Genomic DNA, 63,406 nt, shown 5'->3' with positions numbered 1-63,406 from the left:
CTCACTTCAAAACAAAAAGACAAAAAACACGCCAGGAGTGGGGGCCACACTTGTTATCCCAGCAAAGAGGAAGCAGAGACTGCAAGTCAGCCAGCATAGCACGAACCACAGTGGAACGTGTCTCCTGGCTCCACATGGATGTAAACACACATGTGGACACATATACTTAAAAAAAAAAAATTGGTACACAGTTGGGAATAGCAAGGCAGCTCAGACATTAGCCAGCAGGGAGACTCAGCACAGTTGTCCCCTGTAGTAAGACTGCCTGTGAGGACAGTGCTATGACCCTGTCACTCGCAGGGTAGGGCTAGTGAGCGTAAGGCGATAGTGGCCTGGACTGGTGAGCCATGGAACCAGCCCACCGTGTCAGAAATGACGGACGCGGACCATCTGGCCTTTGGTCTGCCCCTTTCACAAGGACCAGCATGAGAACACAGGCCCACTTGGGCTAGCCACCAGGGAGGACTTGGCCGCTGCCTGCAGCAGTCAGCTCGGCTCTGCTCTGTAAACAGAGGCCTGACCTATTTAATCCTTCCCAGGGGTTGGGTAAGATCTTGACTCATGCAGACATGAAGCTGTGGCCTAATTGGATCCTAATTACTCAGAAGAGGGCTGTTTACCTAAACTTCCAGTAAACCGGGCTCCTCACGACATGAGAGCAAGCAGCAAGGGCAGGAGAGGCAGCGAGGACATGACATAGGCAGAGAGTTATCATCCCTGGAAGTCCTTTTTTTTTTTTTTTTTTTTTTTTAAAGCTATGATGTCACTGATTGCAGAAGAATAAACAAAGGCGAGGCTGGGGAAGCTGCCTTTCTGGGCTAAGAATGGCTTCTTCACGTTTGTAAGGGCTGTCCACTTGGAAATATTTCCAAATATGTAAGGCTGACGGGAGCCCTAGAGGGAAGCTGGAGGAAACCATAGGCTCTCCCACGCTGTGGGGGTGAGCTGTAACGCAAACAGACCTCTGCATAGTCACCACTCTAGCCAAGTGGAGGAGCCAGGGAGCAGCCATCTTGGGGCTGTGGGCTCAGCTGGTGTCTGGGTAGGTTTGAGTGGGAGGGACTGTGGGGAGCTCACCTCTGCACACATATAATCCTTCCCACGGAGGAGAATGTTAAGTAAACTGAACCCAACACAGGAAGACAAGTGTTACGTTCTTGCTTAGGTATGGAAGCCGGAAGAGGTGATGTCACAGACGCTGAGAGCAGAGCAGAGGTCACTAGAGTCATCGACAAGGGGAGGGGGGGGAGAGTGCCAGCATAACAGTGACACAGGATGACGATAAAGTACTATTTACAATTTATTGTATATTTTATGAAGAACTAGATAAGGCACTCTCCTAACACTAAACAGTAAACGCTGAGGGGGATGGAAGTGTGCATTACCCAGATTTTGTCATTATGCTAAATTTCCCTACTGGGCCCATAAATATGTATAATTACACTAGCACAAAACATTTCTCTGGAAAACCTGGATATATGGAAGATACATCACTTTTTTTTTTTTTTCAAATGACAGCCATCATGGGTGATTTGTTTTAATTTAAGCTTTTTGGACTTCGTAAGAAATGAACTTTAGGAAAACAACAGTCTTTTTCAGGACACCCGTTTCTTATCACCCATCTGTGAGCAGCAAGTGCTCTTTGTGACTCTAGACACTGGGGTGTTAAGGCAGCTTTCAAAAGATGCGATGGACTGCTGGCTGCCTTCCGTGAGCAATCTGGCTGGCAGGGCACACATTAAATAGAGCCACCCCGCTGGTACCATATGAGTCTCCTGTGGCTGCTGTGACAAAGTACTTCCAATTGGTCCTTAGAACTAGTTACCACACGTGGCTCCGCCTCCCAGAGGTGTGAAAGCCAGCTCAGGTCCAGTGGGGAGCCAGCTCTGCCTTAACTGTCTCTCGCTGGCACTCTGTGGCTGTGGCTGCCCTGCTCCAGGCTCTGCCTGCCCTGCTCATACACCACCCCTGTGAATCTTCCTGACTTCGCTTTCTCACTTTTAAGAATGGCAGCCACTGCCTGGGGTGCCCACCCTTATCCATTACGACTTTATCCTCATTACTTCTGAAAATAAAGTGGTGTTGGACCCAAGATTCTGGAAAAGTGGGTTTGGGTTTCTCCTGTAGCCTGGGGACTGAGCACTGGACACACTTTTGTCCAATTCCGCGGGCAGGGGGCGGGAGGGGGGGCATAGAGACCTGCTAGGACCTACCGCCTATGTGGAAGAGGCTCAGGTCTCATGTTCTGCAGAGAGGAAGTCTGGACCAGGCAGCAAAGAAGAGAGGGACAGAGAGCTGGTTGCCATGGTGATTCCCTCTCCAGCTTCCACACTACCTCGGCTGCCTCCCACATGGCCCTATCCATCCTACACGGCTCTAGGTTATTTTAGAGTCAATCCATCCCACACAGAGAGGCCACAGGTGACTGGACGACCTGTTCTCCTTCCCGGTGGTTTGGGACCCAGTGGGGTGTTAGGGAAGGGATAAGCTGAGTCCCCAAGAGGGAGACCTACATGAACGGCCACTAGGAGACTCAACTGCAGTGGCATCGGCCTTCAAGGGTGGTCTCTACGCAGAGCAAGCGTTACAGCTGGGTGGTTTTGGCAACCACAGCTGAGCCTTTGAGATTTTGTGTTACAGACTGTGCATCTGGGTAGTCAAGAAAACGGTGAGAGTCTTGCTTAGAAAGCCACACCAGGCCTCTACAGGAAACGGTTTCCATCAGGGTGCTCAAGGGACAGTCTACCATGCGTCTGGAAAGTCGGGGATCCTCTGAGATTCTCACATCCCACACATCTTCTTTCTCACCCCCTTCTCCCCCCCCCCCCGCCCCGTTACCTGACATGTGGGCAGGAGCACCTTTGCTTCCATGAAGACTGCCTTCTGTGGACCCTGATGGGTGGAGTGAGCTGACTCGGGCCCTTACCCCGTTCACAGACTCCGATGGTGCCGAAGCAGGTGACAAAGGTCTGATTTCCTTGGAAGGACTACATCTGGTGCCTGATGTAGATATGTTGTGGCACAGGGGAAAGTGTTTGTCGACGCACGTCGTTTACCATTTAGTCTAATCTGGCAGGTTTTGTTCAGTCTAACCTTATGATTCAGACTTGAAGTTTCGTCAGCGGAGGGAACAGAAAAGAATATTCGAATATGAAGCCAGCTCCCGGTTGGCCATTCTTTGAGTTGATAGGATTTCAGCAGGGTTTGCGGAGTTCAGACATCCGGTGGGAGGGAGGGAGGGGGAAGCAGGCTCAGCTCACATGAGCACAGGAGAGGCTTTCCTTCCTCTGACCTCACCAGTAGTTTGTACTGTGTCTGAGGATGGGTCTTCATCTGGACCACAGCTCTCCCTGTGTCTTGGTGTTGAGGATGCCAAGGAGCCATGAGGATGCCCGGATGGTGGTTTTGAATGAAATGTCCCTATAGTCTCTGGCATCTGAATTGCTCCCTAGCTGGTAGCACTGTTCAGAAAAGCCTCGCGGAGGTGTGGCCTTGTTGAAGGAAGTATGTCATCCAGGGGTATGAGGGGCCCCAGGGGTCAGGGTGGAAGTTGAGAGTTTTTAAAAGCTTGTGCCATTTTGAGTTCACACTCTCTCTCTGCTTCCTGACTGTGGTTCAGGGTGTAGGCTCGGAGGCTATGCTCCTGCCCCAGCGCCTGCTGCTTGTTGCCACCATGGACACTGGGGCTGTAAGCCCAAACAAGCGCCCTTTACGTTGCTGTGGTGGTGGTGTTTTATTACGGCAGTAGGAGGCAGTTAATGCACCTGTCGACCAGCCGTGTGTCTCATTCCTTATAGTCTCAGTCTTCAGGAGCTGGGGCAAAGCCATCTGCTCGGCACAGAGGGAAGATCAGAGGTCAGCGCCAAGACTTCAACGTACCAGTTCTATTCTCTGCAAAGGGCCTTGGAACCAAACAAAAACACCCCCAATCCAGAGTGGCCCCAAGGAGCAAATGCCAGGGTAGGCAGTGAGCAGTGGACGACCCCAGGGTGGGGAGAGGCCTGGGCCAGCTGAGGCCCACAAGGAGGAGGCTGCCACTTCATTGTATTTGCTCTGAAGGAGTCTATAACTCCAAAGACTTCTACTAAGATGGACCTTTCTTTCTCACTGTTGAATTGGTACAGCCGATGTTCATATGATTCATAATTAAAGCCAATAATGCAGAGAAAACTGCCTTAAGCCCCCCAGGAAGTCTTTGGCTTGGATAGACCATAAAACTAGAACATGGGGCCTTCTGGAACAGCAGGGTCCTCCGTTCTGGGTGCCACTGGGACTCCGGCCTTCTGTCTTTGGGCTGGTAACAGCTCAGTTCTCAATCAAGATAGTCAAAGGGGATGGAGCGGTCTGGGTGCTGACCTCCGTGCTCTTGTTAGCCATTTCTGAGGCAGAATCTGTACTGGCTGGGGTGTCATGCTCACTGGGGGACAGAGATCATTGGCAGATCCCGGAAGACAGGAACAAGGGAGAGAGATGGAGATGATGGGCAAAGTCAGGCCAGGGGCTGGGAAAGCAAGCTCCCACCGGGAGTGTGTTAAAAGGGCGGCTGGGTGAGCCTGGGCCTGGTGATCAGTGGAAACCGGAGGAAAAAGACATTTGATAGCAGACATATCCATAAACACCTCTCCACACAGAATGCTGAAAGCTGAAAATAGCCCGAACAAAGGGCAGGCAAGCCTGTTTCACCAGCTGCCCCGCCAGGCTGCGCAGGACACGGGAGCTCTTGAGGCTTCACCTTCAGATCCATTCTGGTCTCCCCATTTTGAGAGACGTTCCGCCCACCAGATGCCTCTGAATTTAATACGCAGGTAAATAAAGTTGCCTGCTCTAGGAAGCTCGCCACAGAGCTCCTGTGTCTTGGGAGAGCTGCAGAAAGGAAGCAAAGCGGAATTCTTCTGAGACCTCTGGATCTTTCCATCCGGCTCATGCCAGGACAAGATGTCTGTGTTCCTCCAGTCCCCTGCCCCTGCTGCCCCAGGACAGGTGTTCACCTAGGGAAATCCAAGGCCCAAGAGGAAACTTGGGCAGAGGGAAAGAGGATGTTTTTATTTTTTAATCTGACTTCCAGTTGGTAGCAACAATTTTTCCCTCATGTATTGAATGCAGGCGACTCAAGTGGGGTTGGTGGGTTGTCTACACGGCAGCTATCTCTGTGATGTTTGCAGGGAGCCCCATGCCGTTCCCACAGTAGCTGCTTTGCCCGCAATCCCCCACCAGCACTGTGAAGGCCCAGCTTTTCCCATGTGCTCACTCATGTTTGCCATCTTTGGTCCTTTGGGTAATTGCTGTCCTAACTGGTGGGCTTGGATTTGCGTTTCTCTGATGGTTCCCGACTCTGGAACCTTGTTCGTACACCTCTTAAGTAGGCACGTGTCTTCTTTTGAGACACTCATTTGGATCATTTGGAGTAAAAAACCCTTGAAGTAAAGGAACATCAGAAAGAAAAGGCTTTATGAGCCTTTGCTGATGCCGTAAGATGCCGGGACTGAGACATGCTCCTGCAACCAGCAGCTACAGGGTTACAAAGCAGTTAGAAAAATTCCACTGGGCCCCTGAGCCAAGAGCATATTACGGTGAGCAACAGTATATATAAATGTATGTGCGCGCACATGTGTGTATGTGTGTGTGCGCGCATGCACGTTTATTACCCGATATGTGTGTGTGTATGTATGTACACATATGTATATATTCCAACACTTTAGGAATACACATGTCTAACCCATGGGGCCCAGTCACTGAGGAAGGAGAGGGTCGCAGGAGAGCCACTCCTGCTCCCTGTCCTGTCTGTGGCATCAGTAGCACTGCATGGGCCAGGCTGGGCGTCCTGTTACAGATAGCAGAATTGGTCACTGAGCCCCAGCCCCAGGAAGAAACTTCTATTCAGACTGTGTTTCCTTTAAGTTCCTCTTAGTGAGACTGTAAAGAACTCGTGTCACCTGACTTCCCACCACAGGAACGGAGTCCCCAACTGTGAGGGTTTGGCAGGGTTAGAGTCACCGAGTGTGCCTATGAAGGGACACTCTAGATTGGCCTCAGGGGAGGAGAGCCACCCTAGGTGTGGCAGCACTTTTCCTAGGGTGGGCTCCCTGGGGTGGGTTCCAGGGCTGGATCTCAAGGAAAAGGAACTGAACCGCAAGGCCATGCCATTCTGCTCCCTGACAGGGGCGCAGCATGACCAGCCACCCGTAGTCAGCCACCCATTGCTGCAGCGGACTGTCCTCACACCGTGAGCCCAAATCAATCCTTAAGTTACTCCTGTCAGGGTTTTGGTCCCAGCAAGGAAAATGGTGACTAATACACTAAGGCAATTAACTTAGAAGAAAAAGATTTCTCGGGAGCCTTCTGCTCACTGTCTAGCCGTGTTGCTGTGGTCCCGAAGGGAGAGTGTATGACAGAGTCGAATCATTCACTTCATCAGCAGCAGAAATGGCAGGTCTCCAGCGACGTCAATGCCTGCCTGGCACGAGGCCTCACCTTTGGCTTTGAAGTCCTGGGGTAGAATGCAGGGCCTTGTACAGGCCAGGTCAGCTCCCTAACCCCAGCCCCGAGGTCTGTGATTCTCCTACATTTGTAATCTCTTCTAATCACAGCTGTAATTAGAGAGCCCTAACCACACTGCTTAAAGTCACCCTCCCCCCACCCCTCCCCCACCTTACCCCCCACCCTCCTCCCTCCCTGCACCCCTCCCCATCCCTTCCCCCATCCCACTCCCTATCCCCCCCACTGACCCCCCACTCTAGCCCCCTCCCCCACCCCACCTCTGGTCCGCAGGGAACACTCACAGTCCCCAGCCTTGGTTCCTACTTGCTTCTGAGGTTCTTACAAGCTGGGACTTTGTCTGTTCGTGGCAGTATCTCAAGATCCTGGTTCTTTGATGAATGGGTGAATCAAAATTAAAAAGCCTGTGGGCATACAACACTTAAAAGATTACATGCGGTGTGCTTGGATTTGTCTCCTGGCTAGTAATAGAGTTCATTGAGAAATTTTGTAGATTGATCTGCGCCTCCCCCCTGGAGAAACTGTTTCAACTAGGAAGAAACTGCCATATGAAAGCCCCCCTCCCCCACCCCCAGCTCCTCGGGCTGCATGAGTCTGACTTTTAGATCTTAGGTGGCTTGCCACTGCCTGGGTGTTCTCCAGTTGCCGCCTGCTCTCCATTTTCTGTCTCTAGAACATTGTGGCTACTGTGGTTTTTGTTGCTGTTTGTTTATTTGTTTGTTTGAGACTGAGTTTCTCTGTGTTAGCCTTGGCTGTCCTGGACTTGCTGTGTAGACCAGGCTGGCCTCGAACTCACAGTGATCCGTCTGCCTCTGCCTCCCCACTCCCAATGGACACTGTGACACTTAGTGCTATAATTGTCCTTTTGCTGGAATCTGAGAGCAGCTGGGAGATGAGCCTCTGCATATTCCTGTAGGAATAATCTTGATTGTGTCCCCTGACTTGGGAAGACCCATCTTAATTGTGAGTGAGGCTGTTTCCTGAGGGGGGTATCCTGGGCTGTGTAAACGGGGCAGGGAGCCAAGTAACAACAGCTCTCTTGCAGGGATCTGTTTCTTAACTGTGGGTACGGTGTGGCCAGCTCGTTCTGGCTCCTCCTACCTTGACTTCTGCTCTGATCGCACCCTTGAACCACAGCCAGAATAAAACCTCCCTCCCTCAAGGTGCTTTTGTCAGGACATTTTTATCACAGCAACGGGAAAGTAAAACAGACAAAGAAGGTACCAGTTCTCCTGAGCTTTCCCTCACGGCAGAGATGCTGCGCCCCCACCCCCATGGCCTCCGCCCCCACCCCCACAGCCCCCCGCCCCCGGCCCCGGCCCCCATGGCCTCCGCCCCTGCCCCCACCCTGTGCCTCATCCCTGCACATGTGGGGAGTCTGGTATGTGCAGTTCCCTTCAAGTCCCCTCTGATCTTTTACTTGTGAACTCTTTGTTCTTGTGAACTCTCTGTTGAGCAGCACATCCAGGCTTTCTGTCAACATGCTATTTTTACCCAAACCGCCCATTATTTTTCCCCTGGCTCTTTGATGCTTTTAAGATGTATTTTGCAACGTCAGTTGGGAAAATTGAGGAGGCTGGAGTGCTTTTCTGTTGCTTTCCCAGAATGCTTGCACGATCCTGCAGGGAAGATTTTGAGATGTCTGCTAAGGGGCAGCAGATGCCCACTGCTAGCTGCTGCGGTGACTTGCAGCTTGTCTGGCTCTGGCCCTTCCTCCTGTGTTCCCCTGGTCCTTCCTGTGGGCACTCCAGAGAAAAGAGCAGTCTGTGCTCAGCTCTCTCCTCCTGAGGTGTGTGGGCTCTTTATTGACAAGGCTGCCACAGCTGTACAACCTCTGGGGCTCCCTGCCTCCCCCTGGCCCCATGATCATCAGTAGGGTCACCTACAGATGTTATAGGAGCACAGAAGACACAGTTGCTATGGCAACAGACCTCCCAAGTCAGAGGTCCCCATACCTCTGCTTCTTTCCCCTGTGTCCTCCAGGCCAACTACCTGCTCAGAACCTTCCATCTCTAAGACAAATAGGTACCTAGCCACTGGGGCCGGGCTGGCGGACAGGAGGCCAGCCAGATACTAAAAGCAGTGTCCCTAGCTGTGCTCTTTTCAGTACACAACAAAAAGCAGCCAGGTCCACAGAGTGTCCCGGGAATGTGGAATCAGCTCACTGCGGTCGGAAGCTCTCCCCTGCCTTCCCACACCCCCTCCCAGGCACTGTCCACCCAAAGCCTAGCAGGTCATAGCTAGGCTACTCTGTCTGTTTCTGATCACCTAAGGCTGATGAGACAGAGCAAGGTGCATTCTTAGCGAAGCCCCTTCTGCTACGGAGGTCACAGTGATGGTATCTTTAGAGGGTGCCCTCTGTTACACGCCCAGGTGCCAGCACCCACAGCGTGCCTCACAGTCACCTGCAGCTCCAGCTGCAGGGTGTCCTGTTCCCTCTTCTTGGCACTAGGCACACACATGGTGCACACACATGGTGCACACATTGGTGTGCACACATGCATGCAGGTAAAACAAAATACAAATTCATCTTAAAATAAAAACTTTTTATTCAGCCCTTCCCTCCTCTCCCCTCTCTTTCCCCTGCCCCACCTCCCTCCCCTCACTTCCCATCCACTCTATCTCCTCCTTCCCCCCCATCTCTCTTGTTTCAGTCCTGTTCTCTGTCCACCCTTCCCCTCCCCCTCTTCTCTTCCTCTTTCTTTCCTTTTTCTCTCCTACTCCTCCCTCCTCACCCCTGCCTCTCCTCTCCTCTCCCTTCTTCTTTTCCCTCCTTTCCTCCCTTCCCCTCTGTTCTCTGCCCTTCCTCTCCCTTGCTCTCACCTCCTCAGGCCTCCCTGCCCCCTTCTTTTCATCTCCTCTCCTCCCCTCTCCTCCTCTCTCCTCCCCTCTCCTCCCCTCTCCTCTTGTCCTTCCCCTCTTCCTTTCATGTGCTAGTTTGGGGCCCAGAGGCTGGCCCAAGCTTAGGCCCAAGCTTAGGCAAGTGCTCTACCAGTAGGCTGCATTTCCAATCCTCTTTTCTCCTCCGTTTCATTCGAGCATTTGATCTGATTTTTGTTTGCTTGTTTCTGCACTTTGAAACATAAATTATACTTCTTGTTATTTTTTTACATATAATAAGAGCCTGTGAGTCTATAATACATGTTTAAGATATGTTCAAGAGCACAGACAGCAGCAGGAGAGCTGAAATTAACGTGCTTAGTGTTGGGGACAGGAGGTGGACCAAGACCTCTCAGAGCCAGGCACTAACTCTCAGCTCTAGAACCTCAAGGCGGGATTAGAGTTGGAGACTGGGTCTTCACTGGGGCATCTGGATTAGGATTAGGTCTCTGTGGTGGCGCCAATACATGAATGGGAGAATATGGACACAGGGACACCAATAAATGTAGGCTGAAGCGAAGAGCCAGACAGAACAGATGGCCGCCTACACACCAGGGAGAGAGCTGGGGACTGATGACCCTGACCTCCTCAAAGGAGCCAAATTGTTGACATAGTTGTATCACACTATGGCTTGCAGAGCTATGATAGAAATAAATGCTGCCCACGTCTCACCCTAGCGCTAGCCCTGGGGAAAGAACTAGTGCTCACAAGACATGGGAGGTTGGACTGAAAGGAGCAGAAGCAGCGAATGTAAAACCAGCAGAGCATGTTAGCATGTGAGTGTGCATGTGTGGATGCATTTGGTGTTCAGCACAACCACAGATGCCCAACACCTGTCAGCTTTTGGCAAGGCTGATCCCAAAGCTGTCCTTAAAACGCACTGGCCAGGTGAAATGAGTTATCTGGACAGCGACCGTAGACCCAGCGGGAAGGCTGAGCTCTGAGCCTCCCAGTCCAGCCCCCAGCTGCCTCTTTTCCTCCTGTGTTTCTTCACTGCAGAGGGAAGGAGGGCCTGGCTTTGGTCACCTTCAGAATCTCATATTGCTGATAGATAAATGCACCTGTGGCTGAATGAACACAGAAAAGTGAATGGAAGTTCATCAGACTGCTAAGCAAACCTTGGGTGGCTTAGGAAGCTGGGACCCAGCATCCTACAGGCTGTCCTGGGACCCTCGGGTGGCTTAGGAAGCTGGGACCCAGCATCCTACAATCTAGTCCACAATACAAATGTGCTGCCTCAGGAGCTGAGCTCTCTGGGTAAGAGGATGATGTGCAGGTGTAAGTGTGCTGTAGAGTGGTGTTGCAGAGCACGCCAATCGTGGACAGGAAAGACAGGCTGCTGCTGCTCAGACACCCAGAGAAGGAGGTTTCTCTGGGCATCAGGCCACCTAGATCCCTCTGCAGCTCCCAGCCATAATCTGCATGCCAGGCATGACAAGTCAGGGGCTCCTGGTGGGCTAGGATGTTTATCTCTCTAGGCCTCAATTCCCACATCTGCAAAATGGGCATGGTAAAACCTCCCTCTCGGGTGACTGAGGTATATATAATGGGATGGCAGATGAAAGTGAACTTTGAAAATGGCATGGTCACTAATTATGCACTTACTTTATGATGGAGATATGTCTTCCAGCCCCAAAGGGGATGGAGTTTCTGGGCGAACTGGATAGTGTTTCTCAGAGCCAGGTTAATGTGGAGGTGACTGCAGCTGACACACAATCCTTTCTCCTCCAGAGCTTATGTCTCAGGCTTAGGTTTGTCTAGCGTGCGACCTTGTCGCTCCATCTTCCACCCAGCCCACGTCTCCCTGGTCCACTGGACTGCACGAATTCACGCCTCTGATCTGCTGTGTCATGTGATCACACACTGAGCCCTGGTTCTACATCTGAAGAGATCAGAGCTGGACACGTGGAAACTGCTTGTGGGAACTGTCTTTGGCAATCCTAAGCCACCGTGCCAACTGAACACGGCTTTGGGAGGCAGGGAGGGAACAGTTACTCACGGCGCCTGGAACAAAAGCCATGTCAGTTCCAGCTTCAAAGATGTGGTCATACCAGCTATGCCCAAAAATGGTCTTTCCCCAGTGTCAGATTTCAAGCAGGACTCACATGGTTGAGCTCCACCCACGAGTTACAAAATGCTTTCACAACCAGGGGTTTCCCCTGCCAGGCTTTGGGGCTCACCCTTCTGTTCTGCTCTGAAGGAGCTGACAGATCAGCATCTGGCACAGATGAAGAGAACCAGTGGTCATGGGTAATTTAAAATGCAAACCAAGGGCGGAGGAGAGAGGAGCAGGGAGGCTGAAGGAGGCCCTGTGTGACATCTGGGCTAGTAGTGTTGGTGAGCCCTTTTTAAAGTTACAATAACTAATATTTTTATTTAAACAAAAAAATTTATACAGTATATTTTGATCATATTCCTCCCCTTTGCCTAAACTCTTCCCAGGTCCTCTCTACCTCCCTATCTATCCAACTTCCTATTCTTTTTCTCTCTCAAAGCAAAAACTAAAAATCAAAAGACAAACTGGGGGGGAAAAAAGCCACCAGGACCAAAAAAAAAAAAAAAAAAAAAGAAGTCAAAACAAATAATGTGCCCTGCCCCTCCCCCAACAAACACCATGGAGTTCGTTGGTGTTGGCCAAGCACTCCTGGGCAGATAGCTTCCTGGTTAGGGGTGATGCTCTGTGTCCTTCCTCCTCTGGGTGCTGGGATTTCTGTCTGGTCCTAACCTGTGCAGGTCTCGGGCATGAGTTATCTGTATCAATCCTGCTGTGTCTGGAGTCATGTGCTCCCTCTGGCTCTTAAAGTCTTTCCACCTCTGCTTGCATACAGATCCCTAAGCCTTCATGGGAAGGCATGATAAAGGCACATCACTTTCTACACATCCTGTAGCCGTGGGTCTCCATGTAAATCCCCCTCTGCTGCAAGAAGAAGCTTTTCCGATGAGGTTGAAAGACGCTCTGATCTGCGGGTAAAGGAGAGTATCATTAGGTTACATTTTATTGCTAAGGTCCATGAGAAGAATAGCAGTAATTGTGTTTTTCCCTAGGCCCGTAACCAATATAGCCTCGGGTCCTTGGCCACTCTACCCAGTGTCACACATGAGGTATAAGTTCCATCCCACTTAGTGGCCTTAAATCCAACACAACTGCTTGGTTGTATCCCCATAGCGTTGTGCCACAATTGGACCAATATATCAGACAGGCAACTTTGTTATGCCCAAAATTTCAAGAGACTCCCCGAACAGGCCACCCAAGAGCCGAGTCCAAATGCAATGGCAAGGAAGCCTTTAATGCAGGCTTGAACCCGGGGCCACCTCCAGTGCACTGACACAGCAGGTGCAGGGAAGCGGCCTCGAGTCTCAAGTGAGAGGGGTTTTTATAGGTTTTAGACAAAGAAATGGGTTTTACGGGATATGGTTGGATGACATTTGGGCAGAAAAGCTGCAAGTAGGGAGTTACAAGCCTTGGTGTCTGATGGTTAGGAATAGGTGTAGGGCAAGTTGGCCTATAGGAAAGATTGATTGAGCAGTTATGGGGGCGTTAGGGACTTTGGAACTTTGGCCTTTGGAGCTTTGGTCAGCTTGACCAGCAGAGAGTATATTTGGACTTTCCCAAGGTGAGCTGATTGTGTTGCTAGGGAATAGTTTTCTGTTTAGACTAGTTTGTGGTTTTATTGGGATCTGGTTTTCAGCCCTTGGCTAGGTTTAACACAAAATGGAGTTTCTTTTTCAAAATGGAGTTTGTCTGGTCCTTTCAGCTTATTGCTGTAGGCTGAAGGTGTTGTAGTGGGGTGGTAGTGGTGGTCGCTGTCCTCCTCTGGTGGTACGTCAGTCAGTCCTGGTGAAGCTTCCAGTTGGACAGCGTCTCGATTTCCTCATGTTTGATGACGTAAGTAAGCTGTGACATCCCCAATAGGGCCTTACCACCATGCCGTGGATAACAATCAATAGCCTTTGCAATAGCCTGTGATATTTTGGGGGGAGAGAGAAGAATGTCCACGAGACCCCTTTTTTCATGGCTCAAGAAGACACACCCCATCGCTGGCACGGGAGATTGTACTTGGCAGTGTAGGATGCTCGGCTGGGGCACTGACTCACCCATCGTGTCACTATATAGTCACTCCATTTAAGTTCCTTTCACGTATATATGTATTTTGGGGGAGTTTCTAGAGTAGTAGGTTTCCATATGGCTTTCCAGAAGTGTGAGTTAGTGTTAGCTGTCCCCCCCCCCCCACATCCCCTCCTGTCTCCTGCTCCCTCTCCTCCCATCTCATCTCCCTACTCCTTTCCCCCCTTTTATCTCTCTTTAGCAGGATACTCTATTTCCCTTTTCTCCGAGGACTCCCCACCTCCACCACTGGTCCCTCATTATCTACCTCTGTGGTAATTTGGTTGAATCACACATATCGAAAGCTTAAAAGATAGCATCCACACATAAGGGAAACAAAGTGCAGAGTCTGTCTTGTCTGGGTGTCCTCACCCAGGATGATTTTTTTTCCCTAGCTCGATTCATTTGCCTGAACGTTTCATAATTTTATTTTTATTGGCAGCTACAACACATTCCATTATGTAAATATTCTGGATTTTCATGATCTGTTTATTAGTTGATGGGCATCTAGGCTGTTCCCAGGTTCTGGCTATTATGAATAGAGCAGCCAGCAACATACACAAGGACGCATCGCTATAGTGAGACACTGAGTCGCCTTGGTGTATGGCCAAAGGCAGTATGGTTGCATGCTGTGTTAGACTGATTTTCAGCTGGGATTCGGACCCAAAACACGCAGCTGAGGTGCTCATTTGACCAGGGTGAACCTGGTCCCCAGATTCCTCCAGCATTCCTTGGTCCCTGCCTGTTACAGGGCACTGCTGGCATACCAGGCACTCCGGGCTGAGCTTTCCTGCCCAGGGGCTTGGACTCCCTTCTCCCAGAAGCTCTTCCCTATATAACCTAGACATCTTGTGCGCTCTCTGTCTCTCTGTCTCTGTCTCTCTGTCTTTGTCTCTCTGTCTCTGTCTCTGTCTTTCTCTCTCTGTCTCTCTCTCTCTGTCTCTGTCTCTCTGTCTCTGTGTCTCTGTGTCTCTGTGTCTCTCTCTCTCTCTCTCTCTCTCACAGACACACACATACAAACACAGTGCACTTTCTCCCCACCCACCCCACTTTTCTGTCACCTTCTGCATGGCGACTTCACTAATCTAACCCCCTCCTGTGAGGTTGGTGAACTCACCCAAGAGCTGCCCCCGGTATCCCTGAATTTATATACTCTAATTTGCCTTGAATTGGCTCACTTGGTCAGCAGAGACAACCCATCACCCTCTAACGCTGACTCTATGGTGGTTTTTACGATGAATAAGTGTTGCCCTTTCCCCTCATCCTTGCCGGCATGTGCTATCATTTGTTTTACTGATGTTGGCCATTCTGGCTGGGGTGGAATGAAATCTCAAAGCAGTGTTTAAATTATACTCCGCTGATGGCTAAGGATGTTGAGCATTTCTTTGAGGCTTCTCACCCGTTTGTGTTTCCTCTTTTGAGAACTCTCTACTTAGTTCTGCACTCCATTTTTTAATTGAGTTGTTTGTTTCCTTGAAGCTCAGGTTTTTTGTTTGTTTTTTAATTCTTTGTATAGTCTAGATACTAAACTTCTATGAGATGTGTAATTAATTGGTAAAGACTTTTTCCCATTCTGTAGGCTCTCACTTTGCCTAAGGGTGTCCCCCTGTCATAAGAAGCTTTTCAGCTTCGTCAAGTCCCATTTATTGGTTCCTCGGTTTTAATGCCTGCGCTATCAAATCCTAATCAGAAACTCTTCCCTGGGCCAGTGAGTTCAAGCCCATTCCTTACTTTCTCTTTCTATCAGATTCAGGGTACCTGGTCTTCTGGTGAGATTCTTGATCCATTTGGAGGTGACTTTTGTGCGGGGTGAAAAATATGGATCTATTTGCAGTCTTCTACATGCAGCTGCTCGGTTTGGCCAAGACTATTTGTTGAAGATGCTGTCTTTTCTCCAGGTATCTGTTTGGGTTCTTCATCAAAAATTGTGTGTCTATTAATACGTGGAGTTATATCTGGGTCCTCAATTTAATTCCATTGGCCAATATGTCTTTTTATGCTAACAGGGTGGTCAAGGAGCAGTGCGAGTCTAGAGTGAAGGAATTAACTTCCTGCCTCGCTGTTTTTCTCACTGTGTAGCTCTGGCAAGCCTGGAACCTCATATGTGGAGTAAGATGGCCTTGAACTTCCAATGACCCTCCTGTCTGTGCCTCTTGAGTTTTAGGATTACTAGGTGTGCGCCACTGTCTTCGGCTTTAATCTCATTATTTCCTCACCATAGAGAGGGTCTCAGCTTTGAGTATGTTAAGAAAAATATGAGGGGCTGGTGAGATGGACCAGTGGATGAAAGCGCTTGCTGCTGAGCCTGATGACCTGAGTTTGATCCCCAAGACCCACATGCTGGAGGGAGAGGACTGACTCTTTCACATGAGCACTGCTGCATGTGCTCTTTCTGTCTCTCTCTATCTCTCTCTGTCTCTGTCTGTCTGTCTGTCTGTCTGTCTGTCTCTCTCTCTCTCTCTCTCTCTCTCTCTCTCTCTCTCTCTCCCCTCTGTCTTTCTTCCTCCCCTATCTCCCACTCTTCCCCCCTCCCGACATGTATGTGTGTCATATAACTGTAATAAAATGTTAAAGGAAAAAATGACTTTTCTACATATACAAGTTCCCTTTTCTTCTTTGGCAAATTTTATTTTTAAAATATCAAATTTAAATCAGTCACAAACATAAAACATCTGAATTGGTAACATCTTCACAGATGACTAATTACCTTTGTAATAAAAGGATTGTTGGTTCATTCATAGGCTTGGCATAGAAATTTTACAGTAATGCTGGGGGGCGGAAAAAGCATCATTTTCTTATACCTTTGGGGGAAACACTAGAATTAGCATGGAATACACCTAAGAAATGTTTTTCTAAATGACTCAAATGCTGGGGACACAGCTAAGTGTTCAGTGCTTGCCCAGCAAAGGCAGGGGCCTGTTGTCAATTTAATTAATTAATTTATTGTGTGCCCATGCCACAGCACATGCACTGAGGTCAGAGGCCAACTTTTAAAAATTGGTTCTTTCTTGCTGTGGGTTCTGGGGATTGAACTCTGGACACTGGGTTTGGGAGACACACACTTTTTAGCTGCAAAGCCATCTCCAAGGCCCTGAGGGACAGTTCTTAGAATCGGATCACCGTGTTGCTGTATTTTGGTATTTGACTGTTCTCAGTCCTCAGATGTCTGTGTGTTGAAGGCTTGATCCCCATCAGGGCCTGGTGAGACGTCTTCAGGGGTCTTCAGATCACAGAGAGCATACCTTTGCAGGGGGCTGTGGGCTCTGGCCTGGTCTTTCTCCTCTGTTCTCTGGCCACAAGGCAGGCAGTTCTGCTGTGCCAAAAGCTGTCACCATAAAGCGTTGGCTCACCATAGATGCCCAGTAGTGCAGCCAGCTGACCAGGACTGACACATCCCAGTGTGTGAAACCAAGTACATGGGTTTTTTTCTTTATACATAGATTATCTCAAGTATTTTGTTTTAGTCACAGAAAACTAACACTTTTATTAAACAGATAATTATATTCAATATGATTCAGAACTGTCTAAACTATGAAGCAAAACACACTATTTTTCTTAGAAGGCTTAGGATTGCAGTTGTGTATCATGAAGGAACAAGGAAGGAGTTTTCAAATATTTGTTTAAGTAAAGATGTGTCCTTGTTAACTATGGAGGGGTGAGATGGAGACAAAGACACTAGGTTACAGGGATCTGGGGCATATTTGCCCACCTCTACCACAGTCTCTCCTTTCCACAGTGGCTCCCAGAGTATGGTCCTAAGTCTCCTGAGGTTTCTGAGACACTCTGAAGGCTATCCATAAGGTAAAAACATTGTGTAACAATACTAATCTACTTATTCTTTTTCACTGTGTTGGCCTTAGTGCAAACACAAACGTTATTAAGGCTCCTGGTGCCTCTTCAGAGGTCAGAGCACACTGCATGTCATTGCTTTCTTCACGACATTGTGATGAAAAAGAACACCCCTTACAAAAAAAGTCACACATGAGAATAGATTTGATGAAGGAGTTAAGATTCATTTGCTCACAGGACAAACCTCATTTCAACTCTGTAATAGAAGTCTGCTGCATTCTAAATAAAGTGTGGTTGACTGCTCCAAAGAAATCCAGCCATGTTTTGAGTTGCCAGCTAAACTAACCACCTGCTTCTGCCTCACTGAGTTCTGGGATTAAAGGCATGCATCACCATGCCCAGCTAAGGTTAAACTTTCAATAAGAAATCTCTATATGAGTGGAAACTTTTCAATCATTTCTCCCTGATAGGATTGCCTTGCTAGGCCACAGGGGAAGAGGATGAACTCAGTCCTGATGCAACTTGATGCGTTGGGGTGATGGACAGGGAGGCTCCCCTTTTTTGAGGAATAGGGGAGGACGAGACTGGGAGGAGAGGAGGGAAGGGGCTACAACAGGACAGTAAACTGAATAAATTAATAATAATAATAATAATAATAATAATAATAATAATAATAATAATAATAATTTGTATATGTCACTGTGAGACTGATAAGCTTCCTGGAACTTTTCTATAAAAAACAGAGAGTAATGCTAAGTCCAGTAACCCATTGACAGTGTCTGCTAAACTGTGTCATCATTTGAAGAGGTATTTTCCAAATAATAAATGCAGATTCCCAAATCACACATGGGCAAGGATCCAAGATAAGACTGACTTGGTAGAATGCAGCAAGAGGAAGCTTACTGTGTGCTCCATCTGGCCACAGTTCACCTCTCCACTTGCTTCCATGAACAATGCAGTACCGTATAGACTATCCACAATATCTGACACAGCTGTTGAATGCTCTTTCTTGACTTGTATTGTGAATTTGTTAAGCCTGACTTTCTTTATAAACTCACCAAGACAGAAAAGCCAAATGTTGTGCAAACATAGGAAACAATGTTATAATAAATTTTAAAAAAATCTTAAGTGCTATTATGCTAATGTATGGGTGATTTTGAAATGAAAATTCTAAACATTAAAAATTGTATTTGTCTGCATGTCTGTACACCACATGCTTGCATTGCCACAGAAGTCAGGAGAGAGTGCTGGGCCCCATGAAAGTGGAGCCATAGGCGGTTGTGAGCTTCCAGGTGGGGTGCTGAGAACCAAACCTAGGTCCTCTGCTAGAGCAACAGGTACTCTGAACTGCTGAGCTGTCTTAATTTTTAAAAATTTCATGTGTACTATGATAAGCAGGGACGGCTAGGGACTGGCATTCCACCAGCTCCCTGGAGGGTATGGGGCACCAATTCCAGCCCCTGCTGAGTCTGTGGTAAGATTGTCACAGTTGGGTGTGGCTTCAGTGTCCTTGTGGATCCTGGGGTGTGGAAACGTCCTGGGAGCCAGAGTGAGGACTGATCAGTCACCCTGAGAACCGTGAGGGAAATGGTGCTGTGGCCGTGAACGGCAAAGGCGCCTCCAGTTCAGACCCTAGCATGTCTCCAAACTTCTGTTGCAATCCTCTCCTGGGTAGTGGCCTAACTGTAAACAGTTTTTCGCTAACTCCTTGAGGGAGGGCTCAGTGGATCCCACTTTGTGACTAGCTTAGTGAGCTGCAGACTAGACTGTCATGTCATGCACACTAGGGTACAGACTGAGCTCAAATTCTCCTCTGCATCACTCCTGGGGCCGGAGGGGGGGGGGGGGGCGAGGCTATTACAAGGAGCCGACATTACAAAGAGGCATTGGCATAAACCAAATCTTTATTATTTGAGAGAGAAAGAGAGAGAGAGAAAAGGCCAAATTATAAAACCTTCATACTTAAGACCACACCGAAGACTTTTAAGGACGTCCGTAGTAACCGTTAGATTCAACCATCTTCCATCTTGGCTGATGCAACTCAGGCTAAACATGGCAATTTCATGTGGCTCAACTGTATAAGCTGACCAACGGCTGAGCTTTGAGAGGAGCGTGCTCTTAGTCCCAAGTCTGTTTACATTGTAGACAGACGTCCCAGTGACAATCAGGTCCTGTGCTTAACCGCAAATCATTCTTTTTTTTCTGGGCATGCAGGCCAAGAAATCCCAGGATGGACAGCAGGTCCCAGCTGCTCCTGTGTCCCTGTGTAGTCTAGGGGCATGATGACTCTCTGCCAGTGTCACCAGCTGGTCAGGGGCCGGTAAAAGGTGAAGCCCGTTCGCTTTTGAAACCAAGTAACTGGATGAAAGCGTGGGGGCAGGGTGTCTCATGGTGGAGTTAACTCTTCACCAGATTAAGAGCACCCCACAAAACACTCCCTGTCCTGCTGGTCCTGTCTGTGCTTCTGGGTACCCACGCCAGGAAAAGAAAAGGAGCAAACTCTCTCAGGGCGCAGAGCAGAAGCAGCGTAGGAAACACGGCAGGTCAGCAAGGCGGGACGCGCCATGCTCAGTTAGGGTCATGGCTGATGGGAGGTCTCTCCCGACTGCCCTCAGCCCTGCCCAACATCTCTCCCTTTACACGAGCTAAGATAAAAATAAAGCTTTCATACAAATTACAATTTTTTTTCCAGTGAGTTACTTTTTGCAGTAAAAATAGCTGCTACATAAATCCCTCTGATCTCTGAAAAGGAGTCATAGATTTCCAAAAATAGTCTTCTTATTGTACTCACACAAAATACCTTGAGGCGAAGGAAGGAAACAAGAGGGGGTGGGGGAGGAAAGGGGGTTTGCCTGGGAAACACAGTTACGCCAAAAAAATAAAGTACATTTGTGTATAAACTGACTTAAGGCATGCAGGGAAGTGGAGAACATGTGCCATTTGTCAAGAAAAATACTGCTTTACAGCGTTACAGTCCAGAAGAAAGTGGAGAGGCCAGATGCGCCCTCAAATAATAACATTAAGTTTCTTATATAAAAAAAATATCCCAATATACAAAGTCCTGGCCAGATAATGAACAAGTCAGAACCCCAACAACAACAACAACAACAAAACAAAAGTAAAAACCAGGGTCATCCCTCAGACCCCATTCCTGTTGGTAAATAAAACAAAAACAGTGTGTTATGGTTTCTCTCGGTTGGCCCCCTAAGAGATTAAATCTGTGTAAAATGGCATTCCTATGTACTAGTGAGGAAATGCATAACCTATCAGGTGTCTGCATTCTTGATTCAAACAAGTTATAATTATATACTTTAAATACAATATACAACGTCTGTTAAATAGAACTGTTGGAGGATTCTGACAATTATAAGATACAGTAATATGTACAAACTGACTTCTTTAATGGAGCAGTCGCTGCCTTCCACCTCTCTCTCAAGGGGAACTGGCTTTTGCGGCGTCTGCTACTCCTGCCGGCAAAAGGCCAAAGGAAAAGCAATGTTTCCTGGTGGTGTCTGTGCACCCACTACATGCTGACTCCCTGGAGCATCTCAGAGAGCTGCAACGACAGTGATCTGCACCTGGCCTGCTTGGCAGCACGGTGACGTCCCAGAGCCTTTTCCTTCCCAGGTCTCCACAGGACGGAGGAGCCGCGCCAGTTTCCACCACAGGGCAGTTAGGCTTGTGGAAGAGGCATGGGATGAAAGAAGGCCACAGCTGCTTGGCGACGCTCCCAGAGGGTTCCATCCTGCCCTCCCACGGGTCTTTGGAGCAGTGGGTCCCCAGGCCCCGGGGCCAGCTCAGGGCAGTCCTGAAGACCTCAGTCTTCTGTGTCGGGCTGGACGCCGAGGATGGCATGCAGTTCCTCAGGGGTGAAGCCCAGCAAGTTCTGCAGGTCACACACGAAGCGGTACACGTAACGTTTGCCTGAAGTCTTGTGGATAATGTTTTTGTCATAGTAGTAGCGTAAACCCCGGCTCAGCTTCTCGTAGTTCATCTTTGGCTTGTTTTTCCTCTTCCCCCACCGGCGGGCCACCTTTGGGAAGACACAGAGAAGTCACCTGCGTCCACCCACATTCAAGAACTGGACAGTCACAGGGACCTGCAGATGGTCTGCGTGGGTCGCTTTAAATGCGTGCAGATGTTTCTCTGTACAAGGGCTGGCGATGTCCCTGCCCCCAGCTCCATCTCAGCAAAGCCTCCTAGGCCAATCGCTTGGAACCAGTAGTGCCTCGAGGGACGTCTGCTCTGGACTGTCCTCCATAGCTCTTATTTCAATACCTGCCCCACTCTCTTGTATTCCCAGGCTGGCCAGGATCTCACTGTGTAGCAGAGCATGACCTTGACATTCTCATCCTTCCAGCCTCTGCTTTCCCCCCTCCCCCTCCCCCCTACCCCTCGCCCATGGTGCTGTGATTCCAGGCACACACCCTCACACCTGACGTATATGGTTCTGGGGACGGAGCCCATGGCTTCGAGAAAGCTAGGCAGCCACTCTGCCAGCTGAGACATGTTCCAAGCCATGTGTTAGCTGAAGACGCTAGTCTGGCCCATGAGACATACATACTCCCCCGGACACAGATAGGGCGACAGATTACATTACGTGCGTGTACCACTGGCATCACGCTTGCCAAAGCCTTCTCCATCAGGGAGCCCCTAACCCTGAAGGCTGCCTGGCTGCTATGAGCCTTGTCTAACCAGGGACAAAGGTGAACTCTCCCACCCCCCACCCCACTTAGAACTTGCTGAGCATCACCAGAGAGCCTCTGACAGACAATGCCCACAGAGGGCGGGCATTGCCCGTAGGACACTAGGCCCATTCAACGACAAGGCAGTGGCTGCAGTTCAGCTAGCCTAAGAGTCAGGGAGGGCTCTCGCTGACTCTGTTGACTTTCCTTGTACCTAGGGTCGGTTTCAGAGCCCAGTGTGATGAATCAGGGTTGACAGGACAAGTGGCCATACCTCATCAGGGTCAGCGAGCTTGAACTCCCATCCATCCCCTGTCCAGCTGATGAAAGATTGACAGGACTTGTCAGAGAGCAGCTCCAGAAGAAACTGCCACAGCTGGATTGGTCCACTTCCTGGGGGTAAAGGGACACAGGCGAGTTACATGGGGGTTGGGGGTGAGTGTCTGAGATCAGCAGCAATCTGACCCTCCCAGTGACCAGGCTACTTTGAGAAGCCCACTGGCCATGGTACTGATGTTCAGATGGGGCCTTGGGGTGCCAGAGCCCTTAGGAAACAACAATTTAATGATTAGGAGCCACAGTACTCTCCCCTCCCTATCCACTACTCCTCCAAGAAGGTGGCTTAGCTGAGCTTCTCTCTGGGCTGCTGTTTGCCCTGTGGGGAGGGGGATCCAGGGCCAGCCACCCTCATCAGCACCATCCCTCCTGCCCTTTAAGGTGTCCCTGTATGGGAGCCTTAAGAGTTCATTTCTGGAAATACCCAGTAAGCCTGGGGTGAGTTCTCCAGGGCTGTTTCGTCACATCCACGGCCCTCATGACCGTAAGCAAACCATATCGTGAGACTTGTTGCCTGCCACACACCCACGGGTGACCTACACTGGCAGCTGCCTGTGTTTGCTACGTGGGCACTCAGAACCACCACTCTGAGAAAGAGGCTTGCTGTAGCCCCGTCTCCCGTAAGGATGTACAGCGACTTGTCTCGGGGTCCCTGTTACAGTTTATGGCAGAGAAAGAAAGGAGATTTGACCCCAAGCTGTCACCTTCCCCTCTCTGTGCTTTGGGGAAGCAGAGAGATCTCAGACTGAACCAGGCTGAGCTGACTCACTTGGGCGGCCACTTAGGCTTGTTACCTCTGACACAATGTACCAATGGGTTTCCACACTACCCATGCTAACACCGTGGGCCACAGGCCAGGCTAACCAACAAAGATTACTACTATTTCCTTTCAGGTATACACTGCTAATGCTGGCGGGGTGGGGGTGGGGGGTTCTTAGCAGTTTCTGGATTCCTAGGTATCAAAGCAGCCTTAGCTTCAAAGCCCTTTATGGATTCTTGTACTTTTATGCAGCCATTTGTTTTTGATGGTAAAAAAAAAAAAAAAACAAAAACCCATGGACCCTCATTTTAATCTCATATTTAAAAAAAAATTTTTTTTTAAACCACAGTGGCTTCTTATGGCCAGCATATGAAAAGAAGCTCTATTTAAAGGCATCTGAAGCAATGAAAATGAATATTCTCGGTATTTTTACTCCAGTTTTGAAATTGTCTGGTTCTAAAAACAGCTTTAAGGTGTGTTCTGTGCCTAGAGGAGCTCTCTCACCCTTGTCTACGGTGGCTTTGGAGGCCAAGAGAGGTAAACAGTGCTGCTATCCCCGGAGCCAGCTCCTGCCCTTCCCCTGACCAGTTTACATTCCTGGAGATCCAGAGTGTGAGTCAGAGCCAGGGCCAGAGTCTGTCCCTTCTCCTACCTCTCCGCCTCCTGTCCCAGGTAGAGAGGGTGTGGCCTGGGGGTTGGCCCCCACCCCACGAGATCCCAACGTGAACACTACAGCAAGCCCAGCCTTGTGGAAGTGTAAGTATCACAGGCAAATTTGCACAGGGCCCGGGTAAGCACAGGGTGTGCTGCAGTCACACAGGAGCCCGCCAGGGGCCCGAGTGGACACTCACCAGTGAAGCCAGCCAGCACTGCTGCAGGGATAACCGGTTTGCCTTGCTCCACTGGGTCGCTCCTCTCCTGGATGTAGTCCTTGAAGGACATGGTGGGCTTACTGAGGCACAGCGACTGGCTGCAGTCCTCCTCGAAGCTCTCGAAGGAAGGCACCCGCTGCACATCCAGCAGGGATGACTGGCTGTTCCAGGAGCGCAGCAACGAGTCGGAGCTCTCGAAGCTGTCCCCGCCGGTCTCCGGAGAGTCGTGCTCCTTGGGCTTCCCTGGTGGAAAGGACCGGAACAATGCTGAGACCCTTTAGGATGTGCCATGGGTTCGGCAGCACTCTGATCCCAAGCCCCGCGTCACCGTCGCCAACCACCGCCAACCACCGCCAACCATCCCCCTACCCCCCCACGTAGCTATGCACGCAGCCAGTGCAGCAACGTCTGGAGCCCCCTCCCGGCACTCTGCAAAACAGGTGCTAATTTCTTGGGACAACTTTATGTGCCGATAAAAGCCAGCACAAGAACGGGTGAGACGTAGCTTCGTAGGGTGGGACATTACAACCAAGAAAGAGAACACAGACAAAGACCAGATGTGAAAGAGGAAACCCCAAAAGAAAACAAGCCACCCCAAAGCCCATTTGTGTAAAAGTCCCAGGACACAAAACAAAAACAAAAACAAAAACAAAAAAACCCTGCTCTGTGATAACCGAGAAGGAAAACCAGCAGCTCTTGTAAAGAGGGCTGGGGGATGTAGGAGGAACCTCACAGATTGCTAGAAACTTCTGCCGCTAGGTGGACGGCTGCAACACAGGTGTTCACGCCCTGTGAGTACAGCCAGAGACGTGTGGACCGTGTACGTTCCATCCTCACGGAGGAATGTGGCACGCTCCCATGTGTCTTAGCAGGGTGTTCCACCACAAGGAAGCCAGCCGAAAGCTGCTAAGCTGCTTGCCTACAGGGCCTGGAGCAGGACTTCAAACGGGCTGTGACCCTGCTGTTTGGAAAGTCACATGGAAGGCGGCCCAACCCTTTAACCTTCTTATCCGGCGGCAGAAGGTGGGATGTGCTTACCAAGCATCTCTCACCCTCAACAGCTTCCAAGACCAAAAAAAAAAAAAAAAAAAAAAAAAACAAAAAAACAAAAAAACCAAAAAACAAAAAAACCAACAACAAAAAAAAGACCCAATAACCTTACCTAGAATGTTCTCTTACCGGAACTGTTGGTGAGCAAGTTCAAGTTGCCACCGGGGAAGTCCTGGCTGACGGAACAGTAATTGACACTGACGGTATTGAGCCGGGACTTGGGCAACATCTGGAACTCCTGCTCGGAGCCAAGAGCTGCCGGTGTGGCAGATGGCGGACACATGCTGTCCAGGAGGCTGTCTTTGGGGTAGCTTTGTGCCTGCATTCCGTACGGAGCCTGCTCCATGCCAAAGCCTGAGCACAAGGATGAAATCAGATTAGAAAACACTGTATAGAGCAATGTTGACTCCCAGAGATGAAATGAGCCACTTAAGCAATGCTAGGTTTTTTAGGGGCCACATTAAAAACCCAAGGAGCAGGAGGAGTTAATTTTCCATTTTAAGTGACCCAGCACAGCAGTGGTCGCCGCAATATATAAACAGTACTCCAGCCCATCAAGGAATAGTTTACACTCTTGGTTTCATCTTAGACCTCTGGGTATGGATGAGTCAGAGCCGTAGGTTCTCGTTAACACATTTCACGTGGATCTGGCATGGTTCAGCTGCTTAGCAGATCAATACCCATGTGCAGCCACCACAGGAGGTGTAGGTCCAGGCTACCCAGGGGGCTGGAGAGACTACAGCCAGAGATCTAAGGCACAGCCCTTGCAACTGACCTAATGTATTGCTGTTGATCCAATGAGGGACTGCGTTGAGGTGCGAGTTTTCTTCATATTGGTCTTCTGTCTTTTCTTGGTTCTCTGAAAAAGAAGACACAGGGGACACTCAGAACTCCGCACGAGACACTGGAGGGAGGCGCTCAGCAGTTAAGAGGCTGCTCTTCCGTAGGACCCAGGTTCAATCCCGCCACCCACATGGCAGCTCACACCTGTCTAATTCCACTCCCAGAGGATCTGGCCCCATCATGCAGGCAAAGCACCAATGCACATGAAATAAGAATAAAACAAGTCCACAGGAAGAGCAATACCTCCCACAATCCTGTTATGCAGACATCGGAAGGACTCACCTCACCCCCTGCATTCCATTTGATTTCAAACCCCTTATGTGTCTGTTTTCAAAACTTATGACACATTTTTCTAATAATCTGGGATAAGTTTTTCCAAAAATCGATGATGTCACTGTCTAGAACAGTCCAGCGCGTGGACTCACTTCATGCCTGTGTTTATGGAGCACCATCTGTCCTGGGGCTGGGAGAGCAGTGGGCACAGGAAATAGACATGGTTCTTGTCCCCCGTGAGGCTTAACAGCCTTTACAGGTTAGCCGGGGCTGTCCTGAGACCCTCAGGGCAAGTGTGTTCTATGTAAGTAGCCTGACTAGGGACGCACGATCTCACGCCCGCCATCCATGGAAGCCAAGGCACACAAACACACACGCTCAACAGAAGCCCAGCGAGCCAGGTTTGCCATATAAACGGCCGCCCAGAAACGCATTGGTTAAGACCTGTTCCCAAAGAATCGGGGAGTTTTAAAAGTTGGTTTCCTTGGCTCTAGGAAGCCATGGCTAAACCAGCCTGGAAGTGGAATCCCCGATGGGACTCTGAGTTTCTGGGTTGAAGGAGACTGTTTAAGCATTGTGCTGACCCCCTCCTCCTCCTCTTCCTTCTCCTCCCCTTCCTCTCTTTCTCTTCCTCTTCCTCCTCCTCCCCTTCCTCTTTCCTCCTCCTCCTCCTCTTCTTCTCCATCTTAAATTATTCTAACTGTCCCTTATTTAAACACAGGTGTCCTTTAAGCAGTTCTCACTGGCATTTAAGACCTGAGACAAGAGTCTCTCTCCCCTCGGGGAGATTTCTGAGGCCAGCGTCTGCTTTTAACATTTCAGTGTGCATGCGAACCGACCACTTCCAACCCACTGCCAGTGGACTGGCGCCACTTCTTGTAAAACCCTCAGTGACCTGTGTGTGTGCCGCCTCACATCCAGGCATCCCTGTCTCTCTTGGCTCTTCCAGTGAGCTCAACCCCCTGGCACCCTGGCTGGCCCGACCTATCCAAGGTGCTCTGGGCTGGCATACACCTGGCAAGAGCCAGCAATTTGGTGACTCAGGCTCTTGCCTCATGGCTACACCTGGCACTCCACGAACATCGCGCATGCTCCTCCCCCCTGTGGAATGAAGACCCGTCATCACCTCCCCGTTTGACTTGCTTGGGGGGTGTTCTGAGGCATGGCCTCCACCACTGGGGCGGTCTAAGGTTGGAGGTCATCGCACCTCCCTGCTGCCTGGGTCCTGCGGGCGTACCTTTGATCATCTGCTCCAGATGCTCCCAGAGGATGTCACCCACAAAGTCAGGTGCCAGCTCCAGGAAGCGTTCCTTGCCCAGGTTACACAGCATCTGGCCATTCATGCCAAACCTCTGCAGGTTCACATTCACCAGGCTGAACTCATTGGTGGCCCAGAGCAGCCACTGGCACACCTGCTGCTCACTCCACAGCCAGGGGTCTGTGCAGGGAAGGCAAGGAAAGGAAGCCCCAGTGAACATCTGGAAGGTGGGGAGACCACATGACCCCCGAAACTCACCAAGCCCAGACAGCTCCGAACCCATGAAATAAACAGGGCACAGTCATGCTCTGACCCAGGCGTGTTCTAAGACACCGATGGCGTTTAGTTAGAGCGCAGGGTTAGGTGTGCAGGCTCAGGGTAGCCGCACTCTTGCTACTTCGTGCAAGCCAACCATGAGCATCTTACAGACAGGCCCACACGTGTCCTCTGGGGACTCGGCAGTCTCCAAGCCCAGCACTTACTTTTGGGGATGCCGAGACGCCGCCGCTCCTTGTGGAATCCACTGAAGGTGGCTTTTAAGGCTTGGCTCATCACCGCCTTGCTGCAGGGTGTGAGCAAAGGCAGCTCACAGGTGGCTGAGTCTAGAGAGAGAGAGAGAGAGAGAGAGAGAGAGAGAGAGAGAGAGAGAGAGAGAGAGCAGGGACATCAGGCCTCGGGGCAATGTCAGCAGAGGCACAGGCTAAGCCCCACTCTGCAGAGACCCGTGAGCACAAATACTGCCATGGTTCCTTAGCAGTGGAGGACAGCTGTGGGGGCTGGGCCTAACTCAGCACATGAACACTCACACAGCAGACAGGGGGTTCCAGACCTAGCATTACCAAGAAGAAACCCCAAAAGCAAACAAGAAAAGATTTTTTAAAAAGTATATTCTACTACAATAATCATGGAGGTATAATTTAACATGCTATTTTTTTTTCTTTTAAAAAAGTAAGCAATGGCATTAAGAACCAAGACAATTATGTTTCTTAGAATTATGCTTACAAAAAGAAAAATCCAGAATAAAAATTATTTTGAGCTGGGTGGTGGCGCATGCCTTTAATCCCAGCACTCGGGAGGCAGCAGAGGCAGACAGATCTCTGTGAGTTCAAGGCCAGCCTGGTCTAAAAAAAAAAAAGACTTTGGTGGTACACAGCTGTAATCGCAGCAAGTGGGAGACAGAGACAGGAGAATAATGAGGTAACCTGGGCTACACAGTTCTAGTCAGCCTGGCAAAGTCGTGTGTGTGTGTATGTGTTAAACTTTTAAAATAAAAATAAAATATTTTGAAAAACTTCATAAAGCAGGGATGCACAGACACCATTTCTACCTAAAATGTATTTAAAAAATTTAAACTGTACAGTTTTTGTTCAAAGGCTTCAGCTGTGTCCAGTCTTGTAGCATGCGTCCTGTGCATAGCCAAGGACCGCGATGCTGCAGCCCAGCACAGAACTGTCACAAGTATTCAAAACGTGAGGTTTTACCTTTATTTTTTTTAATACTCTGATTGCACAGTTGTTGAGTGCGGGCTTTAAGATGGCAATGATGTCCACAGTGTCGATGCTGAAAGGCTGGACAGTCCCTGGCTGCCTTCCGTGACCGTGTGTGTTTGACGGGAGCTGTGACCATTAAGCTAAGCAGACAGCAGAGAAACCCAGGCCTGTTGTGCCCAGACAACGCCCCACACTGTAAAACAGGCATACCCCCAGCTTTTTTGAAAAACAATCTTCTCTGATCCGCTCAGAAATTTCAGGAGCGATAAATGACTGCCAAGCGGCACTGTGCTTACAGAAGCCGGGTGGCTTTACTACATCTTTCCGGGCTGTGCTTTCCAGCACCTACTGCACGTGACAGATCAATCTGGCAAGTGCCTAACCAATAACTCTACGAGGTAATTGTGACGCTGAGTCTGACATGCCCTTTGAGTAGAACAAATAGTGACCGTGAGAACTACTACCAAAATAGAGTCACTTGTGATCCCCGAACTCTCTGATTCAGGGGCAGGAGGCGTCATCAACTGAGCTACCCAAGCCTCCTGTGATCCAAAAACTCAAAGGGAAAGTGTGTCTGAGTCTGTGCGTGAGCACACATGTGCATGTTGGGGAGTTTTAACTGATGTTGTGAACCAGGAATTAGAAGCTGGCACACATTTCAACGTCCACTATCTTCTCTTTGAGAAAGACTATGGGGGGAGAGGGGGGCGGAGATAGAAGTGTTTGAACACACTGACAGCCAGCCGCTCAGAGCTCCTGAGAGTGACCAGGTCTCAGCTCACAGGTGTGACTCTCACGTGGAGTCACTAGAATGACCTGTTTACTCACACAAGAGGAAACCTGCCTTCTCGCAGGTCCCAGGCTTCTGTCAGACTTCTCATGCCCAAAACTCAAGATCTTGGCACTCTTGCTGGAGAATGGTCTGCCTTTACTAACTGATCGGGTCTGTATTAGCCCAGATGAGGGTGGGGGAGGTGGGGGAGGGTGGGGGCAGCTATGCACCATTTCTGCCAGGTTGGAGGAGCAAATTACCATGGGAGACAGAGTCCAAGCCAGTGGGCACCTCCTGGAGTGTCTGCTCTTCACTGAGAGAGGGGAACATGGCGAACAGAGAGCCATCGAAGGTGTCAAAGGCTGGCTGGCGCTGCAAGACACAGGGGGAAAAAAAGAGAAATGCAGTGTGAACCCCTTCGATGATGATGTGCTTCCTCAGCGGTACACAGAAACCTTGCTGTAGGTCCTGATGGCATCAGCCACTCGGGCCAACGACCCCCCTCCACACCCCCAGTTCTGGAAGCACACACACCAAGTGAGTTCAAAGTAATGCAAGCGATTCTATCTCACCCTAGGCTCTTTAATTCATCGCATAAGGTCAGAAGGCCCGGGAGGTTATTTCATCAGCATGATCAACTTAAATTAATAAATTAAATACATCCAAAACCAGCAGAGTCATAGAACCAAACCAAGGGGTCATTCCAATAAGAGCAACACCTGCCTGGGTGTGTGAGAAAAGCAAAGGCTGGCTTGGCAGGTGTTTTGGTGTAACAGTTCAAACAAGAGAGAGAGAGAGAGAGAGAGAGAGAGAGAGAGAGAGAGAGAGACTCTGACTGGGAAGAAATGGGGAAATGAGGCAATACTAAATACTAAGCTATTTTTATCTCTGGACAGCTACTTTGAGTTATCTACGCCTTTAAGTAATGTGAGGGGATCCCTTTCCCATCCTCCAATGGTTCAGGTAATAGTAATCTGTAAATAAAACAAAACAAAAAACCCGAAACCTTAATATTTTCTGTGATAAAAATAAAAAGATTGTGGAAAAGAAACTTCAATTACAGGGAGACTTTCAAAGGCATTTTCCAGGGGGGTGGAAAATCTGATACGCCCGCAAAGGCGAGCCCTGGAAGGTGTTGACGGCTGCATGATCTCACACGTGGAACCTTTATGAAAAACAGCAGCCATGAGCGGAGAGGTGCGTGAGTAGGCACGCGCAGGGCCAAGCCACCCCTGCCCAATGTGCTTAGGAAAACGTGAAGAAAAGCTCTATTTCCCAACATAATCTGGAAATCCCACACCATGTGTGACACAATGACCTGCGTGTTGAGTCACGGGCGAACGAATGTGTAACACATTTACAAATAAAATCAGCTCAGCACTGTGCCGTCCTTCCAGAAATGCAGAAGAGTGTACGATGCACAAAAGGGCAGGCTGCCAGCCCCAGCCCCAGCAAGTCCCCAGCGCCCCCAGGAATGCTAACTACCTGGGGGGAGGTGGTCAGGCCCACTGAGGAGTGTGAGGCTCTCAGTAACTAGATGCACGTAGGACTTCATGAAGGGATGACGTCAGTGAAATATTAAATAGATGGTGAGCAAAAAATACTCCCCCCAGCACTGCCCAGGCTTCTAGGAAGTTGTCTTTCTGGAAGTTCTTTCTTTAAAACCAGGAAGCCAAAGACCAAGGCAAACGCTTGCTGCACATTTCAACATAGACCACGGCGATGGAGCCTTCTCCGAATCCAGACGTCAGCAAGTTCTTTCCGTTCACAGAGGGTTCCCCCCCGCCCCCTTAGGGGTGTGTGTAGCTTCAGCTCCCTCACACTAACCTCCTGATGCTAGTCCTGCCATGCTTAAGACATGTGACCAAATCAAACAAGACGACGCAGGAGCATTTGGTGACTGTCACAGAAAAATGGGTGCTGCCTCTGTAGTTCATACCAGACACAGAACATTAAGAATGGTTTGGGAAACTGAGCGTGGTGGTGGCGCATGCCTTTAATCCCAGCACTCGGGAGGCAGAGGCAGGCGGATCGCTGTGAGTTCGAGGCCAGCCTGGTCTACAAAGTGAGTCCAGGATAGCCAAGGCTAACACAGAGAAACCCTGTCTCAAAAAACCAAAAGCCAAAAACAAACAAACAAACAGAATGGTTTGGGAAACTGCGGAGACAGCTCAGTAGGAAAATCATTTGCTGGGCAGACGTGAGGACATGAGTTAGGATCCCTAGAACCCATGTGAGGCTGGACAGGGGTCCCCTGCCTGTAATTCCAGTGTGCTGGGAAGGGGGCAGACAGCAGAACTCCCGAGAAGCTTGATGCCAGCAGGCAAAAAACAAAGAAGGGGGAAGGCAAGAGCCAACACTAGAGATTGTCCTGTAATCTTAGACTAGGAATGGAGAGGCAGGAGGATTCCTGGAACTTGACGGCCAAGCTAGTCTTGTCTAGTCAGCCAGTGAGCAACAGGTTCACTGAGAGATGCTTGTCTCAAAAAATAAAGCGGAGAGCCATAAAGACATTCACCACTGGCCTCTTCACACACACACACACACACACACACACACACACACACACACACACACAAGACATTACCAGCTTATGCTACAAGACTGTTCCAAAAGGGGACTCACGACGTGCCACAGACTCGAGATGAAAAGTGTTTGTACAGGGAGCCAGCGCTTTCATCTCTAATCTATTTGGGGTTTGCATAAACAGGTCTGCTGCTGCGCCAGACAGCAGGCTCCCTATGACCTCCAGGGCGCAGCCCCTGCTGACGGAGGTAGCACACGTTGCCTAGTCCCAGCTCGTCAGTTTATAAACCACCTTCTGGGAATATGGTGGCAAAGAAGGTTGGTGCCAAGCCCGGTGGCCTGAGGTTACCATCCAGGACCTACGCCACAGTGGACAGAATGAGAGGGCTGACTCCCACAAGGACCCCCCCCCCCCCGTCCATCCTCTGTGTGTGCATCTATCATGGATGTGTGCGCCAAGCACAAGTGAAGACATTAAACAACACACAGCCTCCTTGCCCAGCCACGTCAACTCCTGAGTGGCTGAAAAGGCGATGGGCGCAGCCTTTCCAGCCGCCATCTTTAAGAGTCACGGGCTTGTTTTTCCGATCTCAAGAGAGGCTCAGGAATGCAGCCCAGCAGCCACAGCTCATCTGCAAAGGAACCACTTTCCTATCCTGGGGGACAGGTACCAAGAGCATCGAGATACCCATTTTACAGCGCAGAAAACAGGCTCAGAGAGAGTAAGCCACGCGGCTAACATACTTAAAACCTGGGGCCAGAACCAGTTTTCTGGGACCCGGTCCAACATGGGGTTTTCTGTCTTATTAGTGGAGTTTCCGAAACTGTCAGGAAAATCTAATTAAGGAGTACATACCTTGAGTGTCCCTCGGAAACTATTGGCAACAGGGGCCACTTGGTCCATGTTCTTGATCCCAAAGTCATTCATCTTGAAAAAAACAAACAAAAGAGAGTCAGAATGGTGACCATTGAAGTGTTTTAAGATGATATGTTGATGGTGGCTTCAACCTTTAGGTGGCAGGAGTCCACACACCCGGGGATGGGAATTCTGCCTCAGAAGCTCCCATGGGAGTCAGACCAACACACACACACACACATACACACATACACACATACACCACACATACACACACACACCACCCACACACTCCACCTACACACCCACACACACACCCACACCCATACACACACCCACACACCCACCCACATACACCCACACACATCCACACATACCACCCACCCACACATACCACCCACACTGCGCGCACGCGCGTGCGCGCACACACACACACACCCCACACACACCTCATGCGTGTGCGCACACACACACATGTACAACACACACACACTGCTCTGAGCTATGCTGAAGCACGTGTCCCTGAGCCACCACACCCCTCACAATGCCCCAGATCCTCAGGGTCTGAGTGTGTGATCTCAAAACATCTCTCCTTCGAGTGCGTGCAGCACAGGTGTGCATTTCCTCAGGAGGCTAGGCCGTGCTTTGATAATAGGGGCTTATACCAGAGCGGGGCTGGCCACCTGTGGCTGGACAAGGCTTCTGTGAAGGGAGACAGACTCTGAGTGAGACTACACAAGAGACCACAAGGGCTAGTAGGAAAAGGGAAAACGTCTCAGTGTTCCGGATGCTGCTTGGTGCTTATATAATTCTGTGAGGACATTAGGTTTCCTGAATACAGTAAAAATCATTCTGGCCTGTTAAGACTGCTTTGAGGACGTTAAAGAGAAAAATCAAAAATCACCTACTATGTGATTTGCAGTAAGCTGAAAAAAACAATGTTTGGGGGTCCCTACTGTGCAGTTATGAGTAAGCAAGAAATATGCTAAATGAGGTACGGAAGACGCTGCAACAGTAACACCACCAGTATTGACCGGACACCAAAGATCACCACTGCCTGCTGGCAGCTCCTCACCCACCAGGCTCAAGCCTTCAACAGCTCCATGGTGTTACCCCCGCACCCCCCCCCCCCCCCCCCCCCCCCCAACACCCTCACCCCGTGGCCCACCCATGCTCTCCTCCAAGTGCACCTGTTAACCAAACACTTTCACTAAAATTAGCATGCAACTGATGGAACTCACTAGAGGCAGCAGATAGCATAGTGTCAAAGAATTATTTAAGTTGCTTTGATCTTTCTTTTCTTTTTCCTTTTTCCTTTTTTGGGGGGGGTTGTTTTGTTTTTTTCCGAGACAGGGTTTCTGTGTTAATAGACTCACTTTGTAGACCAGGCTGGCCTCCGAACGCACAGACATCTGCCTCCCGAGTGCTGGGATTAAAGGCGTGAGCCACCACACCCCAGCTTGCTCTTTCTTTCTTGTGTTTCTCTTTATAGTCAACACTGCGGCCAATGCAGATGCCTTAACAGTTTCCTACTAAACACACACTCACATGCACATACAGACATGGGCATGCATGCACATGCTCCAACACTCACACTTTGATAAGAGACAAGGGACCAAAGGCCCCTGGGGGAGCGGTTGGGAGGCTCAGATATGCAGATTTCGGTTAAAGCAGCCTACAATAGCTGAGATGCCTTGAAGGAGCCACAGTCCTGGGAAAGGTTAGAGCAGGGTCTGTCCAATCTCCACAGACTCTCCCCCTGGTAGATTACCTCAGCTACACCCACTGAAGGCTCAATAGTCTCTATAAACGAAGGCCGCCATGACAGAACATGTAGCTCCTCTCTTCCTCAACCCTCCGGTGGTGTTCAGATTCCAAACATTAGATCACCTTACAGTGAGGTGAGTGAGGCCCAGAGATACTGAGGCCCAGGCCCTGGCCACTCCCCCATGGAGGTGTCTGTGAAGATTACACTTCTGGTGAGTAGACCTTAAGTCCTGACCCTGAACAGGTGGGCTCTTCCTACCACATGCCGCTGAGGCAGAGAGCACAGCAGTATGACTAAACTAGGCCTTCGTAGCCCTGGGAGATGCTCTGCTACTGAGAACTTCAGGTCGCCCACCTGGACGCAGTCAGCCTGTAACCTGTTGACTAAACACAAGCCTCAGGCCAATGGCAGAGCCAGAGGCGACCACATGGTCCCTCCAGGGCCCGCCAGGCGGAGCTTTCTGTCGTTCCTACGTATAAACCCGTCGCAGACTTAATTCTGATTTTTAGCTTCCAAGACGGGCAGAGAATAGCTGTGGAGGGCCAGGCAGAGCTTCCCCGCCTTTTGTGTACAAACAGGAGGAGAGAAGGGAGGCTCCCACTCCCACAGAAAGAGCTGTAATTACCCGTGGCAGAACAGGGTTCCTTTGTTGCCCTGGCTTTTAATGAGTTTTGTAAAAAAAAAAAAAAAAAAAAAAGAAACCAAAACCCTGTAGAATTAAAGCGCTCTACTAAATGGCTTCAGGCAGACACACAGCTAATCAAATTTAAGTTCATTTATCCTGCTGAATGTGCTTGCTGACTCCTGGGACAAGTCAAAACTCTAGATAAATCAATGTTCAAGTTTAGACCCTTTGTTACCCTGGGGACTAACTGTACTCAAAAATAAAATAAAATAAAAATTTTAAAAATGGTAGAAATGTGATGGCTGAGAATTGTTAAGTTTTAAAGCAAGAATTTTCCTGATAACTGTATCCTTATTGGAACAGGTAACACACTTACATAAGAGACTGCAGGTTGTATTTAGGTAAATTTAGGTTAAAAGCAAAACAAAACCAAGAACTTGAAGGTTGGTAAGCTTTTCACTTAGGAAGCGATCAGTTTAGAGAGATGAATGACTAATTCCAGATATGAGAGTTTGACTATTTCCCTGTGGGGCGCACGGTGTTCACATTCACTGTACTGCGAGATTACTCAGATTTTAATAAAAGCTTAACACTGAGATGTATCTCCTGATTGGCGGTGGTGTGGGCAGGAGCTTCCATAGCAGGGAGCGAGCGAGTCTATCCCTCAAGTCTCCAAGCAGGACTGCTCACCACTTTACTTTCTAAATGAGAAACGAGCCAACTGCTATTTTAGGCTCCCCTGAAATTGAGTGCAGGCTAGTACAAGTCCTGTGAGATTAAATAATAAATTAAAAAAAAATCAGGCCCAATACAAATGCAAACGCTTCGGGTTACTCCTTCATTCATATGCTTTAGGGAGAAAATAAAGGCAGCGCAGCCATGCGCACCCCCACTTGGACGGCGTCCTGTGCTGGCTTCACAGGGCCCTGGGGGTGGGGGTGGGGGCCCAGACCTGGCCAAGCAGGTGACACGTTCCCCGGAGCCGCAGCTTCCCAAGTGTTTCTGGTGCCACACACCCCCACATTTTCCCAGACCTAGCGCCTCCCCCACTCAAGTCACTCCGCCACCGGGGCCACCTCGGCCACCTTCTCCCGGTGCCTCAAGTCCTCTTAGAGAAACGCAGCCGCACGTCCCGGGCAGGGACCGCACCAGGAGGGCACCGGCTTGCCCAAAACAAAAGCCAGCTGCCCCGCGCCCCGCCCGGTGCCTGGTGCCCGGGTTCCCCGCCGAGGCCACCCGGTGCCCGAGAACCAGCCGGAGCGGCTCTGGGACGCGCGGCCGACCGGCGGGAGCGGCGTCGCCCGCACCGCACCGCACCGTACCCACCCGGGGCGGAGTCCCTCCCGCGGACCGTGGCGCAAGGCGGCCGCTCTTACCGCGCCGCAGCAGGCAGGGCCGGGCCGGCCGGAGGGCGGCGGTGAGACGAGATCGCGGCGATCCGGGCGCGCGTAGGCCCGGCGGGGCGAGGGCGTAGGGCCGATCCGGGCTCGGGGCCCCGGGGGCGGGTGGCTGGGATCGGCGGGCCTCGGTGGCGTCCACTCCGTGCTCCGCGCCGCGGTGGAGGAAGTAACCAGCCCGATCCCCTGGCCGCGCGCTCTTCTGGAGCTGGGGGAGGGCCGGAGGGGACCGGGGGAGGGGACAGCAAGGGTGACGGGGAGAGCGGGGAGGAGGAGCGAGCGAGGCAGGCCAGCGTGGGAGGAGACCCGCGCTCCGGCAGCCGCAGACCGGCGCTCCTCCCCGCGCCTTCCCTGCGCCCCTGCCGCTGGCTGCTGGCCCGTGCTCCTGGGTCCCGGCTCGGGCCGTGCGCCCGGGGGGTCCAGCGGTGTCCTCCCGCGTCCCCGGTGCACCGCTGCCCGCACGGTCCGAGCCGGTGGCGCCGGTGGCACTTAGGGTTAGATGGTTAGGCTTCTGCGGTAGAGCCGGCCCTGTGTTTGGAGCTACGTGTGGATTCTGGTTTCGGGTCCCTCCATGATGACAAGAGGTTAGGGAGGCGCAGTGTGCGCGGGTGGCCGGGTCCCGAGTGGAAGAGCAGAACGTAGTGTAGCCTCTCGGCTCTGGGGAAGCCCCTCCTACTGCCTCGGTTGGGCATGGCGCCCCCTAGGGCTGAGCCGAGTCTTAGCGCTGACTTGGCTGAGCCCTTGGAACCATCAATTATCATCAAAGGCATTATTGATTGGTGTTCTGCTGGTTTATCTGGTCACCTGCATGCCAAGCCCAGCGTGAGTGCCCCAAACTCATGGTCAAAAACACCAGCCATAGGGAGGTTTCCTTTTTTATTTTATTTTTTGTCAGAAGGCGCCGCGTCCGTGGTTGGGAACCTGTGCGTACGTATACTCTGTAGGCACTGATGTTCCAATATTGAGTAGAAAAGTTTAGGCAGATACCACAGATGAGTGTGGAATTGCAAACGTCCAGCTTAGGCAAGGCCATGGGACTGAGGGTTGGTACATTCCAAGGACATCCTTACCAGGGAGGGAGCGGAAGGTCCCTGGTTTCCATAGCAACTCCTCTAGTTATCCGCCAATCAAGACACTGCGGCACTCGTTACATCTTTCTGGTGTATCACCTTTGCAAGGGTCAAGGCCCGATCCACTAAGCAGAAACAGATAGGTTTGGAGGGAATCCATACTTCTCGCGACTTCTCAGTGTGTGTACACGTCTGGACCAGGTCAAGGAGGAACTCCATAAACGGAAGACAGAGTTTTAGTTCGTTACCATGGATACCTGGAGCGGCATATGCTAACTTAGGAGGGAAAAAAAGCATAACAGAAGGTGCCCACTTGTCTGGACTAAAGTTCCAAAAGGAGTCCTCCCCTCCCCCCCATCCCGCCTTCCTCACCTATTCTTGTGCCTTGACCGAATGTCCGAGAAGCTTGGCACACACATGGGGATCTTTTGAAGCTCAGTTACCCCAAACAGGACTGCTTTTCCATCACATCTGCCCCAGAGGCCATGGGCACTCAGGGCTGGGCGCTCTATGACACCAAGGTAGCGTACCTTTCAGGGCTGCTCAGGCTGAGGGCTGGAAGGCAGCCACGTGTTAATACTGATCAGAAAGCTAGAAGTTAGGAGTGCCATTAAACGTTGATTAGACGTTGAGGCGGACCTATAATAGAATTTATCAGCAGGGTTGAGGACTTGGTAAAGACAGGCTCAAAATGCCAGAATTACACTTTTTATTTTTCAAATTCTTCTTCGTGAGCACTTGAGGAAAATCTTTTAGGGGAAAAAAAAACCCGCCTTATACATGAAAAGGAAGGAAGGAAGGCATCGGAGAAAGCCCCCCCCCCCTGCCCACCCCATCCCCCCACCCCTCCTCCCCTTCCCAACCCTGTGTGAAACCTGTTGTGAACCCACAGCTGGAAACACAAATGGCAGACCAGGGAGGTCTCAGAGGCTCAGGTCACTTTTGTCTCCTGGCCTGCACTCCAGAGGAGGAGACCTGGGTTGGCCCAAGCAGCCCCTGGCCTGGCCCATGCTTGCTGGTTGATACACCTCAGGCGGAAGAACAAGGTAACATACACACCTACCTTTTCCTGATTGTGTACCCCTGTCCCCCACCCCTATCCCCTCACCTTCTTGGGCAGTTTCCTAGTTACTAAGCAGAGTGAAAGCCCAGCCCGGCAGAGCCCTGTGATTATTCATTGACTATTATGGCTCCATTCACGGGAACCTGGGGCCTTCCTGCCCACTCCTCCTCCTGCTCTGAGATCAAAAGTCAACGGTGTTAGGAGGGAATGGAAGCTGGAAAGGCTGTGGCGTTGGCAGAGGGAGCAGGTGAACTGCGGCTTCTCACCTTCTCTGAACAGAAGGGGGGCGGGGGGCGCGGGTGGAGGGACGTGATATGAAATAGCATATGGAACACATACCCGGAGACTGGGACGCAGACAGGGTTCTTTGGGAACTGGGCAAAAATGATTAACTCACTAAGTCCCCTCCTTCCAGCGCAGCCTCCTGAAAAGGTTTGTGTTTACCTTGTGATCCGGCTCAACAGCTCCATGGCGTAGGGGGGGGCGGGGGGGGGGAGCACAGCGGCCCAGTCCCGTGTTAAACATTTAATCTGAGTTGTTCCGTTTATTCACTCAGCAAACAGAATGTCAGGTGTTGAGGGGACAAAGAGGACCGAGGCTTCGTCCCTGCCCCTAGGAGAAGCAAAAGGGAAGGAGGTGAAATTGTGAGGCTCCCACGGGGGGGGGGGGGGGTAGGGCTTTGAATCCAGAGGGTGGGAAAGCAGAGGCAGGGGGTGAGGCCTGGAGTGTGTGGAGAGCTGGAATTACCCCCAATTCGACGAGTCTGATCCGGATCGTGTTGGTGGTCAGTGGTGACCAGTGCGCTGATTCACAAGGCCTCCTGATCCAGGCTCTCTAACCCCACACCGCCCTAAACCAGTCCTCTCTTGCCAGTGTGTTGACCTGCGTGGGTCCCAGGGATGTGTATGAAGTGGGGATAGCTGGCAGCCTCCTAGCTTCCCACCTGCGTGGTCCCAAGGAGTGCCTGACAAGGCCTTAGGACTTCTTTAATGTCAATATGGACACGCCTGGGGGGGAGCCCTTTTTCTGCTGGCCTTCTAGCATATTTTCTGCTGGCCTGAGGCCTCCGTGCGTCTCAGGGCTCTAGGCAGTGAAGGCAGACTCCTTGCATGGAGCCTGCTGTCCTAACCTCTGAGGACAGCTGTTGGGCCACCTTGCCTGGGATCACCCTAGCTCAGCTTCCTCCGGGCTATCCAGCTGTGGCCCTGGGGCCAAGTTTTTCTACTTCTCCCGCCTGAGTTTCAGGCTTTAGGCCTTGTTTCCTGAGCTCAGAACAAAGATGGCCACACAATGCAATGAAACTAGGGAATAGCAAGTCCCATTTCCCTGTTAGATAGGCTTGGTCTCTGCCTGCCAGCCCCGCCCTCGAAGGCTGTAGGCCCCGCCCTCACAGCACAGAGGAGGAGAGTGAAGACCATTGCTGTCAACAGGAGACAAGGCCTTGGTTTTCTTGGCTTTGGTAGTTAGAGAGACCTGGTTTTGAGCCAGTCAATAAAGTCAGGGCCTATATTTACAGAAAAAGAAACTGAGGTAGAAAGAGGCACTGTTTCCTGCGCAGGGACTGGGGGTGGGGGGCGTTTGTCTTGCTAGACCGGGCCACACTCCCGGCTGTGCGCTGCTCCGCATCCTACACAGCTGCTTCCCTTATAAGGCCGAGGCTGTGTTCCTGACGTGCACCGACTGTGATACTAACCTGCGGGACAGTGTGCCTCAGGCATGTCTGAACAGCTGAGCGCATAATAAGGGGCCCATGGCATTTGAAAAAAATTGATCATCTCTAAATAAGTGTGTCTGTGCTGAGTCATTCCTGTATAGATGTAGGATTTTATAGGGTTCTCCCCTCCCCCCCCTCTGAATCAAACATGAATCCTACATTTGCTCTGAGCAACCTCTGAACCACAAATAAACTCAGGGCTGGCCATGATCCTGTCAGACCCATCAGCGAATGCTCAAGGGAAATTCAGTCTCTGACATCCTTTCAGAGACAAGACAGAACCTGGGTTAAAGTGTGACCTGGATTAAAGACCAAAATAATAATGTAACAGGCTCAGGTAGATAGGCGCGCGCGCGCGCGCGCGCGCGCGTGTGTGTGTGTGTGTGTGTGTGTGTGTGTGTGTGTGGTCACTGGGAGAGTTCAGTTCCAAACCTTCAAGACCATGTGCGGGTATAAACTGTGTTAGCACACAGGCAGCCACGCTAGCCTGTCTCTAGGTTGCTTAGCAACCTCTGATGTCATCACCTGCCACAGCCACCAGGGCCCCCCAGGATAAAAGATACCCTCCCCAGCCATCCCTGAGCTCTCTCTTACTTCTGTCTGTCTCCCTTCCTACTTTGCTCTCCCACCCTGTCTGTCTGTCTGTCTCTCATGGCTCACTCAGACTACATCTCCTCTCCCCTGCCCGTCTCACCGTAAACTTCTGTGTACTGCACCTGTTGTGCGGTGTGTAATGTTTATATTACAAGAGACTGATGCAGAAGGGGTAGGCTCAGCTGTCTGTTGTGGTCATGGGGAGCTGTTGAACACACTGGATGTTTTACAAATGGTGTGGACTTGGGTCTCCCAGTTCTGGGGCCGGGAAGTCTTAGGTCAATGGTGATGTCTCTAAGGAGTGGCTTCTTCAGTACCCCCCACCCCACGCCACCCCCACTCCTGCTTGCCCTGGGGTGCTTCTTCCTAGTATCCTGTCTATGCCAGAATAGTGAGGACCAGAGCCCGGGGGTTTCCACAGCAGCATAGTTACTGCTCTGTGTGATCTGCTCTAGTCACAGGCTGATATTTTATTTTTATCTGTGTGTACTTGTGTGCCCAGAGCGGCCTTTGAACCCCCTGGCGCTGAGGTCACAGAAGGTTGTGAGTTTCCTGGTGTGGGTGCCGGGAGCTGAACTTGGAACCTCTAGGAGAGCAGTAAGTGCTCTTAACCACTGACTGATCTCTGTCCTGGTGCTGCCATGGTGAACATGACTTCTGGTGTAGTCCAAGTAGGAGGACGTCAACACCCTTTCTTAGCTTTCTTTCAATGGGGAAGCTCAATGGCCCCCATCTTCCAGAAGATTCTTACAGAATGCCGGAGTCACCTCCAGTCTCCTAGCAAAAAACGCCCTTTTGGACGCCAACACTTTCTCTTGTCCTTTGCTATTGCTGTCTTTCAAGTCAAGATTTTGAACGAGAGATTCCTTTTCATTCTGTACTGGGAATTCAACAGGGCCTTAGGACGGTTATCCAGGGTGCAGGAAGTCAGCAGTCACTGTGATGGGCCCTGTGGCAAAGGCAGCCTCTGTTCCCACCCTCTCCTCTCTGTTTTCCTTGCGGTCAGTTACCCTGTTTCTGTTTTCAAGTGCTTGGGAAGTAGCTGGTCTGTGATGATGGCTGAACCGTGTAGGGTGCTGACACCATGAGGAAGACATAGCTCCATGTCTGTTTCTTGGACCAGCCTGAGTTGGGGAGGAAGAGGCAAGGCCCTGGTGATAACCCACCCAGAGCATCAGGCCAGCCCGTCATGTCCTGTCTCAGCCCCTAAGCCCCATCCTTCCTGGCTGGCAGGAGTAGCAGAGCTTCCTTCAGACACGTGGCCACCCCAAAATAGCTGGGCTCCGTGTGGGGAGAATGGAAGGGAGCCTCTCGCAGCACTGAGTGGGAGCATATGTGCATCTCGGTAGCAAGTGCGAAGGCTGACTAAACTTAGCGAGCGCGCCTCCCGTCTCTTCATTTCCGTCCCACCCTTCGGTGTTTGTGTCGGGAGGAGTGGACTGTTTCCCTGCCAAAAACCACCTGCTGTCCTTTAGTGGGGGGTGGGGGGAGGAAAAAAAAGCAAGCATTTGACATTTAGAAAACGACTTTTCAATGGAACTTGTGAATTTGAATTCTTGTACAAATTCTTGTAGAGACTTCTAACAGAGGAACTGTGTTCTATAGCCAGCCCGTCCTCAACTAAAACCTTCCAGACCTTCTCATGCAACTTGAGGGAAAAGCCAGAGTCCATGAGACCTGGCCAGCCATGAGCATCTACCCAGGGCCCTTCCTCGACTCTGGCCTGTTGTGCTGAGGCACAACCCCACAGCTGCCCGGCAGGAGGCTTCCTTGAGTGGGTCCCTCCCAAGACTCTGCTCCCTGGCCTCAGCTGACTCCTCTCTCAAATCCAATTTAGCTTCCTGGCCTCAGTGGCACTTCTTTTTCAACTTAGCTGACCACAGCATGTGAATTCATTTATTTTTCTTAAGCCCCTAATGTTATTTAATGCTCTTTATAGTTTAGAGTCATTGCTTTGCCATGCTCAGCAAGTCATCTTCCTCTGCACCCCTCACCCAGTCTTTTCTTTCAATTAATTGATTGATTAGTTAATAGAATGTTTTCTTTGCTAACCAATTCTTTGTCTCTCCAGCATGCATCTCATCCCATTTAGTTTGTTTTTACCTTTCTGTAGCACTTAGGACAAATCCCCTATGTAACATTTAATAAATATATGTGGAACAAACCAACCCACTTAATTCTCAGGATGGTTTTCTGTCACCTTTCAACTGTAAATGTCAATGTCCGTTAGCAAGTCCTGGTATATATTAAAGTTCCACCGGCCAAGAAGGCACACCGTGTGTCACCAATCAGTCCGCATGCTGTCACTGTCGCAAGGCACTGGAGACGGGGCAATTCATAAAGAACAACCGTTTATGAAGCCCACAGTTCTAGAGGCTGGGAATCCAGGAACATGGTGCTGACACGTGGTGAGGTTGTCTTCCTTCTCTTTGGGGTTTGTTTGTTTTTAATTTACTTCAACTTAGTTATGTGTGGCTTCGAAGGCCATTTCCATACAACTACACACTGCACTTCAAGCACATTCCCCGATACCCCGTTACTCCCCCCCTTTGCTACTCCCACTCCCTCCCACTTGGCGCCTTTCCCCCCTCAGTTTCATACCTGCCTCTATGGCTTCTGTGTGTAGGTGACAATACTGTTTCTGCAGCACAGCATGGCGGTGCTGCCACAGCCTGAGAGGCAAGACACATCGTGGAGTGCTCTCCTATAGATCCTCACTTTCACGACCTCATCCAATCCTGAAAACCTCCAGAGGACCTGCCTCCATGTATCACCAACATGTGAATTTAGAGATTAAGATTATTCAATTGATAATACTTTGCTAACTGGTGAAAACTAATGACAGAATTCTCATTTATATCTCATATTGATCAGTCGATTAATTTTTACATTTATGTAATGTGTGTGTGTGCACATGCGCACGTGCATGCAAGTTCATGCTTGAGTGTGCGTCATGGCATGTGCGTCATGGTGTGCACAGGGAAGTCAAGGACAGCCTGTGGGAGTGGTTTCTTTTCCTCCGTCATATGAGTTCCAGGAATCAAACTTAGGCCGTCAGGCTTGGTGGCTAGTGCCTTCACCTTGAGCCATCTCGTCAGCCCATCCTTTATTGTCATATTTTTAACACCCCTGGCCACAGCCTTCTGTGACGTGGCTCTTTAGGAAGGTGTCACCATCTTTAGTGTTAAGTCACTTTGCTCAAAGTCCCACAGTCAGCTCCCAGAAGCTCCAAGGCTGGCTCTGAGCATTTCTCTAGAATGTTCTCGCATACATACAGAGAGAACAGAGCTTAGGCTTGTGTGGACTCTGACAGCACACCTCACCCCTTCCCTATGATAGGTAGATCAGGCATGGTCGCCCTAGTCGCTGTGCGAGACGCAGTTACTGACTCAGTGGGCCTTCGGCGCTTTGCTCTTTGTACAGACAGATGAGTAGTCGATGCGTATGGGCGGCTGAGCTCCCTGTGCTTGGCCGAGGGTGAGCATCCACGCTCTTTGTGTTTGCTTTCATTCAGGAGCCTAGAAGCCCCACGGAGATGTGTTCTGGAACTCGGGGTTTAAATTGTCTCAGCCATGAAGCTAGCGTAAACACTTCAGATATAACCAACCTACCACCAGACTGGCATCCCACTGCGGTGAGGTTGGACTCACAGTTGCTTTCCACAACTAATGACAATTGTGGTCCTGTGGGGGGGTCCTTCAGGGGGGGTACTGCGGGGGAGTCCTGCAGGGGGGAAGGCAAGGACCCTCCCCACCCCACCTAGTACCTGATGCCCTAGGAGTGCAGCCTTATTTGGGGGGTGGGGGTGGAGGGGGGGCACCAATGCTGTCATGGCGCTTGTTGACACCTTGGCTCTGAACTTCTGCCCTCTACAGCAGTGAGGCAATAAGGGCCTTTCATTTGAGATGCTTGGTTTGTACAGTTAGCAATGGCAACCCTAGAAAATCCATACAGTCCCCCTGTGAGAAGTGACAGTGTGTGGGGGGGTAGGGGGGGACAGGGGTTTGGGGGGTGGGGGGCCGGGGGGCAGAGGAAGTTGGAAACACAATGAGAAACATTCTAAGAAAATGAGGGTCTTATCAAGACAGTTGAAAGGGGAAATAAAAGGGGGCGGGGTTATAAAGAGTAAAATGATTAACCAGGAAGTGGCTTGGTGTTTCCATTTTCTCCATGAAAGCGAGAACAGCCCAGCATGGTGGGTCATGGCGTTACTCCCACCCTGAAGACAGAGGCAGCAGCTGTGTTCAAGGCCAGCCTGGTCTACATAGGGGGTTCCAGGCCAGCTAGCACTACATAGTGAGACCCTGTCTAAAAGGAAAGAGAGGGAAGAAAAGAGAGAAAGAGAGATGGGGGGAGGGGGCCAAGGAGAAGGATTTCTAAACCCTGCAGCAGGCAGTGGGATCATCATTCATTTTATGAGGGCAATTAAATGTTGGAAAGCCCTGGGGGGTGACCAGCCTCTGCAGTTCACACGGGACAAACACTGAGAAAACTAAGAACACACAGATTCAAACCCACAGCTTGTTAATGAAGGCAGGGAGTGCGACAAACTTTCCTCTCCCTGACTGAAAGCAGTTTGGTGACTCAGTTTCCCAGAAGTTCCCACAATACTGTCAGGGACAAGAAAGAGTCATGGGCTTTGCAGCTTTCTGGGTTCTCAAAGCTGGGTCTCCGGGAAGCCCTCAACATGGAGTCCCAGCTCAGTGAGGAAATCTCTGCGCAGGTCTCGTCTGGGACCCAGAGTCTAGGCTGCTCCCTGCTTGGGATCCCATGGGCTTCCGGAGGAGGCTGCTGCCCTTGTTCCCTTCCTTGGTTCCTGCCTGGTGTCCTTGTCCCAAGATCAGGTTTGCCTTAGTCCCACCTTGCAAGGCTAGCCCCTGTAGTAACCGCCTGGCCTTGATGGACCACCCTGAGGTCCCTTCCAGCCTGTCTGGTGCTCTGCGGGAGGGCTGGTATGTAAAAGACTCAACCACACGTATCTACCAAAGAAATTACAGACAATTCTCTTCTTCGTTCGCTGCTGTTGTATGACAGAATTTTTCCTGGGGAGATGCCACACGCACAGCTACTCACCCCAGAGAGGGAGCCCACGGCAGACTAAAGCACTGACAGCGCCAAAGCCCACTTTGGCGAACCAATTACTTTTATTGAGGTTACTTATAGGAATGTGAGTGAGGGGTTACTTATACTTACAGGAGCAGCAATGACTCAAAGGCAGCTGCAGCACCAAAGCCTATCCCAGCATGGGGGCATCTCACAAAGCTGGAGCCTGGAGCACACTGCATACCCTGCAGGCACCTCAACAGGCCGGGGAGTGTCCTTTCCATGTGTCTCGCTTGGTCTAAGCCTCTTCCAGGCAGCTGATCTTTTTTGTAGACTCTTCTTCTTTGTAGCTGCTCTCTGAGAGGATGATAATAATAATAACAACAACAACAACAACAATAATAATAATAATGATGATGATGATAAATAATTCAACAAAATATACACACAAATGTATAAATAATATATAATAAAAACATAAATAAAATATAAAATTTTAAAGTGCTCAGCATTTGATTATTCTGTCAGGGAGCAGTCTGGTGAATCTGGTCTGTTTTAGGGACTTCCTGAGTCTGTCCTAAGTTGTTTACCCTCCTGTTTAAAGAGCTTCCCTGTCAGGACAGAATGTTTCAATCTTGGAGGTTACACAGCGTTCTACCCCCTTTTCCAGCTCTTACATTCTTCCGGCCTCCTCTTCCTCAATGATCCCTGAGTCTGTCGGTGGCTATAAAGAGCCACCACACCACAGTAACGGTCACTTGTCCTTAGGAGCCTCACCCGTGGTTATGAGTTAAGACTGACGGGACCACACATGTTTGACAGACACATCACATCCACCTAGTAAGACCAGACAAGTTGCTTCCCGCTGGGACCTATGACCTCCCCAGCCACAGGTTTGTGTTACAGTTTACATACAGCTGTGAATTCTCTCTTGTGGAGCTGGGCCTTAAATCCAGTTAGAAGGCTGTTGGTCTTACCTATGCTAGCCGACCCACGGTTATTGCAGAAGCAGACACGTCGTGCCTAGCACGATGGTATTCTAGCACGCAGGCTCTCTAGGCAGGCAGGAACACTGTTGACAGTTCCCCACCAGCAGGCTGCACGGCCCCCTCTGAGAAGGCAAACCAGCCAGCGGCAGGAGGGGGGTTGCAATGGGGGAGGGGCGCAGTTCACTCCCAGCTTAATGTCTCCTGCAGCTAAAACGTGCTCGTGTGGTGTCTCAGTAGGGTCTTAATCTAGTCCTGGCACACAGGACTAGCAACACCAGTACCCTATGTGTGGCCTTGAGTGCTTCCCTGGACGACAGCTCATAGGCAATAGCCAATAGCCCACTCCTAGCATGTGGGTTTTCATTCAATAACCTAGTGACCTCTGGGAGTGTCCTTTTCCACCCATGTAGGGCACCTTTTGGATTTAAACTCTTTAGCTGTTGTTTTAGCCCATTTTTTCCCTTTCAATTAACCCAATGCCAGTAGATGGAAGTGCCATTGTACCTGGTTGTCTCTCCAGTGGCTTTCCAAATCTGCAAAATGCTCAAAGGTTATCGTTATGTCATCTGTAGATCTAAACCCTTTCCAGGCAATGGGCAGGACAACTTCCCTGAACCACTGCCCGGTAACCAATGGTAAGATCCCATCTACTTTCAGCAAGTGTCGGGTGAGGCCAGAGGTTCACAACTGCAGTCAAACATGAGCAAGGTCTAGTACAGCAGGGACAGACGCACCATCCAGCAGGGACGCATGCGCCATCCATCAGGGATGCGCCATCCACCTTCATCAGTTGCTTCCTCCACAGATCAAGACTGGGTACAGAGCATGGGCAGGAGGAGCTAACTTAATTAGCTCTCTGCAGCCCTCAGCCATTCTCCCCAAGCCATTACGGTTCCATATCCTGGAGCTCTTCCACAGCCCCCCTGCATTTTCCCATACCTAATGAATTCAGTGGGTCTGACTGAATCTGCTCAGCTCTACTCAGGGCCTAGGGAAATGTGGTCTTGCTCTCCCCTGCTGCACCTGCTGCTCCCCGTGTCAGGCAGGCACTGTGGGTGTAACTGTTGGCTCCCCACTCATCATACCTGACTGTTGGGGGAGTTCCTGGCTAGGTGAACCGTCTCTACCTCTAGCATAACCTTTTACTGAGGGAAACACGCCCTGTTCAATGTGTGGCAGGTAATTACCCAGCCCCCAGACAGGCTCCGTGGATCAGCTTCACTGGAACTGTTCTGTTGCAGGGGTGTCTTCTGTGAACCATTCCTGGGGCTTTAAAGCTGCCCTGAAGCCCCTTAGCACACAGTTTGGCTTTCTATCAGGCTTTTCCTTAGGAAATCTAGTGAGACACACATCCTGCTGCGTTTGTCTTCTAGCGACCCAGACAGACCCCTCCCTGTGCTTTGCCTTTCTCTTTTCTCCTCTACGTGGCTCTTTGACGGGCTTTCTTTTCACACTGGCCTAGTCACTTAGGTCTTCCAAAGCCTTGCCTATATAAAGGTCTCACCCCACCAGTGGACTCAGCAACACCACTGATGCTCCACGCCAGCCTTGCAGTCCCTGGTGGATCCTCAGTGGACATGGCTCTATCTGGCCCGGTGAACTGGGGTTCAAACACAGCTCCTCTTATTCCTAGTTGACCCGCCCCCCCATAGCATCTATATCCCCTCTATGATCCTCCAGCCCCGTGGTATGTATGGGGACTTCATAAGAAAGAGATAGCCATGTGTTCCTAACTGCTGTTGTGATGAGACAGGCCTGCAGGGGCTGACTTCCCCGGCTAAGGTCAGGCAGCCTTTGCCTGAAGGAGGGATGGCAGGCCACTTTGCTCAGTTTTCCTGCCTCCACAGCAGCCGGACCGGTTCCATCTGCTGCAGGTCCCACAGCCCCACAGCCAGGTTGCCACAGGCTCTTCCCTAATCTCAGCAGGTCAAGGGCTGAGTGTTTCCTGGTTGCCCTAGTTTCTTGTACCAACCCACAGTTAATGCCCCCACCTGCCTGGGTGGGGGGTGGGGGATCACAGATTCCTCCCTTTTCTCTACTAAAGGTATCTTCTATTGCTTTTACTATCTTCTCCTCTTCCTCAGTTTCCAAATCTTCCCATGGGTCCTGAGTTCTTGGGTCTCAAGAAGAGCTTTTTGAGTTCCGGTCCCCAAACCTTAAGAGGCAGCAAGCACCTTCATCTCATCTTCCTGTTTATCTCATTTGCTCGCCAGATCCGAGGCTAATGCAGGGGGCTTCTCCAGCTCCCTTTCTTGTTGCAGCTGCTCCTTCAGACAAACAACTTCCTGCTTTATTCAAACAAGTTACCGCTCGGCCACCATCTTGGCCTTATGGGCATTTCTAACTACATACAGCAGTGGACAGGCAGTCTCTTTTACAGAAATCTCAAAGACTGCAAAATTTCCTGTAAAACCTTTCACTGTTCTCAGGGCATCTCCGTATTTGCCCATTCACCTGGGAGGCATGTCACTGCCTACGACAGAGCTGAGCACCGTCATCCTGGATTCCTCCCACAGACAGTCCCGGTGCTGATGACTCAGCCTTAGTTCACACCCGCAGCAAGAACCATGCAGCCGCCGTCATACAAAGGCATGCTAACACACAACATACAGGAAAGGACTCTGGATCCTGAGCCTCAGTTGCATACTTTGTTACTCCCAGCCAGGACCACGCACTCACTTCTCCCCAACTCATCTTTGGTTCTGTTGGGCTCCCGGTCATGTGTCAATTGTGCTGCGTGGAAGACTTTTCCTGGGGAGACTCATGGCCCATTTCTAACCCAGCTCAGACAGGGACCCCATGACGAGGTGTGGATACCACCAAAGTGAACCAGAAAAGGTGCTTCTGCCTACCGAGTGAATCCCAGCACACGGTGTTTTGATGTGAAATGCTCCCCACAGGCTTGTGTGTTCTTGAAGGTCAGAGAACTTTGCTGTCTGAGAAAGAGGGGGGTCTTATCAAGGCAGCTGGCGGGGGGCCCGGGTGAGCAAGGTGTAAGAGTGACATGCTAGATCAGGCATGGCTGACAAGCTTTGAGATCTTGTAGCATACTTCCTGTTTGCTCCCTGCTCTCTGTTTCACTAAGCCGCGAGGCGTTCCAGTGCGGCACTCCAGCCACCAGGGCGCCTGCTGTCTCTGTGTCATCTCCACCATGGCACACTGTAGCTCCTTGGCCTGTCAGCCATGTACAAATCAAGGCTCATGGAGGTCAGAACCTGGACATGTTCCTCATGGTGTTCCAGCACTTTCTGCGGTGCCTGGGATATCTAGGTGTTTGCAGACACTCCTGCATCTAGTCAATGATTGAATGAATGGAGCCAGCTGTGCTGTGGCACCATCTCACTCACTCCAGGTCTTTATGACTCTTTCCTTACTCAACCCAACCACTCAGGGTCACCTTTAACCCCGAGCAGAGTGTCATTCACGAATGACTGACGTAGACCCAGAGAGTGTGTTACAGGACTCTCCCTCTGGGTGACAGGCACTGGGAGCCAGTAGCTCCTTCTGTGACATTGCCTGTGAAGATGAAGGACACTGTGCCACACATCTGGCTCTCCAGCCTTATCAGTATCACAGTAAGGCCTCCAGGCTGCCCTGACATGAATTATTTCCACTAGTTCCAGGGACCCTAGGAAGCTGTGCATCCTGGCTTGGCCTGCGATGGCTGACTTAGAAGTACCCAGTCCTTCCCAGATTCAAGTTTGTAGCCCCAAGTGGTGTCTGTCCCATGGATCCTCACAGGCTAGGGAATGCCTCTCAGGTGACTTATGCCACAAGTCAACACAGAGCCTCTTGGCAGAAGAAAGGTGGCTCTGAGGGCCTTTAGCTTACAGACTGGGCCACTCACTGAAAATATAGCAAAAGCATGTAGGGGTGGGGTGGGGAGTGAGGCATGGGACAGGAATAGGGGTGGGTGGGATGTGGGGTTAGGGAGGTGAAAAGTGGAGGCTGAGGAGTAGTGGGTGGGAGACGGAGGGTGGGAGACGAAGGGGAGAGATGAAGCATGGGAGATAGAGGATGGAGCCGGAGCAGGGAGACGGAGGGTGGGAGACGGAGGGGGGAGACGGAGGGTGGGAGACGGAGGGTGGGAGACAGAGGCGGGAGACAGAGGGTGGGAGACGGAGGGTGGGAGGCAGAGGATGGGAGGTGGAGGGTGGGAGACGGAGGGAGGAGACAGAGGGTGGGAGACAGAGGGGGGAGATGGAGGCGGGAGATGGAGGGGGAAGATGGAGGATGGGAGACGAAGGGGGGAGATGGAGGGGGGAGATGGAGGGGGGTGGGAGACGGAGGGTGGGAGATGGAGGGTGGGAAACGGAGGGTGGGAGGCGGAGGATGGGAGGCGGAGGGTGGGAGACGGAGGGTGGGAGGCGGAGGATGGGAGGCGGAGGGTGGGAGACGGAAGGGGGAGACAGAGGATGGGAGACAAAGGGGGGAGACGGAGGGTGGGAGACGGAGGGGGAGACGGAGGGGGGAAGACGGAGGGAGGAGACGGAGGGTGGGAGACAGAGGGGGAGACGGAGGCGGGAGATGGAGGATGGGAGACGGAGGGGGGAGACGAAGGGGGGAGACGGAGGATGGGAGACAGAGGGTGGGAGGCAGAGGGGGGAGACGGAGGATGGGAGACGGAGGGGGGAGACAGAGGGTGGGAGACGGAGGGAGGAGACGGAGGGTGGGAGATGGAGGGGGGGAGACAGAGGGGGGAGACGGAGGGGGGAGACAGAGCGGGGAGACGGAGGATGGGAGACGGAGGGGGGAGACGGAGGATGGGAGATGGAGGGTGGGAGACAGAGGCCTGAGACGGAGGGTGGGCAACGGAGGGAGAAGACAGAGGGTGGGAGATGGAGGGGAGAGACGGACGGAGGAGACGGAGGGTGGGAGATGGAGGGGGGAGATGGAGGGGGTAGTCGGAGGGGGGAGACAGAGGGTGGGAGATGGAAGGGGGAGACAGAGGGGGGAGACAGAGCGGGGAGACGGAGGATGGGAGACAGAGGGGGGAGACGGAGGGTGGGAGACGGAGGGTGGGAGACAGAGGGTGGGAGACGGAGGGGAGAGACGGAGGGGGGAGACGGAGGATGGGAGACGGAGGGTGGGAGACAGAGGGTGGGAGACGGAGGGGGGAGATGGAGGGTGGGAGACGGAGAGGGGAGACAGAGGGTGGGAGACGGAGGGGGGAGACGGAGGGTGGGAGATGGAGGGTGAGAGACGGAGAAGGGAGACAGAGGGTGGGAGATGGGGGGTGGCAGACAGAGAGGGGAGACAGAGGGTGGGACCTGTAGTCCCAGTACTCTGAAAGCTGAGGCAGAAAGTAATCACAGGAGTTTCAGGCCATTGTGAACTACAAAGAGGACTGTCTCAATAACAAAAATACAATAACAACAAATGTCCTGCCCCTCACAGAGAACTGTGCTTGGCAAACAACATGTCAGTAAAAGCCCCACAAATGCTGGGGCTCCAGTGAGACAGAAATTCAGTGTTCTCTCCATGACAAGTGGGAACAAGTGGCGCCAGGCGGCCCCGATGTCTGTCTATTTCTGCTCAGGTCCTTCCTCACTGCCACATCCACGCTCACTCTGAGTGAGGAAGAGAGGCTGAGGCATACCTCTGTGCAGGGCACTGATTCAAATCTTAGGTGACAGTTAGTTGGGATCATGTCACATGACTTCATTTAGTTGCAAGGGTGACTGGGAAATATATTCTAGCTGGATGAGTCTGTGTTTTCCAGAAGTGACGGTAACTGTCTGAAGCTACGGCTCGGTGGTTAGAGCACTGGCTGTGTATGCTCACTGCTTCTCACATCCATGTGGCAGCTCACAGCCAGTTCCGGGTCTCTAACACCATCTCCTGGCTCCCGGGCCGCTATATGCGCAAGTGCAAATTAGGGCTTCAGACTGAGGTCTTTGTAGCTAAGGACAGGGAGTCAGATGGCGGAAGTTAGCTGTTTCCCTCAAACATGCTGTTTTTGAGACCATAGGTCAAGCATGGGGGGTCTGGGGTAGGGGCGGCCGCTTTCCTCCTGCAGTCCCCAAATAGCAGCAGGCTTCCTGGGACTGCGAGCTCAGTTTTGGGGGCTTGGCTCCTTTAGTGTGGTGGTGGTGATGGTGGGGTGCTGCTGGTGCTGCTGGTGAGGGTGTTTCCTCTGTAACTCTCCACCTTACTCCTTTGTGGCAGGGTCTCTCACAGAAACTGGAGTCCTCTCTCTTTTCAGGTAGGCTGGTGACTTCCTCCTGTCACCACCACAGCACCGGGGTAATAGGCACATGGGCACTGGGGATGCGAACCCAGGTCCTCATGTTTGTGTAGCAGGAATAGTCACCCACTGAGCCATTCTCCTGGTTCCAGGCCTACAGCAGTCATAACTGCGTTTTAAAATCCACAGGTGCTCTTGTCCGTGTTCTTCTGTCTGCAGTTTTGTTTTGTTTTCTCCATACAAGAAATCAAAACAGACAAGTGCTTAAAACATTTATTTCAAAGTGACAACACATGTTTCTCTGAGTGGCACTTTAAAAAAACGAGGAGCAACACTTCGTAAAACAGCTGGCTTAGCTGAAGGACATCATTGTTTGACATTCCTTATAAGCCTTCCAGTTCCGACTTCATGAAAGGGACCGGGTCTCGATCTCGCACCCGACTCCGGTTTCAAGCCTCGCAGGGCCACGCTTCTCGAAAACATGACGCACATGACCGCCTAAGCATGGTGAAAGCCAAGGGCACTCACCACCTGCTGTCACAGGTCAAGAGGTTCAGGGACCCCGGTGTTCCCACCTCCCCCTTGATCAGAAGAGAAAATCTGGGTACCCAGTGGGGTCGTGACTGCCTGAGGCTTCAGAGCTGGTCAGCAACGGGGACCAAGGGCAGCCCGGGGCCCATTCCCACCCCTTCTCAGCCGAGGTCCTGTCCCTGCCACTGGGTTGTCTGCTGCTTATTCCAGTGTAGACTGAACATCTAGGTGTTGGGTTCTGCTCAGAATGAACTAGCAGCTTCTAAATTAAACAGTGACCAAGCTGGTGGCTGTGGAGCAGCCAATTGCAGGTCTCACAGTATCAGTTTCTGCTGACTGCTCCATGGGCAGTGGCCCCCCACAGTAACCCTTTGTACTTTCTGAAAGGCTCCTGTATTTGAGGTGGAGCCTCCAACAGTGAGAGGAGGCACTACAGCGGAGGCAAGTGCTCGCTCTGAGAGTGGGGCGAAGGTGACCAACCAACCAAGAGCTGAGTGGAGGAGAGGTGCAAGCTCCTGGAGCAGGCCAGCCTTCTCAACGGGTGCCTCTAGCCTGCTTTGACCTCCAGGCTGGGGTCAACCTACTCATTCTCATTCCCAGAATCCACTAGGTCATCTTAGCCATGTGCCAGCTAGCTGATTATGTCAACTTGTCGCTGCTGGAGCCCCAGAGAGAGCTAGGATGGCTGCCACCTGTTCTTGGATGGCGTTCCAGGAAGCACAGGGGTGTAGTGACTGTGGCTGAACAAATAGTACCTCCACCGGGCTCCCAGGTGTCACGGGCATGAGTCACCCAGATGCTATCTGGAGGGAGAAAGTCCAGACAGGGTCACCAGTGAGTCACAGGGCCCATCAAAGACCTTTGAGATATACAGAAACCAAGTAGGAAATAAAAACAAAACCGCACCGGGTGACCATGAGGCAAGCCTTGGCCCTGAGTCCACAGAAGAGGTAAGCTAGGGTTGGTGATCTCCAAGCCATGGGCGCCCTAATACCTGTTGGGACTTCCTGTTGTGTGTTTGGAGGTTCCCTATGAACCCAGTTTGGATTTGAACATGTTAGGTATATGGCCCAGACTGGCTTCAAACTCAAACGTGATCTTTCCTTCATCAGCTTTCTGCTGGGGAAACTGCAGAGCTTGATGGTGTGGCTTCCAGGATGGAGGCACGGGCTTGGCAGGGCTGAGGAAGGACCATGGAGCCAGGGAGGCCAAACACTGGGGTTTTAACGTGGGCCCTCTTCACAGCCCACATCAGCACAAATCTCATGTGCTAAGCGTTCAGTTCCTTTCCTTTTTTAGACATGCCTGATATCATGCACTAAACCCACCTGATAAGACTTTTATGAGTGTTATAAATGTGAATTATTAAATTGAAACACTGGGGTGAGTTCGGAAGAGTGTCACACGCGGGGTCTTCTGTCCCATGCTTTCCCCTCAGACACATGGAGCAGCCCCACCAGCACAGACAGAAAAAGGTGGGCCAATACATCCGGCCTCTCTTGGGGGCCCAGTTCTAGTGCTAATTTAAAACTAAAACAAAACCAAAACAAAAACCCAAACCAAAACAACAACAACACCAACAAAAAACAAAAACAGAAAAAAACTTTGCTTTAAGTTCAAGAGAGAGGACCAGCGCTGTGGTACAGGCAGATCTCTGTGAGTTCGAGGCCGGCCTGATCTACAAAGTGAGTCCAGGACAGCCTTTTACACAGAGAAACCCTGTCACAAACCCTGCCCCTGCCCAAAAGTGTATGGAGAAGAATTATATGTGAATTAGTTTATGCCATTCTTAACCCTGTTATTAAATAAAAGTTTGAGTGGGCCATTGAGTTGTTTCTAGTGGGACACCACATTGACACCTGTCTGTCACAAGTTTGACATTCTTTTTGGAGACATTTAAGGTGGAGCCCAGTGCAGGCTGCCACGGACTCCCTCTGTCTCGGTGGTACTGAGGTGGGTGTGGCTAGGTGAGGAGCTCAGCTTTCATCCTGTCGGAACCAGATAGCACCATCCTCATCCTTTGAATCTCTTGTTCAAATTGTGATTTCCCGAGGATGTTCCAGGTCAGCCCTGGTTAGGCCCTTGTTCCCCAGTTGTGGGGACAGGTGGGTAAGAGGCTCGCTGTGCATACTTTCCCGGCCAGAAGCCAGGTTCAGGCTGTGGAAGAGAAGGTACAACTTCTCAGGGCCTCAGAGTCTCCAGATCCACAGAAGGAAACTAACCAGTGTCGCTTTGCTGCATTTCAGCCTTGTCACGTGTCAGGCAGCGGAGGTTTAAACAGGGAGCCCAGCAAGATCCAAGCCATTTCACCTCTGCTACTTACAGGGGTGGAGGGAGGTCTAAGATTCCCCAGCCTCCCTCCCCACTTTTCCTCCTGAAACTCCCTCCCTAGCATCTCTTCCCCAACCTTTCTACCCTCAGACCCCTTCAGCCTGCCAAAGCTGGGAGGAGAAACCAAGAAAAACTTAGGAAAATCTTAAAGAAATATCCTCCCCTCCCCCCAGCTACATTAGGACTAAGATACAGAGAGCAGGCCTCATTTTCTATTCTTCATCAATCATCATCATTGTCACCACCACCACTACCACCACTACCACCACTATCATCAATCACCACCATCATCATCAATAACTATCACCATCGCCACCACCACCACCACCACAATCACCCCCCCACCATCACCATCACCACCACCCCCATCTCCATCACCACCATCATCACCACCATCACCCTTACCACCATCATCACCATTACCACAGTACCCCCACCATCATCACCACCATCACCACCACCATCACCATCACCACCACCATCACCACCACCACCCCACCACCACCATCACAACTACCACCACCATCACCACCACCATCATCACCACCATCACCACCACCATCACAACTACCACCACCATCACCACCACCATCATCACCACCATCACCACCACCACCATCATCACCACCACCACAATCACCCCCCCATCACCATCACCACCACCCCCATCTCCATCACCACCACCATCATCACCACTATCACCACCACCACCACCACCACCATGACCACCACCACCATCACCATCACCACCACCACCACCATCATCACCACCATCACCATCACCACCACGACCATCACCACCACCACTACCACCACCACCACTATCACCACCACCATCACCACCATCCCACCACCATCACCACCACCATCATCACCACCATCACCACCACCACCATCATCACCACCATCACCACCACCATCACCATCACCACCCCACCACCATCACCACCACCACAATCACCCCCTCACCATCACCATCACCACCACCCCCATCTCCATCATTACCACCATCACCACCACCATTATCACCACTATCACCACCACCACCACGACCACCACCACCATCACCATCACCACCATCACTACTACCACCACCTCACCACCACCATCATCACCACCATCACCATCACCACCACGACCATTACCACCACCACTACCACCACCACCACTATCACCACCACCATCACCACCACCACCACCATCACCATCCCACCACCATCATCACCACCATCACCACCACTACCATCACCACCACCATCATCACCACCATCACCACCACCACCATGATCATCACCATCACCACCACCACCACCACCACCATCACCACCACCATCACCATCACCACCCCACCACCATCATCACCACCATCACCACCACCACCATGATCATCACCATCACCACCACCACCACCACCACCACCATCACCACCACCATCATCACCACCATCACCATCATCACCATCACCACCATCACCACCATCACCACCACCACCACCATCACCACCACCACCTGGTATTTCACACTTGGCAGATTGCACAGCAGTTTCAGCCCCGTGGAAGCACTTGGCCCGACATGAGTCTGTTTGGGGTGTTCTGAAAGGCTGCCAGAGGCCTGGAGCAGGTCCCTGCATGGATCCTACATGAATTTTGCTGTTTACAAGCTGTGGGGCCAGGCAGAGCTCCCACATTCTCCGGGCCTTGGCTACAGTCAGGGTCATGGGTGTGCTTCTGCTGTGTGCTTGCTGCTGATGGAGATGCTTCTCTGGCTCTGTCATTTTGTCCTTGTCTCTCTGCTCTGCTGAGGACTAGAAATGGCCTTTTGCAGCTGCATTTGGCCAGACCACAGGACTCCCTTCCCTGCAGGGCTGGAGTGTTTGCTCAGTGCCAGGCAGCAGAGTTGCTCTCTTTCTTCTCCTAAGACCTTCTGCAAATAGAAACTATTTGGGTTGAACCTGAAGCTAAGTCCTGGCGGGCAGAACTTGAGTTGTTGTGGTAAAGTCAAAGTGAACCATGGGTGAAACTGAGGCCTTCCCCAAGGCCTTTGCCTGGGACAAGGACTCCTGGACCTGCCCCCAACACATGCCTGAGTTCCCCTGCTGTGCCTGCTATTGGCCACACTTCCAAGAGGCCCCTGCTGTGGTCTCTTTCCATACAAGCTTTTTTTCAGTGGTCAGAGCCATTGTATCTTTTCATCTCTTTCTTTCTTTCTTTCTTTCTTTCTTTCTTTCCTTTTCTTCCATTTTTTCAAGACAGGGTTTCTCTGTGTATCCTTGGCTGCCCTAGACTCACTTTGTAGACCAGGCTGGCCTTGAACTCACAGCAACCCACCTGCCTCTGCCTCCCAGTGCTGGAATTAAAGGTGTGCGCCACCACGCCCGGCCTACATTTCTTAACCTGGATGCCCAGAATACAACTTCCTGTCCATGGTATCTTTTGTTTTAGGGCTGGCTTGGTGGTCGAAGCTTGGTGGCCCAAGTGTGAGGGCCAGACTTTGGGTTCTCAGATGAGTGTGGAGGTCAGCCCATGATTCCAGCCTTGGAAGTCAGAGACAGGTGATCTCCAGATAGAGCTGGCTGTGGAGACTAGCCATGCAGGCATGCTCTGGGTGGAGCACTGAGAGACCCTGGCTCAGTGAAGAGGAAAAGTGCAGCATATATGACACACACACACACACACACACACACACACACACACACACACACACGCACGCACCCCCCACACTCATGACACACACACACACCCCACACACAAGCCTCCACCCACTTCTAAGAATAGGTGAGTTAGAGCGCACACTCTCCAGCCACAACACTAGTGGACTGTCTTGTTCCTAAGAGCTGAGAAGTAAAAATCAACACCCGACAGATCCTCAAGGCAGCCATGTGGTTGGACGATGACCCAGGCATGAGGATGGCCCCAGGAGGCAGAGGCCGGGGAATCTCTGGGAGTCCCATCCCAGCTGGGGCTGCATAGTGAGAAGTGAGATCAAGATGACAAATAACCCATGAGTTAAAGTATGTGTTCATCTGCTAGTGCCATGTAACAAGTGAGCCACGCTGGGTGACAAGCAGTCTTCTCTTACTGAGGGTATTGGTCATGTTAGGTTAGGGCCTAATGGCTCCTCTGGGTGTGGAGTGTGCATGTGTGTATGTGTGTGTGTTTGTGTGTGTGTGTGAAAGAGAGAGAGAGAGAGAGAGAGAGAGACAGACAGACAGACAGACAGAGACAGAGGTATATGTGTATGGATGTGCTGTGTTCATGTAGGCAGTATGGAAATATCCATGTGCAGATATGTATATGTACACCTGGAGGTCTTCCGTGATGGGTAACGTCTTCCATAGCCATACATATGGTCTCACTGAACTTGGATTTCACTGACTTCTCAGGCTGCTTCACCAACAGGCCCACAGATCCCCCTGCTCCCCCTCCAACAGTGGGATTCCAGACACACACTGCTGGGCCTGGCTAACATGCAGGTTCTGGGGTCACAGCTCAGGTCCTCACATTTGCCCAGTGGGCACTTTGCTGGCTGCACTCTCCCTCTCTCTCTCTCTCTCTCTCTCTCTCTCTCTCTCTCTCTCTCTCTCTCTCTCTCTCTCCAGCCTCCTATTATGGTTTTTAATTTTTTATGTGACTGTGTCCCTGGGTACAGCTGCCTCCGAATGTCCACAGAGGCCAGAGGAAAGCACTATGTCTTTAGGGATGGAGTTTGAGTCACCTTGTTGGTGCTGGGAACCAGCAAGTGCTCTTAACCTCTGGGCTGTCAGTCTCTCTCCAGCTGCTTAGTGTTTGATGGACTCTTTGCATTAAGTCCCTCTGCTTCCTTTCGCTGTTCCCCCCATTCCCACCAATCCTCTCACTCCCCCCCCATTCCCACCAAACCTCTCACTCCCCCCATTCCCACCAATCCTCTCACCCCCCCATTCCCACCAATCCTACCACCCCCCCCATTCCCACCAATCCTCTCACTCCCCCCCTCCGTTCCCACCCCCCCCCCGTTCCCACCATTCCTCTCACTCCCCCCCACCCCCTCATTCCCACCAATCCTCTCACTCCCCCCCCCCCCTCATTCCCACCAATCCTCTCACTCCCCCCCCCCCCCCCATTCCCACCAATCCTCTCACTCCCCCCCCCCCCTCATTCCCACCAATCCTCTCACTCCCCCCACCCCCCGTTCCCACCAATCCTCTCACTCCCCCACCCCCTCACTCCCCCCACCCCCCCATTCCCACCAATCCTCTCACTCCCCCCACCCCCCATTCCTACCAATCCTCTCACTCCCCCCGATCCCCCGCGTTCCCACCAATCCTCTCACTCCCCCCACCCCCTATTCCCATTCCCACCAATTCTCACTCCCCCCCATTCCCACCAATCCTCTCACTCCCCCTGTTCCCACCAATTCTCTCACCCCTCCCATTCCCACCAATCCTCTCACCCCCCCACGTCCCCACCCCCACCACTTTCACTTCCACGTTCATCTAACCTAGTCACACATGGTTTTATGTGACAATATAAAATCCAGCAACCAAGCTGAAAGGACCTGTATATCTGTCGTTCTCTGACTGACTGGTCACTATGATTGTCTCCATTTTCCCACAAATGACACAACAGTTCTTCCTTATGGCTGAAAACTCTCACTGCATATGCAAACTGCTGCTATGCATTCCCGGTTGCTGGACACTTTGCTTGTTTCCATAACTCAGCTGTTGAGAGCAGCGTTGCAGTGAGCACTGGTGTATCTCTGTGGTGCAGGAGACGTGAACTTGAATGCTAGTTCTAGCATTTTAAGAAACCTGATTTCCGGAGAGGTGGCGCCAGCTTAGGCTCCATTCTGCAGGGTTCCGCTTTCGCCCACATCTACAAAACGGCTACGTTTTACCTTCATCGCCTCTTTCTAGCTTTATCTTCAGGTAGATCATGTTCTGAGGAAGACGGGGGCTTCGGCATATGACTGGGGCAGACACACTTTCAGGCCCACAAAGGTAGCTAGAATTTCTTTGCTTTCCCCCTGCCTAGAGGCCAGCTCCATGCCCTCTGAAGGACCTGTGTGCCTGTGTGTGTGAACAGCAGTGTGTGAGCAGCCTGTGAGTGTGTGCTGACCTCAGTTAGAGGAGACTTCCTCTTGGACACTCTGGCCTCTCCGAGTGGCCTTGAGTTTTTCTGGCCCCACTGCAGAGGCCATGTGTGACTGTCACCCAACAGTCCTGCTCTAATTGTTCTCCTTTATTTTACTTGTTTTATTTTAAATGAAAGACTTGATAACCACAGATTCTGGGTGTGGCTCAGTTGGTAGAACACTTACAAAGCATGTGTAAAGCTCTGGGTGTGATTCCTCAGCATCACAAACAGATTCGGTGATGTACACTTGTCATCTCAGCACTTGGGAGGTGGAGGCAGCAGGGTCAGGAGTTCAAGGCCATCCTCAGACATAGTAAGTTTGAGGCCAACCTAGGCTACAAGAAAATCTGTCTCAAAAACCAAAACAATAGCTAGGCGTGGTAGCACATGTCTTTAATCCCAGGACTCAGGATGGCTGTGAGTTGGAGACCATCCTGGTCTACAAAGTGAGTCTAGGACAGCCAAGTCTACACAGAGAAATCCTGTCTCGAAACACAAAAAACAAAACAAAACAACAATAAACCCCAATATAGCCAAAGCAATAGGTCACAGAAGAAATCACAATAGAATTTAGAAAATATTTTCCATGACATGGTTAGGAAATGTTAGATATTAAAATAAATGAAAGATCATTGAAGGAGCTTTAAGCATTCTCCTGGGAGGGGGGAAGACAAATAAACTTGATTTTGAACTTCAAAGTTTAGATCTTTAAATAGGTCTCCCCCTGAAACAGGAGCATTCGCCCTTGGGAGTGGGGTCCACACACCTCTGCATCACCATGAAGTTTCTTTGCATGGACTGAACAGGCTCCACCCACCTCCCCCCTTTGACTTCCTCCATTGCTGACTCTGACATCTCTGTGGTTCTGAGAGTCATGACAGCTTCTTGGGCCGCAAACCATTCTCAGTGTTCATTTCTCTCCCCCCGGTGGGTGGTGACGATCCTCTCAGAAACGTCAGGCGGACAGTAGCAGGCGCTGCTCACTTTCCCCACATGCCGACCTAGGATGGACCCTATCCTAACTTGGGCTCTTGGCCACTGGTTTACTTCTTGAGCCACAAAGGCCTTCCACACCCACCCACTTCTAGTCTGGCTGGATTGGAATCACATGGAAGACACAGCTCTGGGCATGTCTGAGAGTGTGTTTCCATAGGGGTTTAAGTGAGGGAAGACACCGTGAATGGCAGTGTCCTGTGGGCTGTGGTGCTGGACTCAATGCAAAGCAAAAACAGGAGAGTGAGGTGAGCACCAGCATTCTTCACTGTGGATGCTCCCACACCCGCCTCCCCAACATGGTGGACTGTATCCTTCAAACTGTGAGCCACCAAAAGCCCAGTGCTCGAGCACCACCACGTGAGCAGGAGCAGAGCACCGGCCGAGCCCAGAGAAGACATCTTAGCAATGCGATGCCATGCCAGGTGACTGAGGCTGAACATAAAACGTCACAGATTGTCTCAGTCCATATCTGCAAATGGCCCAGAGCAGCCAATTCACTGAGACACAAAGTAGCTTGGCTTTTAGCAGGGCAGAAGGGAAGGAAGATGGTGAAAGCTGCAACCAGGTAGAGGGGAGAGTGTGAAACAGTAAGCTGACTAAATGTCACGGAATTGTAGATGATAAAACGGTCAGTTGTATGTTGCATAAAGAAAGAATCAAAGACACATGACAATAGTGTGAGAAACACCAACCATCTTATCACAACTTTCACTCCCATCACCTATCCTGTGACAGGCCACTTTGCAGCCAGTCTTTCCTAAGCCTTCAGCTTTCTTTTGGAGACCAAACAGCATTATACCACATAGATTAAAACCTGCCAACTGCCTATCTTTAGTATTTTTTGAACGTATAAAAAAAGATTTTTTTTAAATAAAAAAGCTTACTTTACAATTGGATGGATAAGAGCAGGTTATTCCATCCACTGAGTCCACTCAACAATTCTTAATTCTGAAAGGTGAGGAAATTAAGATCACAAGCTGCTTTCAAATGTGGA

General features: G+C 51.1%; 1 protein-coding gene across 1 annotated transcript; it reads right to left on the bottom strand.

Annotated features, from left to right (window-relative positions):
* Positions 1-20,101: 20,101 nt before the first annotated feature.
* Ets2 (ETS proto-oncogene 2, transcription factor) lies at positions 20,102-37,016 on the bottom strand. Its single transcript, XM_051150300.1, has 10 exons — positions 36,760-37,016; positions 32,991-33,062; positions 29,869-29,980; positions 27,829-27,948; positions 27,326-27,526; positions 25,748-25,831; positions 25,102-25,326; positions 23,902-24,165; positions 22,229-22,347; positions 20,102-21,302 (listed from the first exon to the last, which is right to left on the bottom strand). Exons 2-10 carry the CDS (start codon positions 33,060-33,062, stop codon positions 21,087-21,089), a joined length of 1,413 nt encoding a protein of 470 aa, XP_051006257.1. The 5' UTR covers positions 36,760-37,016; the 3' UTR covers positions 20,102-21,086.
* Positions 37,017-63,406: the final 26,390 nt, after the last annotated feature.

The sequence above is a fragment of the Acomys russatus genome, chromosome 8, assembly GCF_903995435.1.
Source record: "Acomys russatus chromosome 8, mAcoRus1.1, whole genome shotgun sequence".
Classification (NCBI taxonomy): domain Eukaryota; kingdom Metazoa; phylum Chordata; class Mammalia; order Rodentia; family Muridae; genus Acomys; species Acomys russatus.
This window is presented reverse-complemented; position numbering and strand designations above follow the sequence as displayed.

Coding starts and splice junctions, on each gene's coding strand:
- Ets2 (XM_051150300.1), bottom strand. CDS start 33,062: ATGAATGACTTTGGGATCAAGAACATGGACCAAGTGGCCCCTGTTGCC. Junction 24,166..25,101: donor CTTGCTCACCAACAGTTCCG/GTAAGAGAACAT, acceptor CCTTTCCACCAG/GGAAGCCCAAGGAGCACGAC. Junction 21,303..22,228: donor AGCTCGCTGACCCTGATGAG/GTATGGCCACTT, acceptor GTCTTCCCAAAG/GTGGCCCGCCGGTGGGGGAA.